This window comes from Anolis sagrei, chromosome 7 (assembly GCF_037176765.1).
Source record: "Anolis sagrei isolate rAnoSag1 chromosome 7, rAnoSag1.mat, whole genome shotgun sequence".
NCBI lineage: Eukaryota > Metazoa > Chordata > Lepidosauria > Squamata > Dactyloidae > Anolis > Anolis sagrei.
In genome coordinates this window covers 24,333,687-24,405,366 of record NC_090027.1, presented here as the reverse complement: position 1 = coordinate 24,405,366, position 71,680 = coordinate 24,333,687, and the positions used below count along the sequence as shown (strand labels likewise).

The window sequence follows — 71,680 nt, the reverse complement described above, 5'->3', positions numbered from 1 at the left end:
CCTACCTTCCCTCTTTCCTCATTCCTTCTCCTTTCATCCTTCCTTTCCTCCCTTTTGTCCTTCCTTCCTCCTCTCTTCCCTTTCTCTCTTCCCTTCTTCTTCCATCCTTCCATCTTTCCTTCCCTGTTTCCTCCCTCTTTTCATCTCTCCCTCTTCCTCCTTCCATTCTTCCCTTCCTCCCTTTTGCCTTCCATCTCTCTTCCCTTCCCCTTCCTCCCCCTTCCCTCCCTCCCTTCTTTCCTTCAGGGAAGCCAGTCCTCCTAGCAGGGAGTGCTAGCATGGGGCTAAAAAGTTTGCCCTGGCCTGCACTATATACTGGATGCAACTTGCATCATCTAGGAAGTAAAATCTCCCCCCCCCCCCCCCACAGTAGCAAAATGCCACTTTTATTGTAGCTATAGTGCCATTCTAGTTTTATTATTCAAATAAATAAAACACATCTGTAATTATTTATCAATCAAGAAATAGGTTCTTAAGCTAAGGGGTGTGGAGGTCTGATATTCACCGGATGCAACTTGCATCATCTAGAAAGGGAAATCCCACCACGGCAGCAAAATGCTGCCTTTAATGCAGCTCTGTTGCAAGCCTTGTTTTGATATCCAATTAAATAAAATGCATTTATAATTATTTGTAAATTAAGAAATAATTTCTTTGCTTGAGGGTATGGGGAGCTAATAACACAACAGAATTTGAAACATTTCTATTTCTGGTTTGAAATGGTTATTCCCATTTAATTCTGCAGGACTTACTTTGAAAGTAGTTGTTCTCCTCCAGGAACTTTGTTATTGTGGCTGCCATTTTAAACCTTTTGCGCAGACCACAAAAACAAAGTTTTTGCAGTTTAATAAACTTTCCCCATGTTTTTATGGTAGAATCAATTAGGAAATGATGTGCTGGTACAGCTCTACCAGAAGCTCCAACTTTATTTGCTTTGTATTAAGTGTTTGCTTGCAGCCCAAGGCATGGGATTCTGCAGAAGGGTGGCTTCCTGTTAAAGTTTGCAGTTATAGGGCAGCCCCCCTGACCATCATCGTTAGGTTTGGTTCCGCCCCCTGTTCAGGACAATTGAGAAGGGAAGGGAGCCATTTTCAGTCAGTCTCAGCAAGGAAAGTCAATGTACAGGACGTGTACGGACTTCTCCTGTACAAAGGCTTCAACCCTTAAGACTTCCCGGGGGAGAACAGTCTTAAGAGCATCTAAAGATTCCCAAAGGTTCCCAGGGAAACAGCCTTACAGCCCCGAGGAATTTCGGAGGGAATAACAGCTTTAAACATCAAGAACTCCAGCTAAGTGACTACAGGCCTACTGGTAGGTCCACTCGGTTTTGAGACACAGTTCAGCCCGGTAGTGGATCCACATCAGTTAGGTTTAGGATCACAGTTAGCCTGGGAGAAGTTTGGTAAGGGATTTTCCTTTAGAGTAAAATTAACAGTTAGAAGCGACCAGTTGCACAAAAGCCTGGAAGCATTTGTTTAACCTTTTGAAGACAAAAGAAGTTTCTGTTGATTGTTCACCAATAAAAGACTTTGTTATATTTCACAAGCCCTCTAGAGACTGTTTATGGTGAAAATCCTTAAGAATTTCTCTTTGGCCCCACTGGCTTCCCGCTGGGCTAAAGTTGCATGTCCTGTTTTAAAGGCAATTCATTTCAAGCCCAGCACGCGACAGAACAAATGATGTTTATAACCTAAGAGCAAAAATCATGTTACATAGTGTAATCTTTGGATGCATGTTATAACTTGAATGTTACTTCCTGGCAGAATGGGGTTGGACTAGATGGCCTTTGGGATCCCTTCCAGCTCTAGGATTCTTTGATTTTATGGAATGTTTTCCTCTTACAAAGCTTTTCCTCACTCGTTTTACACTTCTAGAAGGCACAGACATTGATCTCTTCAGTCCTTGTTATCTTCCTATTCTGGTTTCCCTGGAAACTCTCCTCACACCTCTCTTTGCTTGCTCTTGGGACCCCGCTTGTGTGTCATGCCCTGTCATTAGCCAGCCTTCGGAAGTGGAAATCACGCCCCAACGGGAAAACGACAAGGAAAGGCAGGCTGAAAACAACTGGCAACAAGAGCCCAAAGCTTCTTTCCCTCTCTTTCCATTTCCAGTTCATAGACCATGAAGTGGAGGAGGCCTGCTTGCCATGACTTTGCTTTGGGAGCATTCATGCTCCAAGGCAGACGAGGCCCTTTGAGATTAGGAATCTAAACACATAATAAAAGGGAAAATGTGTGTATGTATGTGTCTATGTGGTGGAGGTGTCGACTTACCCAGACAGCCTCCTGCCTCCACAAACAGGCTATAATTCAGAGTTTCTCAACCTTCCTAATGCTGTGACCCCTTAATAGAGTTCCTCATGTTGTGGTGACCCCCAACCATAAAATTATTTTGTTGCTATTTCATAACTGTAATGTTGCTACTGTTATGAATTGTAATGTAAATATCCGATATGCAAGATGTGTTTTCATTCACTGGACCAAATTTGGCACAAATATCCCATACGCCCAAATTTGAATAGTGATAGGGTTGGCGGGGAGGGTGGGTGTGTGATTTTGTCATATGGAAGTTGTGGGATTTACAGCTCACCTACAATCAAAGAGCATTCTGAATTCCACCAACGATGGATTTGAACCAAATTTGGCACAAAGAACTCCCATGACCAACAGAAAATACTGGAAGGGTTTGGTGGGCATTACCCTTGAGTTTGAGAGCTGTAGTTCACCTACATCCAGAGAGCACGGTGGACTCAAACAATGATGGATCTGGACCAAACTTGGCACGAATACTCCATATGCCCAAATGTGAACATTGGTGGAGTTTGGGGAAAATAAACGTTGACATTTGGGAATTGCAGTATCTGGAATTTATAGTTTATCTACAATCAAAGAGCATTCTGAACCCCACCAACGAGAGAATTGGGCCAAAATTCCCACACAGAACCCCCAAGACCAACAGAAAATACTGTGTTTTCTTATGGTATTTGCTCTTGTGACCTCCCCACCCCCCCCACCCCCCAGGGGTCATGACCCCCAGGTTGAGAAACACTAGCTTAGCTAATGTTGACTTGATGGGAGATAATAATACACTTTATTTATATTCCACTCTTCTCCTCTAGGGGGCTCAGAGCGGATTACAGCATTTACATACATAGGCAAACATTCAATGCCTTGACAATCATATACAATGAGACAGACAAACACAAACAAAGGCAGAGGCTTCTCCTTTTAGTTTCTGGCTTCTGGAGGCGGTGCTCATCTCTGTCTGGGGAGGTGTTTTTTTCCTCCATTTTCAAGCCAAGGAGCCTGTGTTGTTACCTCCTGGTTGTGTGGCCGGCAAGATGATGGTTATGATGATGATGATGATGATGATGATGATGATGATAATACACTTTATTTATAACCTGCCACCATCTCCTCAATGGGGACTCGGGGCGGCTAACAGGAGGCCAAGCCCAAAATAATACAACATAATAAACACACAATAACAAAGTACATCATAACAAAATATGAAATAACAAAATAAAACAGCATAGTAAAACCAGACACAGAGGGCGGGGCAAATGTATGAGGTAAAATGTTAAAAAGTTAAAAACCCTGGGTGAGATAGGGATAAAAGTGCATTTGTAGGGGAGGAGCCCAACAGGGAGGAACCATGGGATTTAGCCATTTTAGGGGCGAGAAGATGCTTTATTCTGAGGGCAGTTGTACGCAAAGACAACCAGATGGGTTGAGTGGTCATTCTCCAAAAGCACAACGGAAGAGTCAAGTTTTTAAGTCTTTCTTAAGATTACACGGAGTTTCTCTTAACCTTTTCCCGCTGAAGCGGTACTTATTTATCTACTCACATTTGCATGTTTTTTAACTGCTAGGTTGGCAGGAGCAGAAGCTTACAGGCAGGAGCTCACCCCGTCTGGCGGATTCAAGTTGCTAACCTTCAGATAAGCAGTTCAGCCAACCTTCAGGTCAGCAGTTCAGCAGCACAAGGGTTTAACACTTTGCGCCACCACAACGTAACAAAGAATGATCAGTGAAATGTAAGAGTTTGAGGTGTAAATTATCACCAGTATCTTGTTCCAAAAATACCAGAAATCTCAGGGAAAGTTTCATTTGGGAGGGACAGTTTTTTTTCCTAGGAGGACAAAGCCCTCATTTCGCTCCCTAAAGCGGCTCCAAGGAGAATCCAGTAGAAGTTATGGAGAGTTGTTGCACTTTGGCCTGTAGGCTTTGTTTATTTTCTCCCCACCCCTCTGCCTTTCAAGCAGCCATAGTGTGAAATTTGCTGCAACTCGGCAGAAGTATGGCTGGTGCTGGACCAGAAAAGGGCCTTGGGGATTTCCTCCAGGGGAAAGGAGGCACTAAGTGACGTCTTTGTGAGCTCCAGAGAGCAACGGAGGCACACCTGCCTCATTTAGGAATCTCATTTAGGAGGAAGAGGCTAGTATTCTGGAGAAAAGCTGTTCCTCATTGGATCAAGCTAGAGCAGCCCCAGATTTATCCTTCGGTGCTTTCTAATCCGCTGAGCTGATCATGACAAAAGCTGGAAACCCTGTTGGAAGGAGAGGCAGGTTCAAATCCTCATGCGCATCAAAAAGGGGACTTTGACCGGGTCACTTACCATCTCTGTCCCTCTAATCTCACAGGGACAGCAGGCTGGGAGAGAGTCAGGTATTTATTTATGCTCCCTGGTGGGGGGAAAACAGCATGTCAATAAATAAGTTGATGTCAATAAATAAGTCGACATGGGGCCTAAGAATGGATAAACCAGGGAGAACAGTGATCCAAAACAACTGGATTCACACCATTGTTTACGTGTTGCAGCCTCCTGCTTCCAGCTGTCAGGTGAGACAGGTCGCCATTGGCACTTCCTAGTGGGATGTTTCAGCGCAATATATGCACCACGAAGAAAGTGATAGTTAGTTCCGTCTGCTGTAGCAGCTGGTCCCAGGCTTTCCATGCGGAAAGGTGTGCTTAGCATGTTTTGTGTAGTCTAATGGTTCCTTTCCTTTCCAGTGGACATTTTTTTAATGTTCTTGATAATATAATTATAGATGAACGTTTGTAGTTTTAGCTGTATCTGTTTTGACTTTTGAATTAATTTTTTTTATTTTGATATATGAAAAGCATATAAGTTTACATAATATTTCCAAGTAAAGAGGGGAAACAATTCAATTTAAGAAAAGTAGGAAATAATGAAAGGGGAGGGAGAGTAAAAAAGAAGAGAGAGAAAAAAGGTGATTCTAATTCTTCGCGGGTTTAACTTTGTAATCTGTTTGATCTTCCAGGTTATAGCAGATGTGAAGAGAGAAAAAGAATCAATTTTAAAAAGTGTCCAAACCCGGGGTCTTACCACTCTTGTGTCCCCTTTTATTGTATTATATGTCACCTGGTCACACGCAGAATTATTTTTAAATTTTTTAATTAGTACATTTGGCCCTGCCATAGGTTTTTAAATGTAGTTGTGTTATTGTTAATGTTTATGAGTTTTATTTATTGTTTGTATTAATGTTTCTATTGTTTTTATTGTTGTATTGTGGGCTCTGCCTCATGTAAGACGCACCGAGTCCCTTGGGGAGATGGTAGCGGGGTACAAATAAAGTTTTTTTATTATTATTATTATTGGTTAATTTTCTTTATTTCTTTTTTCTATGTATATCTCCACTTGTGACCAGTCTGTTTGTTTAATCGGGTCACCTGTGTTCCTCTTTATTAAAAAGGTTAATTTATCAATGTCTTTAATTTCATTTATTTTTGTTATCCGTTGGTCTCTTTCCGGTATTTCCCTCTGTTTCCACATTTTCGCATATACTATCCTAGCGGCTGTCATTAAATACATAAACAGAATGTCTTCATTCAAGTCTAGTTTAATGTCCCCATCAGTAATTCCTAATGGGAAATACTCAGGGTTTTTTGGAAAAAAAATTGAGAAGATTTGTTGGCAGCCTTCATGAATTAATTTCCAGTATTTCTGAGCTTCCCTACAAGTCCACCAAAGGTGATAGAAGCTCCCTTCATGTTCATTATATTTCCAACAGTTTTTGGAGGTATTTTTGTACATTTGATTTAACTTTTTTGGTGTAATGTACCACCGGTGGAACATTTTTAACCAGTTTTCCTTTAAATTGGATGCGTATGTATAGTTTAATTTTTTGTTCCACATTCATTCCCGATCTGCCAGCGATATCAACCTTCTAAAATTTTCTGACCACTTTAACATGCAATTTTTATTACCTCCCCTTCTGTCGACCATACAAGTAGTTTAACATAAATGTTCTGTTTTTTCTGTTTTTTCTGTTCTGACTTTTATAAGCCACCTTAGATTCTACTTCTGGTGCTGTGTGTGTATATGCACACACAAATATATAAGAGGGTAATGGGGTTCTGTGTGGGAAATTAGGCCCAATTCTATTGTTGGTGTGGTTCAGAATGTTCTTTGATTGTAAGTGAACTATAAATCCGGGCAACTACAACTTCCAGGTGTCAAGGTCTAGTTTCCCCAAACTCCACCAATGTTCACATTTGGGCATATTGAGTATTCATGCCAAGTTTGGTCCACCATTGTTTAAATCCACAGTGCTCTCTGGATCTAGGTGAACTACAACTCCCAAACTCAAGGTCAGTGCCCACCAAACCCTTCCAGTATTTTCTGTTTGGTCAAGTTTGTGCCAAGTTTGGTTCAATTCCATCTTGGGTCACCTTCCTCTGGACACATTCCAGTTTGTCAATGTTTCCCTTCAATTGCTTTGCCCAGAACTGGACACAGTGTGATTCCAGGTATGGTCTGACCAAGGCAGAATAGAGGAGTAGCATGACTTCCCCGGATCTAGACACTAGACTTCTATTGATGCAGGCCGACATCCCATTGGATGTGTTTTTGTTCACACTTCAGAGCCTTTTGAGATGTAGCAGGATCTAACATATTTTTGGCTCCCCATTGTCAAGCTCATCCTAAGTGGCAACTGGTGCTCTTCACATTATTTTTCCTTTCTCATTCTATGTTCCGCTTGTGGCTTACAAACATCTTGCGTTGATTTTACCCTTGTGTTGTACACGTCTTTGTGAGCCACCTACAATTATACTGTCACTTCCCCCATCATGTACAATGATTTTCTTGTTTTTCAGGCAACTTCCTTAAAGCAAAAACGCTTTTGCTGAAGCAGCTTGGGAGACCTGCCTTGTAGTGGAATCCAAAAAGTGAAGAAATGCACAAGGTGTTGTGAGTGAACCAAAGGTGCCTTGGAACAAAAATCCCCTGAAAAGGCCAGAGCCAAAGCATAACACTCTGTCAGCGCATGGTTCCTCAGCCACTTCCCTTCCAAGAGATTCAGAGATGATTGGGGCCTGTTTGTTGCTCTTGCTTTTCAAATTGTGCCAGGTCTGCCTAGAAGAGGAACTGAAAATCCCCAAAGGTTTGGATGGCCTACAGGAAAGAAACCATTCTTGGGCCATAAGCAAAGACTGGAGGCAGCGACTGCCCCAGAGCATCATTATTGGGGTGCGGAAAGGGGGCACGAGAGCTCTGCTGGAGATGCTAAGCTTGCATCCCCAGGTGGCAGCTGCCCATTCGGAGGTCCATTTCTTCAACATGGAAGAGAATTACAGCAAAGGATTGGACTGGTACAGAGCACAGATGCCAGTTTCAAGCCCTGCTCAAATCACTGTGGAAAAGACGCCGGCTTATTTCTCTTCTCTGAAGGCTCCAGAAAGGATCCATGCTGTGGACAGCTCCATGAAGCTCCTTCTGATTGTGAGGGATCCCGTGGAAAGGCTAGTGTCGGATTACACCCAGATTCTCCACAACCGCAAGGCTCGCCACAAGCCTTTCCAGGCCCTGGAGCAGGTGTTGTGGAAAGGTCAGGAACTCAACACCCAGCACAAGGCCCTGCAGCGCAGCCTCTATGCCCGGCACCTGGTCCAGTGGCTGGAGATCTTCCCCCGAAATCAGATCCACATTGTTGATGGGGGCAGCCTCATCCGGGAGCCACTCTCTGAAATGCGCCAAGTTGAGCGCTTCTTGGGATTGCAACCCTTCTTAGGGCCAGGCAACTTCTACTACAACCAGACCAAGGGGTTCTACTGCTTGCAGGCAAGGGGGCTTCAGCACTGCCTGGACCAGTCTAAAGGGCGGCCCCATCCAACAGTCGACGAGCTGCTCCTGGAGCAACTCTGCACCTACTTCAGCAAACACAACGAGGACTTCTTTGCTATGGTGGGACAGACATTCAACTGGTGCTGAGGCTTACTAGAGTATTCTAATACTGTAGTGACCAAGGAGAAAATGCCCATGAGCTCAGGAAAAGGACTGGCTCTAATCCTAGATGGGCCAAAAGTCACCAAGGGAGTTCAATACTTAATAATAATGTACTTTGGCACCCTCAGTAACATGCAGGCTACATATTGGGAAATCCCAAAGTATGAAGGACTTTTCAGTATAATCACCAGGCACTTTTCTCTGATCCACCATGTCCTATAGAGATGTCTATCCTGAAGGTGCTATACTGAGGCTAAAGAAGAGTCAGCCAACAACTGCTCAGCAATTGTACGCTGGGCCCAAAGGAAAGGATAAAAAGCCATCTTCCCTTGGTATATAACTTTCAACATCTGAACACTGCGTGATTCTACTTGTCTTCAGCAGAGGGCAGTGTCTCTTCGCAAGATAAAAGGGCTGTGGGTACTGGTCTTGTGCATTTATATAGAACAGTGGTTCCCAACCTTTTTTGACCAGGGACCACTCTTCAACATTAGTACCAAAAGGGTTAGAGTTTTTGGTCAACTTTTGATTCAGTTTGGTTATTTGGGGTACTGATTCAGAAAATTGCATTGGATAGACCACATCAGCGCTAGTTTCTAATACAGAACATATGCCATCCAGTAGTCGCCATCAGCTCACCCTTAGAAAACCATATTAAATAAGCCTCGGCACTGTAAGAGGGTTGCATGAGACCAGTTGCTCTTGTTGCAAGGCAAGGCCACGGAACATATTTTGGTTCTTGCGGACCACTGGTGGTCCCTGGACCATAGATTGGGAACCCCTGAGATAGAATCACTGTTTCTGTTTGTTTCATTCATAAGGCCCCATTTTTGTTTTCGTGCACCTCTCCCGAAAATAGGCATCTTTCCAAATGAGCTTTTTCATCCCAGATCCAACAAAACCAATATTTTTGTCCCATTGGCGGCAATGGACGGGCTTCTCACACTCCCCTTCCCCTCAGCTTTAGGCACTGGTAAGCGTGGGTGCTTTTCTGGGCCTGCATGCAACACACGCTGTATGTGTGGCGTGCAGGAGAGTGCGTGTGTGGCTTGTGGGCCCAGAGCACCCGCACGGGCCTGCAACCGAATTCTGAAAATTAGGCCACCAAATGGTTACCATTCCCACTTTCCTTGCGTTTCACTGATATTTTCATACCGGGAGAGTTGCCATACGAATGAAACAGTATGAAAACACAAATTAAATGGCTAAAACATTTACTGGGGTGCTCCATAAGGAGCTAGCTTTGCTGAATTGATCATTGTCACATAGGATCCACCCATTTGGGTGTCTTTCTGGGTACCCTCCCCTAATAGGATCAAATAAAGCTGCCTTATAGAGCCAGACCACTAGTCTACCCAGTTCTTACTGGCAGAGCCTTCCAGGGTCACAGCCAGAATTTTGGTTAGAATGGGAATTTGGTTAGAATTTCAATTCTAACCAAAGATAGTAGTGCTTCTTTAATTAGAGCGTGTGACTTATTACTCTATTGACTTATTCTATAAGCTCAGGATATCAAGCTCTCATAACGCACAAAGCCAAGCAGAGACACTAAGACTTTGGTTGCAGCCCGTAGTATTTCTTCCATCACAGAAAATATGAAAAAGGACATTAAAATCTCACAGGCAATCCTTAATAATGGAAGTTGCTTCTGTCGAAATTCATTCATTTCGACCTGACCTCATTAAGCTTTTCATAGAAAATAGGAATACAATCTCATTAGTTGTGTGTTAAAGACTGAGCCTGCTGAAAGCCACATAAAAGATACACAGAGAAAGATGTTGAACTCATATTTAAATATAATGAGTACACATATTCCTCAGAAGTCCACCTTATGAAGATAGACCAAGTATTTTGACCCAATAAAATTGCCATTGCTAATCTTATACACAAACACAAAGTGACAATGTGATCATGCAGAATGAATCAGTGTGCTTGCTGGGAAGTACCAAAATCCATTCTCACTTTTCAGCTTTTAACAAAAATGGAGAAAAATCCTTCACTTCTTATTCACTCTGCCATATATGACCACATGAATTATTTGCTCTATGCCCTCTGGTGCGCAGCAGGTTAAACCACTGAGCTGCTGAACTTGCTGCCCAAAAGGTTGGTGGTTCGAATCTGGGGAGTGGGGTGAGCTCCTGCTGTTAGGTCCAGCTCTTGCCAACCTAGCAGTTTGAAAACATGCTCCTGAAAGGAAAAACAAAACAAAACAAAACCCACTCTGGGCTACTGCTGACAGCCTGAACTCTGACAACAGAGATTCCATCTGAACATTAGGAAGAACTTCCTGACTGTGAGAGCCGTTCAGCAGTGGAACTCTCTGCCCCGGAGTGTGGTAGAGGCTCCTTCTTTGGAGGCTTTTAAACAGAGGCTGGATGGCCATCTGTTGGGGGTGCTTTAAATACAGTTTTCCTGCTTCTTGGTAGGGGGTTGGACTGGATTGTCCATAAGGTCTCTTCCAACTCTGATTCTATGAAAGCCAAGCCAAACATTTTGATAACACGAGAAGTATCATCTGCCTCCAAGATATTCATCAATCCAAGCCATCCAGTTAAATAGGAGTAACATTCCCAGTACTCTTAGTTAATAATCACCTTCACCGTCACTGAAGTATGTTGTCAATACATTCTACACTTGCAGTAGGCATATTCTGCTCTTTATCATTGTGTAATTCAATCTTGTAGCGTGAAGAGATCTGAAAATAAAACAGTATACTAGGCCCTGAGCACTTGTTTATCTTGTTTATCACATTCATGGCAATATAAATGTGGATCAGAACATTTAACCTCAAATCCTAGTCTATGTTCACAAAGCTATTGCATCTCACTCTTCAAGGATATTTCTTTGTCAACTTGAATGTAAAAGGATCTTTCTTAAAGGAGGAATTATAGAAATCTAAGCTAGCTATGGAACTGGAAAAAACAACTGCCACTTAACTCAAGCAGGCTTTTGTTTCCTGTTACACAGTGTTTCAAAACCTTTTTTTGACCAGGGACTACTTTGACCAGGGACCACTGCCCAACATTAGTACCAAAAGGGGTATTAATCCGTTTTTGGTCAAGTTTAGATTCAGTCTGGTTATTTGGGATGCTGATTCAGAAAATTGGATTGAACAGACCCCCTCAACTCTAGTTTCTGATATGGAACATATGCCATCCAGTAGTCGTAATCTGCTCGCCCACAGAAAACCATATTTAATAATCTAGAGCTGATGCAATTTTCTGAATCAGCACCCCAAATAACCCTGGACACAGGCCTAAAAACGAAGACACCAAGAATTTTTTTTTTGGTTGGGCTGTGTTATTATCCATGGATTTTGTTAACATTCATGTTAAAAAAAAGGAGGAGGGGGCTGAGGTTGAAAAAAAAATACAAAAAGTAGAGTGCGAGATCCAAGGAACTGTCCCTGTCCCTAACAGTTTTAATAATTACTACTACTACTACTACTACTACTACTACTATTACTTTGGGGACTAAATAGGGTCTTATAAAGGGCTGCTTTCCCATTACAGCTCTTGTGTTTGGCAATGGGAGCTAAAAATAACACTTATTTTGGGTGATTCTCCTTCTCTCTCTTGCTCCTGGTACATTTAAACTGTTGTGTTTATTCATATCATCATCTGATCACCATGCTCAATATATCTCATATGCATGGGGGTATTGGGGTAACGATACAAAAGGTTTGCTAAGGTAGACCCTCTTTCACTCAGACTCAGCCCCCCCCCCCCAATCAAAATCCTGGCTACGGGCCTGCATACAGCTTACCACCATGTCCAACAACAGGCAAGAGAAAGAGAAAACAAAGGTAACCATGAACGTGGCCAGATGAAAGTCTAAAATCTATGAAGTTTTATTTTAAAAATATTAATAGTATTTTAGGGCATTAAACTTTTTGACTGACCTTTTAACACTAGAATGACACACAAAAACAAGTTTTGTAAAAAATGGTTTTATCATTTCCATTTTTGTATAAAACACATGGGAGAAACCTAGCCAATCAACACACAAATTGCTGTCACATAACAAGGTACTTTTTTTTTTGTCAAACTTTGAATCTAAATAACATACAAATGTTTTAAGTCTACAGTCAATTACCTATACTCTTCCATTTAACTATTTCTTTAAAAAAATTCCACATATCCCCATATTTCTTCTGTCCCAGTTACAGTACAATGACAGGGAGGAAGAGGACTGTTTACAATTCCTTTCTATGCAGTTTTCTGCTGTCCCTTCTTTCCAATCAGAGACTTGTGGATGTGAGGAATTACACCTGAAAAGAGAATAACAGATTAGAATCAGGGCAAGAATTAATATTCAAATTTATGTCTGTATTTACTTGCATGCAACCTTATGCATTGTTTTACAAGCATATTCACTCCCTTTTGACTTTTTCCTCATTTTATATGTAGTGCTACAACCCAGAATTAAAATAGATTTAACTGTCTTTTATACTACCTAATGTTCACAATTAAGAACATTAGGAGCCCCTGGTAGTGTAGCGGGTTAAACCACTGAACTACTGAACTTGCTACCAAAAGGTCGGTGGTTCGAATCCAGGGAACGGGGTGAGCTCCCAATGTTAGGTCCAGCTTCTGCCAACCTAGCAGTTCAAAAACATGCAAATGTGAGTAGATCAATAGGTGCCACTTCAGCGGGAAGGTAACTGCATTCCATGCAGTCATGCTAACCACATGGTCTTGGCGGTATTTACGGACAATGCCATCTCTTCGGCTTAGAAATGGAGATGAGCACCAACCCACAGAGTCAGACATGACTAGACTTCATGTAAAAGGGAAGCTTTACCTTTATGTTCACAACATCTTTAATATTTTACACCTTTAATGTTTAATTATTTTGTTTACTTCAAATGCTAATAATGCCAATTAAATCCATTTCAATTCCAGGATGTAACACAATAAAATCTAGGATTAATTATTTCTGCAAATGACTGAACAAACCTCAAAGCACATTTTGCAGACTCTAAGCGCTCAGTTCTTTCAATTATGCTGTAACAAAGTTTTCTCTTCAACACATAGCAACCCACAAAGCTGAAACTGAATGTTTAGCATTTAATGGATGCCACATAACCTTTTCCTTCGGTGGGAAAATCTGGATTTCTTCTAAGCACAGGATGTATTTGAAATGTCTAGTTAAGGTAATATACAGTCGGGCCCTCCATACCCACAGATTCTGCATCCATGAATTTAATCATCCATGGCTTAAAAATATGTTTAAAAATCCAAAAACGGAAATATTGGTTTTGCTATTTTATATAAGGGGCACCAATTTACTATGCCACTGTATGTACTACTACTAATAATACTTAAGCATCTACAGATTTTGGTATCCACAGGGTCGTGGAACAAAATACCAGCAGATACCAAGAGCCCACTGTGTACCATTGTGAAACAAACAAATGCTTAATAAATTAGCATATTTCAAAAGGGAAAACACCATGTTCAGTGAGCATTCCAACAAAGATAAAAGCTCAGACTTCACTATTATCAAAGATCATTCTACGCGAGTGAAATAAAAACCTATATTAATAAGAATGTTCATATTTTCTTATCATAGACGGAATGGTAGAACTTTGCTGCAGCTTTGAACATAGTTGCTTGGTCAGCCACTTGTGTAATGTTCTCTTAAGCCCAAAAAGCATTTTCTACATAAGAAAAAAGTGACAGAATGGCATGAGGCTATTAATGTCAGGCTATTATAGAAAGAAGCTTACCTGTTATATGTCCTGGTAGGTTTTTTCCCTTTACTAAACAACTGACTGTACCTCATTCTTTGCAACTTTTATACCAATCTAGCCATCCCAGAAGTTCAAAACCTACTTACCTCCACCAGCAATGGTAGCTTTAATAAGGGAATCCAATTCCTCATCACCACGAATAGCAAGCTGCAAATGACGAGGAGTGATACGTTTTACCTTGAGATCCTTGGAGGCGTTGCCTGCCAATTCCAAAACCTGTTGAAAAATTTACACTTCTTATTAAATATTTTCAATATTTATAGTTTAAACATTTGCTCCCTAATGTCTACAAATTTGCAAGGTCTCAATGTTGAAAACCGCTTTGAGTCCCCTCCCCCCCAGGGTGAGAAAAGCAGTATACAAATGAAGTAAATAAATAAATAAATTTAAAAAATTCTGCATGGACGAACATGACCATATATTTATGTCAGGGGGGAAATTCCAAGATTTTTAAATGATGATAGACATATGTGTAATATCATTGTAGTAACTTACTGACTGAAATAGTCTGGCCTGTTCAGGTTTCAACAATTATAATCCACTACTAGAACCGTCCTTCTCAAAGGGGACTTGGGGTGGATCACAGAACACACACATGGCAAACATTCAATGACGTTAGACATACAGGACAGAGAGATAGGGGTATGTGTTGGCACCTTTCCCACTCCGGCTTCCTGGAGGTTATGCTTAATTCCGTCCACAGGGGGTGCTGTCGCTCCATCCTCTATGACAAGGCTTTTGTTTTATGGTGCTGTAAAATACCTCCTCGCTTAAGCAGTGTCTAATTTCTTTACTCACAGCTGTTTTCGAACTGCTTAGGTGGACAGTAAGCTAGGCTAAAGGTCAGGTGGTCACTCTAATCCAGGCTTGAACTGCCAACCTTTTGGTTGGGAAAGATCTATTGCTGCTGGTGATTAACCAGCTGTGCTAAAGCCAATGTGCTCAAAACAGTAAAAAGCTATTTTCAGATTAATTGGTGACCACGAATACCTACACTTTCTCTCTAAAATGAATGAAAGTTCGTGCAGTTTTTTATATTTATCTCTTCTCTCACCTACTCCATAATACATAGTTCAGAATCTCAAGCTGGAGAGGAATTTAAATAAATAAGATTTGTTTCTGCACATAATACGCACTTAGGCACACCCCTCCCCCCCAGGCCAGTTGAAAAACATACTAAACATCAAACAACTACCGCAATAGAGAGGTTTTTAAGCAAGCAATGTGAGCTAGGTTATGTCACCCTACATACAAAAAAAAAATCATGTTCAAGCCCAGAGATTACATTCAAATCTTGGTCTGTCAAGAATGTTTTATGAAACTTACCTCAGCAGTGAGGTATTCGAGAATTGCAGCACTGTACACAGCAGCTGTAGCACCAACTCGTCCGTGGCTCGTAGTACGAGTCTTCAAGTGTCTATGAATACGGCCCACTGGGAACTGTAAGTAAAAGGACCTGCTCAACATGCACCATCTAAACCAATTGTGAGAGACTGCTCAATACAAGCAATAACAACAACAATCAAAACAATTAAAATAAAGCTCATAAACAAAAAAGCAATAAACAATGACAGTAATAAAACACACATTTAAAATCTACGGCTGGGCCAAATGTAATTAAAATTTTAAAAAATAATGCTAGGCATGAACAAGATAGGAGAGATGGGGCGTTGGTGAGAGTGTACAAATAATCCTAAATCAGTGTAAAGTGCATTTAGAGGACATAATGCTGAGAGTTCATTATTCTGGGAAGGCACACTGGAACAACCACGTTTTCAGGCTCCTCCTAAAGACTGCCAGAGTTGGGGCATGCCTAGTGTCCTTGGGAAGTGAGATCCAGAGTCGAGGGGCTGTGACATGAATGTAGTTTGACACAATTTCAACTGCCCTAATTCATTGCTATGTGATCCTGGGAGCTGTAGTTTTACAATGTCTTTAGCCTTCTCTGTCAAAGAATACTGTTGCCGCACCAAACTACAAATCCCAGCATTGCAAAGCATTGAGTCCGAGCAATTGGAAGTGGCGTCAGATATGGTGAAGAGATACAGGGATGACAATGAAGATATTGATAGGAAGAAAAAGAAAAGAGAGTGGAAAGATCGATAAGAAGAAAGAGGAAAGGGGTTTTTGAGACTCATAGGAAGAAAAGGGAAAAGGGGTTTGGAGAGATATTGGTAGTAAGAAAAAGGAAAGTGGGTGCGGAGATACAGACACACTTTGGCTCAGCATTAAGATCTCCTGGCAGGGAGGATGGGGAGAATCCTATCCATAACTATGGGTTGTTCTTCACTCAGAGACTGCCTGTATTGGAGAAAACAGTATTGGCCACCATAAAATCTCTCATAAATAGAAAAAATATTCAAGCACTCTATAAACTTATGACAGGACAGCAAGTTTCATACAGTATATGGAAAAAGTATATTCATGTCAGTTCTAATTACAGGAACACTTGAACAGAAACTTTTGGCCCACATCTGGGTATGGTGGGGTACAAAAGACAAGCAATCACATGTGAAATAATAAATTAAACCTGCCTGAAGTCCAGCTCTTTGTGAGCGAGACACTGCCTTTGCCTTGGCCTTCCCACTGTCTTTGCCAGCCTTGCCTCCAGCCTAAAGAAAAAAAAACAAGAGATGAGTTGGATACACTGCTTAACTAACACATCAGGTGACAGTAGAAAAACAATCCCCAAAGTCATAGTTCCAGGAAGTATGTAAACCTTTCTGCTTTTACTGACTCTTCATAGAAATATCCAAATCTAGGTATCACTTTCCCTATTACAACAAGAACATGCAAGCAAAAACACTTCAGAGTATTCAAAGATTACCTATTTATATCTGCTTACAAGCAAAGTCAAACCACAATTCTATATGTGCTTAATAAGATACTTCCTTTTAGCCCCAGATAATTAGGATTATACAGGTTGAGCAACCTTTACCCAGAAATTCAAAATTTTCCAAAATACCAATGGATGGCTGAGATAGTAGCAACTTTGTTTTCAACAGTTCAATGTACACAAACTTTATTTCATGCACAAAAATGTAAATCAAATTATTTTCAGGCTATGTGTATAAGATATATATGAAATATAAAAGATATTTTTGTTTAGAGCTGGGTGCTGAAATATTGCAATTGTTATATATAAATATACAGGGTTAGTCAAAATGCATAGGCCAATAAGCCATTCAATTGAATGGCTTATTGGCCTATGCATTTTGACTAACCCTGTATTATAAAATCTAAAACACTTCTGGTCCTAAGCATTTCAGAGAAGTGATACTCTGCCTGTTCTATTAGCTATATTTAAACCTCCCTTAATTTTAATGGCATCTTTTATTACAAAAAATAAAATGATATATTGTTTAATACTATATGCAGCTTACACATGTTCCCAAGACAATATATAATAAACTAAAATACAGTTTCCTGAGTAAGCATACATTTATATTCCGATCCAATTATTGGTTTAACTGGTTTGTCTAGAATGTACATGCTTAATACTTGAACAAAACTGAGTTATGCATTAAACTACCATATACATAGCTGTTGGGTTAAAATCCAGTCTAAAAATATCTCATGAAAACTCTCCTGTTTCCACTACTTATAAACAACGGAAACTCAAAATGATTAAATATTTAAACATACGTGTGCCTTATATCTAGAATTGCCTTGGAAAGCAATAAACTCACAGGTGTGGACCACCTGTTTTCTATATGTACTGACTGAATGTAGTTTATATACAAAAAACTTCTATACAAATTACAATGCAATACACCCTCTTAGCCTCAGAGGAAAACAAAGACAACCTCCCTCTGAACAAATCAAGTTGAAAATGAATTGAAAGCACCCAAAGATATTATCAGTGTTAGAACTGTATCACTCAAATAGACTGATTGATAAGCCAGCACTCATATCAGCCACACAGATAATCCAGTTTTCTAAACTATTCATTAGGGTTGGATAGGTTCGTTCAGAAAAGCCTGAAAGTCATAAAAAACTTCCGACTTTTGAAGCAGTTTTGAACCACACAGGAAAGGCGGTAGGGGCAAATCTGAATTTGAACCACTTACTTTTTTAAAAAAATATTCCATAATGTTCGGATGTCTCCCAAGGTTACTTTAATTTTCACAACCATTAAGCAACTTTGGTAAAGCCTAAAAAGGTTTAAAATCTCATGCTATCCTGCCCCCAGTGATGCAAGGGAGGGATGAGGTGGGCGTGGCTAAGCACAGCCATTGTTGTAGTTTATGAAGGCCAGGCCCCCAATGGTAGAGATTGCAAAAGGCCCTGCTGTTAAACTACATTTCCCACACTGTCTTGCTGCTCATTAGCCAAAATGGCTGAAGGACCCTTATGGCTGTCTGTAGCAGTCTTTGTCTAAATATAAAATAAACTGAATGAATCTACAAAGGTGTCTAAAGAAGGCGGCAAAGCAATAAGCAACTTTTGCAAGGCCAAGAGAACATAAACTACTTAAAAACCAATCATTTCACTTTGGCCTGATTGTCATGAACATGGCATTGGGGCAGCAGCCAGGCAAAGCCAGCCAGTCCACCACAGAAGGAGAGCCTCCATGACTCCCTAGATCTTCCTTTTTGGCAAAACATGTGCCTTGGCTCTCCATGCCCTGCCTGCCGATGTTTACCACAATTTGCCACCATTTGTCATAATTTTTCCTTTTTGCCATTTTTCCCTGGCAGGCATTGAATTCGCGACCTCCCGGTTCTGGGAGTGCTGCGCTCTCTCAGGGAGTCACCGACCGACCGGTAGCAATAGCAATTCGAAACTTATTCACTTTCCAGTGGGAAAACTTGTTCTTTTTTTCTCTCTAGCGAGGCTGTTCCAGCCCCAATTCTCCCAAAACTTGAAGACATTCCTTCCTTCATTCCTTTCTTTAGAGTCCCCTAGAATTGATGCACTGGGGAGTCTGGCTTGCTAAGGTACTTTGGGAAACTACATCTCTCATGTATATAAAATTGCCCCCAAAGCTCTGTTTTTCCTATGTGTTTCTATGTGCCCATGTGTTATGTTGTCTCATTGTCTTGTCCTCCCGAGACCCCATTCCCTTACCTTTGGCAGGAAAGCCACTGCCAGCCCAGCCCTTTACATCAGTAAGTAATGATAAAATAATAAAATGATTGATTGCATCTGCAAATAGGAATAAACGGATGGATGTGTCTTGAGGGTCCCCTCCAACTCAGTAGAGGAAGCAAATTGATGTCAGGAGACTTTGGATGGTGCCTTTCTGCCCAGAAGAAGGGGGTCAGTCTAGATGTTCCTTGATTGTCTGTACTACAATTTCTTCCTTGATTGTCTGTACTACAATTTCTGTTCCTCACCAATTTAACACAGTTTGTGACACACAAAGTTTCTAGAGTAGAACAACAACTTTCAAAGTAAAGACCACTCAATGAAACAGGAAATAACACTTACAAACCAGGAACAGATTTTCTTTACTATTAAATTTTGTAAAATAATATTCACAAAAAATCCATGGATAAGTAAAGGGTTATGAAATTTGGTGAACTACCAGTGGTCCGTGTGTTCTACCACTGTAGCAAGTTTCATCAGGATGGTGTAAAAATGAGGGAGGGAGAATCCCCTGAAGTTTCCCCAGTGCCAGTGCTGTTTTTTTTCTACTGCACATGCGTTTCTGCCATTAAAGAAGCAATTTGGAAGTTTCTGAAAGTTTTGTTTTTTTTTTAAATTGGAAGTGACTTTAGAATCAAACTACCAACGTCCCATACATCCGAAACGAGTTTTGAGCCATTTTTATCAACCAAGCCTACTTATTCGTATTATGGGTTTCAGCACTGGGAGCTATCCTTCATCTATTGATATAGAAGATGCAAAAGTGTTACAAATACCCTTGGTAGCACTACAGGTATTTTGTCAGAGAGTAATTACTTGAAATGCAAACTGTTCTATGCTTTCAAAATAGAGTACATACTGCAGTGGTTGCTCTGAAGTAAAGTGTACATAAAATAAAGTAAAAATACTCAACAGTATAAATAGTTGCTACTTGGGAACTGCTTATACTTACTACAGTGATTAAAAATATTTGCATTGTATCACAAAAATAGGATTTTTGAATCAACCAATATAACATATACTATTAACTGGTAATCTGAATAAATATTGTCAAGACTTACAAACTGCTAACATAGTTCAAGTTTACAGATATAGACTATTACACCAAAGACAGGTGTAGTCTATTGTCTTATAGATACAGTAATTGGCAACCCATTCTGTACTCCACCCTAAGTTCTTAAGTACTGAAATGATTACAGAACAAGTAGTCCTGCAAGACTCTCTAGGAATTGTTCCTAGGACTATATTTATAAAATGAAAAAAAGTGAAGTCAACAAGCATAAAAACCCACCAGGACAGTAAACACAAAACCATGTTAACCATGTTTGTTTGGGGTTTTTTTTGCATGCTAGTGACCCTTTCTTAGAATTCAATCAAGTCAGAAAACCAAGAAACTTTGAACTTGCATAATACACAGAGTAGAGGCTGAAGCAGAACCATAAAATGAAACTTTAATAGTTTTAACTGATACATAATGTATAGAGATCTCAATGCTAATTTATTAGAATAGTTAGTGTTCGAAGTTTGTTGTTCAAATACTTGTAGTAAAAAGGTCTATCTACCATTCAATTACAAAAAAGTACGCAAGTATACCGTCTATCTTTATTAACTGCTCTGTGACCATAATACATCATGTAAGTATGCAACTTTGAACAAATGAGCTACATTTGATTTTTCATACAAAGATAACAATTATCACTTTCTGCATATCATTCAAGGATATGAGCAAGAGTGAAGATCCAATTTCTTATTAGTTCAACTATTAGAAGCTATTCCTCATAAAAGATGAACAAGGAAAGGATTAATAGAATCGATGTTTGGAAAGACAGTGCTTGCCACAAATCAGAGCTGCAGCCACAAGAGATGTCAATAATGTTTTCAGGAGTGAACATCTCTCGTTCTTGGTGATTGTTGACAGTTTGTGACGGAAGTCAAGAGGCATCATGCCCACATTTGAAAGAATACCATCTGTTAAAAGAAGGGACACCACCACCCCCCATGCAAAAAAGAAAAGAAATACCAACCTAACTGAAGCCAGATCTTGTGGTCATTTACATGAAAACGTGTCATACTAAAGTCAACTGGACTAAGCAATTACTGGCACTATTTACCGGGAAGCAGATACAGTTAAACTGTACTTTAGTTTACTTCCAACTCTAGAGACCAGGGTCAGCCATGAAACCCACTGGGTGACGCTTGGCAAGTCACGATTGGAGTACATCATCACTGTGGGTTTAATGCAGTTCAACGCCATGTTAACTGCCATGGCTCAATGCTATGTAATCCTGGGAGTTACAGGGTGCATCAGCATTGCAGAATTCATGCATTTTGACACTACTGCCATGTCTCAATGCTATGGCATCATGGAAGTAGAAGTTTTACATGGTCTTCAGCCTTCTCCAAATCACACCTCCCAGGATTCCATAGTATTGAGCCATACCAATCAAAGTGCTGTTAAACTGCATTAATTCCACAGTGCAGATGCAGCCTCTCTCAGTCTCAGAGGAAGGCAGTGTCAAACCTCTCCTGGGCAAATATTGCCAATAAAGCCCTGTAATGGGGTTGCCTTATATTGGAACAACAAAGCCCTTAAGACGCACAAGAGCAACAACAACAAAGCATGCACAGCTTTTTAGTATGACTTGCTGGGCACTCTACTGCGCAGAGTAAATGAGAAAAGGATGTGTGTGTGGGGGGGGGGGGGGGGCTTCCAGGGCTTCAGTGTTTCAAGACTGTCACAGGAAAGAGCCACCTCGGCAGGACCCGTCAAGGCTGGAGCTGAAACCAGCAAAGGGGGGGGGGGGAGGAATAAATCCGCCTCGGCTTGACATTTACAGGAGCCTCTTGTTGCTAAGAAATCAGCACCACACAGAAAGAAGCAGCGTAATTCACACTTCTGAATTAACGCAGTTTGATGCCACTTTAACAGCCAGAGCTCACTGCCAAGGAAGCATAGGAGATGGAATTTAATGAGGCACCAGCCCTCTTTGACAGATAATGCTAAAGAGCTTGTATGACTTCGACATCAAAGACCAAGAAATCAGAAAAACCATAGTATGGCTAATTCTAATGCTTCTGTTTCATAATATATCTTCACATTTGAGAATCTTATATCTGAGTCCTTCTATGGCAGTACCTACATTATAGAATCAATGCAGTTGATGGCACTTGAACCTCAATGGTTCAATGCGAAGGAAATGGGGGGGGGGGGATTAACACTCTTTGGCAGAGAAGGCTGAAGAACTTGCAAAACTACAACAGGGTTGCATACCATTGAGCCACGGCCGTTCAAGGAGTTCATTCCACAGTGTAGATGCACCCTTGGAGTGGCATTGCCCAGCAAAGCTAAAAGCAACAGCAAAATGTACCAAAAACTGGGGAGGATGATAACTTTTGGTCATAGAATCATAAAGTTGGAAGAGGTCATCTGGTCCAATCCCATTTTGCCATGCAGCGAAAGCACATTCAAAGCACTCCTGACAGATGGCCATCCATCCACTGTTAAAAAGCCTTCAAGGAAGGAGCTTCAACCAGACTCTGGAGGCAGAGAGTTCCACAGCTGAACAGCTCTTCTTACAATCAGAAAGTTCTTCCTAATATTCAGGTGGAATCTCCTTTCCTGTAATTTGAACCCACTGCTCTGAGTCCTAGTTTCTAGGACAGCAGAAGACAAGCCTGCTCCCTCTACCTTATGACATCCGATCCATTTTATGATCTGGAACTCTTACAAATTTAGTGTAAAAGCCTCCAAGGAAGGAGCCCCAACTACACTCGGAAGCAGAGCCTGTCAAGCCAAATCCCAAACAGGGAAAAGCCCACCTATTGGAAGGTGCCTTTCTGCCCAGAAGAAGGGGGGCTCCCAACTGATGCTGCAAGAGACACAATGTCTTGTGTATTTATTTATTATATAGTTGGAAGAGACCCCAAAGGCCATCCAGTCCAACCTTCTTCTGCCAGGCAGGAAGACACAATCAAAGCACCCCTGACAGATGACCATCCAGCCTCTGCTTGTAAAACCTCCAGAGAAAGAGTCTCCACCAGACTCCAAGCAGTCCATATTCCACTGCTGGACAGCTCTCACGGTCAGGAAGTTCTTCCTAATGTTTAAGTGGAATCTCTTTACCTGTCATTTGAACCCATGGCTCCATTGTGCCCTAGTCTCCAGAGAAGCGGAAAACAAGCTTGCTATCTGCTTTATGTGGCAAAATTTCAAATATCTAAACATGGCTCTCATGTCTCCCCTAAACATCTCCAGCTCCCTAAGGCACCCTTCATTGGTTTCCAGACCTTCAAACCATTTTGGTTGCCCTTCTGTAGACAGTTTCCACCTTGTCAATATCTTTTTAGAATGTGCCCAGAACAGGACACAGTATAATTTCAGGTAAAGAGGTCTGACCAAAACAGAGGAGAGTGGGACTATGACTTCTCTTAATCTGGACACTACAGCCCAGAATAGTATTAGCTTATGAAGCTGCAGCACCACATTGTTTGCTCATCCTCGGCTTAGTGTCTGGAACAGCAGAAGAGAAACTTGACCCCTCCTCAATGTGACATCTATTCAAAGGCATCAACATAACTCTTGTGCCCCCTTTCATCCTTTTCCCCCCTCCAAAGTAAACATCCCCAACTGTCTCAGAGGGATCCATGGCTTCCAGACCTAAGACCAGGCATGGGCAAGCTTCAGCCCTCAGGTGTCTGGACTTCAACTCCAACAATTCCTAACCGAATACCGGCTGTTAGGAACTGTGGAAGCTGAAATCCAAAACATCTGGAGGGACCAAGTTTGCTCACGCCTGCTTTAGGTGATTTTGTACTTTTCTCATTAATTCCATCATTTCTGTAATATACAGCGAGGCAGGTCTATAAAGTGGACTGTGATCCTGGTGCTGCAAACTGGGGCAGTATTGAAAAGGCAGTGTTAGAAACTCCATTCTTATGGGCTGTTAAGAATTCTGGGAGTTGGAAGCCCAAAACATCAGGATGGCCCTAGTTGGCCCACGCCTGCTCTAGTGACTTCATCACACTAGAGAATGAATCCACTTTAAATCCGGTTTCTGCCTCCTACAGAATTCTGGACTTTGTAGTTTAGTGAGGCTGTTAAAGGCTCCTCCCTAAACTACAAACCCCAGAATGCTGCAGGAGGTAGCAACCGGACTTAAAGTTGATTCATTCTCTAGTGTGATGAGGTTATCTGTGATATTGTAATTTTCTCACTTCTGTAATATACACTTTTCACATGTTTACTTTTAAGCTCTTTTTTTGTATTTATACTTCAATTATTGTATGTTTACTTTTAAGCTTTTTTATTATGTTTCTATTTGAATTACTTCTAAGCTTGTTATTGTATTTATATTCGAATTATTATCTCATATTTATTATTGTATGTTCAAATTGATATGTTAATTGTTTAAGTTCATATGTTATGTTTATTATTATATGTGTAATGCGGCATTGTATGCCATGGATTGTAAGCCACCCAGAGTCCCACTGGGGTGAGAAGGGTGGGGTATAAATGTAGTATAATAATAAAAAATGTAGTATAGAAGACGGACCCCTGGAGCAGTATTGCCCATCAAGCCTGGAAACAACAGCAAAACACACTCAAAACTAGAGAGGAGACAGAGGAGGAGGATGACTTTTGGTCCTGTCAAGCCACATCCAAAAGCCCACCTGTTACCCCAGCCAGTCTTTAAGCATGAATTTTGAATGCATGTTTTGTGTTTCGATCTTGGTCCTGTGTGATGGATCTGGACCAAACTTGGCACGAATACTCAATACGCCCAAATATAAACACAGATGGAGTTTGGGGAAAATAGACCTTGTCATTTGGGAGTTGTAGTTGCTGGGATTTATAGTTCACCTACAATCAGGGAGCATTTTGAACCCCACCAAGGACAGAATTGGGCCAAACTTCCCACACAGAACCCCAATGACCAACAGAAAATACTGTTTTTTCTGGTTGTCTTTGGTGACCCTTCTGATACCCCCCTCACAACCCTCCCCCCAGGGGTCCCAAACCCAAGGTTGAGAAATGCTGCCTTAAGGCCAACAGAAAATACTTAAGTCCATCCAGTCCAACTCCCTTCAACAGGGCAAGAAAACATAATCAAAGCCCTCCTGACAAAGGGCCACCCAGCCATTCACACACACATATGTATATGACAGATGCAGTATCAAAGATTTGAAAGGGACCCCTAAAGGACAATGATATGTTGCATGTCCCAGAGTAGGCAAAGCAGATCACATCAACACTGGCAAAGAATCAGCAAGAAATACTGTTTACCTACAAGCATTACATATATTATAAACCAACACTTTCTCATTACTTTATTTTCCAGATCACCAGACTGGGCCCCAGCAAAGAGTGGCAGGGGACGGCTATTATTATTATTAGTTGGAAAAGACCCCAAAGGCCATCCAGTCCAACCTTCTGCGAGACAGGAATCAAAGCACCCCTGACAGATGGCCAATTGTTTATAAGTGCAGGCCAAGGTCTTTCGGCACTGCACCCAGTGTGCCCATATTATTATTATTATTATTATTATTATTATTATTGAGTTGGAAAAGACCCCAAAGGCCATCCAGTCCAACCTTCTTCTGCGAGACAGGAATCGAAGCACCCCTGACAGATGGCCAATTGTTTATAAGTGCAGGCCAAGGTCTTTCGGCACTGCACCCAGTGTGACCATATTATTATTAGTAGTAGTAGTATTATTATTATTGAGTTGGAAAAGACCCCAAAGGCAATCCAGTCCAACCTTCTTCTGCGAGGCAGGAAGACACAATCGAAGCACCCCTGACAGATGGCCATGCAGTCCAACCTCTGCTTGTAAAAACCTCCAGGTTTCTCATGGAGCCCCAATACATGTCTATATATTATATTGATATACACTCTATATAGAATCATGGAATCATAGAGTTGCAAGAGACCTCATGGGCCATCCAGTCCAACCCCCTGCCAAGAAGCAGGAATATTGCATTCAAATCACCCCTGACAGATGGCCATCCAGCCTCTGTTTAAAAGCTTCCAAAGAAGGAGCCTCCACCACACTCCGGGGCAGAGTTCCATTGCTGAACGGGGAGTATATATCAGGACTCTTCTGGACGCAGCCTGGGATCGCCCTGCTGTCAGGACTTCCCGCTCCCGTCCATGACACGCGTCAAGCGCGCTCACACGTACTATAATAAAAAGTGTAACGCGCGGCTCTGGCTATTAGGTGGGAACTCGAGAAAAGCTTCACGGGATTGTTATCCCCTCCACCTTCTCCCACAGATATATATATATTTATGTTCCCCGCCCGCTTACCATGGTTCCGCGAGGTCCGAGCGAGAGACGCCTCCGAAAAGTCAAGAGACAATAACCCGCCTGAGCGCGAGGAGGGAGCCTGCAAAGCGAGCCAATCCGCGAAGGCCGTGCTAGTTTGAACCTCCCGCCTTGACCAATCCGAAGGCGGCTTCTTGCTCCCTCGAGGAAGCCCCGCCCAGCGGCCCGTTTAACGGCTGTTTTTTTCGCCCACCCCAGCTCAGCCTCCCCCTCCCTCCCCTCCTTTTTGCACACGGCACTTTCAGAGCGAGGAAACTGAACAAGGAGGGACGAGCGGGCGTGGAGTGGCAAGGGATTGCGCCAATCACGGATCGAAGGCTTCGCAAAGGAGGCGGTTCTTACTGAGGAGCAGCGCTCTAGTCCAATGAAAAACGAAGACCGTTTCCCGCCCATTATTCGCCCCCCTCCTCGACTTGTTTGTTTGCGCTGAGAGAGTCTGAGGGGGAGGAGAAGCCTCAATATTGGCACAAACGTACCTCGTGAAGGGGTCTAAACACGATATTTATGTCACACACATACGTTGCAAACAGTGTGGAGCATATTTGTGATCATGAGGTGTGAGGAGCGAACCAAAACAGTTGTATTGCATTAAAAACAAACAAAAAAAACACAAAGTTTGCAGACTTGCTATTCTATTAATTAATTAATTTACTTATTTATTCACTTTGCTTGTATACCGCAGTTTCTCAGCCCGTAGGCGACTCAACGCGGTTCACAACAAGAGCAAAAGTCAATCATAACAACATACAATTTAAAAACCATTGACAGCATAGTATACAAGTAATGACACGTCAATAACAACACATTATTGTTATAATATTTTCTAAGATCATAGTTTTCTAAGATCTACAGAGACACTCGCTGGAACACCTCAGCAAGCGAGAGTCCAAAAGTGGCAGGCTCAAACCCAGAACCTCAACCAATGGCTGATACCAAATGAGAGACTCCCTCCTGGGCACACAGAAAAATGGGCGACTTGGAAGGCACTGAACAGACTGCGCTCTGGCACCACGAGATGCAGAGCCAATTTTAAGAAATGGGGCTACAAAGTAGAATCCTCAACATGCGAGTGCGGAGAAGAGCAAACCACCTGCTGCAATGCAACCTGAGCCCTGCCACATGCACAATGGAGGACCTTCTTGCAGCAACACTGGAAGCACTCCAAGTGGCCAGATACTGGTCAAAGGACATTTAATCAGCTACCAAACTCACAAGTTGTGTATTTTTCTGTTTGTTTGCTTTGTTTCTGTTAGAAATGTAATATAATGGACTGGTTGCTCTGACACGACAAACAAACAAACAAACAAACAACACATTAACGTCTCATAACTAGAGTCGTGATCCAATTCACCAGCCATAATTCCGTTCCTATATTCATCGTATTCATTGCGCTGTTCATCCGAATGCCTGTTCAAACAGTCAGGTTTTTAGTTTCCTTCGAAACGCCATTAACATAGGAGCTGATCTAATGTCCATGGGAAGGGCGTTCCACAGCCGAGGGGCCACCACAGAGAAGGCCCTGTCCCTCGTCCCCACCAGCCATGCTTGTGATGCAGGCGGGATCGAGAGCAGGGCCTCCCCAGAAGATCTTAGAGTCCTGGTGGGTTCATAGGCAGAGATACGTTCGGATAGGTAGCTTGGGCCAGAACCGTTTAGGGCTTTAAAGGCCAACGCCAGCACTTTGAATTGAGCCCGGTAGCAAATCGGCAGCCAGTGGAGCTGGTGCAGCAAAGGAGTTGTATGCTCCCTTCGCACCGCTCCTGTTAGTATCATGGCTGCCGAGCGTTGGACTAGTTGGAGCTTCCGAGCCGTCTTCAAAGGCAACCCCACGTCAGAGGAAATGTCCTCTGACCAGTAGCTGGCCACTTGGAGTGCCTCTGGTGTTACTATAAGAGGGTCCTCCATTGTGTATGTCATAGAATCAGAGTTGGAAGAGACCTCATGGGCCATCCAGTCCAACTCCATTCTGCCAAGAAGCAGGAATATTGCATTCAAAGCACCCCTGACAGATGGCCGTCCAGCCTCTGTTTAAAAACCTCCAAAGAAGGAGCCTCCACCACACTCCGGGGCAGAGAGTTCCACTGCTGAATGGCTCTCACACTCAGGAAGTTCTTCCTAATGTTCAGATGGAATCTCCTTTCTTGTAGTTTGAAGCCATTGTTCCATTGGCTGCCATTCATTTTCTGGTCCCCATTCAAGGTGCTACAAAGCCCTGCCTACCTGCGAGACCGCATCTCCGTTTATGAACCCGCACGCTCCCTTCGTTCATCCAGAGAGGCCCTGCTCACAACTCCACCTGCGTCGCAGGCACGGCTGGTGGGGACGAGGGACAGGGCCTTCTCTGTGGTAGCCCCCGACTCTGGAACGCCCTCCCCAAGGACATTAGACAGGCTCCTACATTGGCAGTCTTTAGGAAGAACTTGAAGACTTGGCTATTCCGGTGTGCCTTTCCAGAATAGTAAACTCCAGCAATACGTCCCAGAAGCACTTTACTAGAGACCTAAGATTGTTAGCACGTTGCACTTACCCAAAAATCCTTATATTTCAACTGTCATACTCAGCACTTTTAATCTGTACCCATTTACACTTGGCCTGGCCTTAGTTTTATTGTGCTATGGTGTACCGGTTTTGCTGTTTACTGTTTATTGCTTTAATTGTTTTTGATTCGCTTTATGGTTTATGTGTATTGTTGTATTGTTGTTTTATTGAGGCCTTGGCCTTGTAAGCCGCATCGAGACCTTTGGGAGATGTTAGCGGGGTACAAATAAAGATAATAATAATAATAATAATAATAATAATAATAATAATAATAATTGCGTCCTAGTCTCCAGGGCAGCAGAAAACAAGCTTGCTCCCTCCTCCCTGTGACTTCCTCTCACATATTTATACATGGCTATCATGTCTCCTCGCAGCCTTCTCTTCTTCAGGCTAAACATGCCCAGCTCCTTAAGCCACTCCTCATAGGGCTTGTTCTCCAGACCCTTGATCATTTTAGTCGCCCTCCTCTGGACACATTCCAGCCATCTGCTTCTTTGGCCCTGGAACTCAACAAAAAAGCTCCTGTTTTGTAGCAGGTTTCCTATTAGGCAGGTGAGGTGGTAATCCTTTGTGACATTATACATTTTTCTCAGGAGGAGGTGATAGTTTACAGCAGGGGCCCACAAACTTTTTAAGAAGAGGGCTAGGTCCCTCAAAGTGTTGGAGGGCCGGATTATAATTTGGAAAAAAAATGAATGAATTTCTATGTACACTGCACATATCTTATTTGTAGTGCAAAAATACTTAAAACAATACAATAGTTAAAACGAAGAACAATTTTAACAAATATAAAGTTATTAGTATTTCAATGGGAAGTGTGGGCCTAGCTGCCTCAGGATTATCTTTTCAATTGTCAGGCAGAGTGCGGGAGCTGCATCAGATTGCAGGTTTGGTGATTCTTGAAAGAGCAACACCTTCCTTGTTGTATTTTTACTACCAACAAGCAGGAATGTATGTTTTGGCTCATATACAAAAACAACTTGGCTAGCTTTGGTAAAATGCAACTTGACTAGAGTAAAGGAGCCAGTTCGTGCTCCATCTCAGGCAGGAAAATATTTTGTGTTAGTGGGACTGTTCTTAGGCATGTGGAAATCATCAAGTATACTTGTCAATTATTTTGCAACAAGTTATTATCAAATAATGTCAATACAACCAATAGCAACTTTATTTATTTATTTATTTATTTATTTAACTGGTTCGATGGTTCGAGTTTCAACCAGCAAGGCATTCCATAAATAAGGGGCCACGATCGAGAAAGCTCTATGCCTAGTAGATGACAAATGGTAACTTGACAACGAAGGAATTGTCAATCAAGAGTACTGGCTATGAGTCCCCTAATCTATCAATCCTGGGACAGAAGAGCCCTCAAAATATCCACAGGTCATATCAAAACCCATAACACAGGTCATATCAAAACCAAACACTGTCCTCAACATCTACATGAGATTGACATATATAAGGTAGTGCTTCTTTATACATACATTGAAGAAGAAGAAACAGTCCATGGTAGGTCATCTTGTTTTCCAGGGATTATTTTCTGCCTCTTTGTAGTGGAATTGCTCAGGGAACAAAGACTGTAAACCATTGTTTCCTTAGAAACCTTCAGAGATCACACTATGTTCTTAATATTACTCTGTAGTGACTGATTTTTTAAAGTCATTTATGCAAAAAACTATGTGAAAGGCATGAGAAACAGTTTGAAACAAACAGAATTGATGTTTTGATTAATGTGGGCTTTTTCATGCGAATTGGAAACACTGGGAATTGTGCCCTTTTAAATGCCATCCGATAAAACAATTATGGGGAATGATGAATAAAGGAAGTCATGTAGTCTAGCGAGTATAGTAACAGAGTGTAGAGCAAATTGCAAACTCTACAATTTGCTCTAGAGATTGGGGAAATTGCTTTTGTGGGATTCAACTCCCGGAATTCCTCATCTAGCGGGCCCATATTGGGTGGGAGGGAAATAGGAACAATCCGAACACTAAAAATAGCAAACATTATTGACATCCTGCATGGCTTCTTTTTGACAGTATTTCCCCATAAACAACAACAACAAATAACTTCTCATTGACTTTGCTGTTATATAGATAATGGGAACATTTGGCAAGGTCTAAACCTAACAGCTACGAGGCATTAAACCTATGAGTTCAGTGGGCAAAGAGTACAAACAACTCCAAGTTCATAACATTTTAGATTTTTTTTGTTTTGCTTTGGCTAGAGCTTGAGAACTTTTTAAAAAAAGATATTTTTGTGGCATGAACAATTGATTTCTGTACAACAGGAAAATGATAACTTTTGAAAACTAACGGAACTACCAAAATGTATGTTGGTTTTTGGCTATACTTTCTGTACTAATGAATTAAGGCTGAAATCCTAAGCTTGGATACCTGAGAGCAGAATCATAAAGTAAGTCCCACTGAACAGCTTTTTTATTTATGAACATTCATATACCAATTTTCGTGTGTCTTGGAACAGTTTCTCCCCGTAGAGATGTTCAATGTATTGTCGAAGGCTTTCATGGCCGGAATCACTGAGTTGTTATAGGTTTTTTTGGGCTATATAGTCATGTTCTAGAGGCATTCTCTCCTGACGTTTCGCCTGCATCTATGGCAAGCATCAGGCCTGTAGCGAGGGGGTGGTTTTAGGGGTTCAACCCCCCCCCCCGAAATGTTTCAGATTTTTTAAAAAAACCTGGTTTACTCATGAATTTTAACTGGTGAACCAAATCCCCATGCTGTTAAGTCTATGAGATGCAAAAAATTAAGAGTCCCTCCAAAACTGTAAGCACTATCTCAAGCAAATACTGGCAATTTATTCACACTGTCATTACTTGCAGCAATAGCCGATGTAGCGAAGCAACCAAGTTGGGGGGGGGGGGTTGTTGAATGCTCTCATTAAGGAGGCCAGACTTGGTGGAGGTGGTTGATAGGGGCGGAGCTGCAGGCTATTGAAGGATGCTCTGCCCCCTTCTGTGCTCTTTGCTTCAGTGTGAGCTAGGAGGCAGGTTTCAACACCCTCCCCCCCCCCCCCGAAATTTTAAACCCCCCCCCCCCCGCCAAAATTGTCAACCCTCCCCGAATTTTTTTTCTGACTACGGCCCTGGCAAGCATCCTCACCTCACTACCTCTGAGGATGCTTGCCATAGATGCAGGCGAAACGTCACAAGAGAATGCCTTCAGAATATGGCCATATAGCCTGAAAAAACCTACAATAACCTATTCATATACCATTTAGCTCAGCAGATTTTAAAGCTGTACACAATAATTAAAATCAACAAGAAATACCACCTTTCCATAGCCTAGAAAAACAGACTGTCAATTGTTAGGGTTAGTTGTACTACAAAGGGAGGTTTTAAAAAACGGGTATGTTTTAGGCCACTTCCACACAGCTGTTTAAAATCCACATTGAACTGGATTATAAAACAGCATGGACCCAGATTATCCACTTCAAAGTAGATATTTATCTGCCTTGATATTCCGTGTTATATGGCTGTGTGGAAGGGCCCTTATGTGTCAAACTCTACAATTTTTTAAATGATGTGTCATTTATTTGTGTTCCAAAGAATGGATGTCATACAATAAAGTGTGGAATTTTGGAGCATTGTCAGGAAGGTGAAATCAAGGACTGGATAAATCTGTGAGAATAAAGGCATCCACTTAGACAACTATGCCCCAAGCTGGTAAGAACTGCATATACCTGAAGTCTTGTTGCTGCTGTTGAGTACCTTTGAGTCATTTCTGACATATGGCAACTTTATGGTGGCTGTAAATATATGCAGTACTTTATGAAGTTGACAGTGTGTGATTTGACTAAGAAACCAATAGCCAGACAATCAGAGATTGAGAACAAGAACCTTCATGAACCCTTTACATCTACTGAGTTGGACATGGCTCTCAATAAATGTAAAAATGGCAAAGCAGCTGGCCTGGATGATCTACGGATGGAACCAATCAAGAACTTTGGCCCAAAAGCAAAGCGCTGGCTGCTGGAACTGATGAACAACTGCACTGAATCCTGTCAGATCCCCAAAATCTGGAGGAAAGCAAGAATCATTGTAATTTTAGAGTTTTAAATACTGGTAGCCAGATTTTGTTCATTTTCATGGTTTCCTCCTTTCTGTTGAAATTGTCCACATGCTTGTGGATTTTAATGGCTTCTCTGACATGGTAGTCTGACATGGTGGTTGTTAGAGTGGTCCAGCATTTCTGTGTTCTCAAATAATGGCACCATTTCAGACTACACAGAGAAGCCATTGAAATCCACACGCATGTGGACAATTTCAACAGAAAGGAGGAAACCATGAAAATGAACAAAATCTGGCTACCAGTATTAAAAAACTCTAAAATTACAACAGCAAAACAACAGAAAGGAAACAAGCAGGGACATCTAATCACCTCTCAACAAAAGATTGCCCCAGGCACTAACAAGCCATCAAATGCTAATCAAGGTGGTCAGTTGAAACATTCACATCTAGCTCCAGCAGACAAGAGTCCTTTGTCCCACCCTGGTCATTCCACAGATATATAAACCCTTTTTTCTAGTTCCAACTGACCTCACTACCTCTGAGGATGCTTGCCATAGATGCAGGTGAAACGTCAGGAGAAAATGCCTCTAGAACATGGCCATATAGCCCGAAAAAACCTACAACAACCTACATATATTGCTGGCTTGTCACATCAGGCAGCCCCAGCCAGTATGGGCAATGGTACACATTTTTGTCCAAAATCTGGAGAACCACACATTCCCTGACTTGGATTAAATGATACTCTGCCCAGTTGACAGGGTATCCAAATTGATATTTCCTATTTAAACAAAAACTCTACCACTTCTTCCAATGTTTTTCCAGCGAGAGAAAATCCTACATCTACCACTAGGGGGAGGAATAATTTCACATATCACACCAGTTACTCTGTTGGCATTAAAAATAGTAATTGTCACAAGCCACACCAAACAACTGCCAGGCCATCAAATGCTAATCAAGGTGGTCAGTTGAAACATTCACACCTAGCTCCAACAGACAAGAGTTCTTTGTCCCACCCTGGTCATTTCACATATATATAAACCCATTTTCCTAGTTCCAACAGACCTCACTACCTCTGAGGCTGCTTGCCATAGATGCAGGCGAAACATCAGGAGATAATGCCTCTAGAACATGGCCATATAGCCCGAAAAAAACCTACAGCAATGCAACATTTATTATGTTTTCATTTTTTAATTGCACATTGTAATTTTATGTAAAAAAAGTCTCTAGAACATAGCCATATAGCCCGGAAAAAAAAACCTACAACAACCCAGTGATTCCAGCCATGAAAGCCTTCAATAATACATTAATCTTCATATGTTTCCAGCAAATTGAAAAATTAAGGTATAAAACCATTGACATAGACTGCAGATAGAACCCTTTCTCAGATTTACCTGGAAATATCAGGAAAAAATAAAAAGTTATACTACTGAGTTTGCAAACACCCTTCCTTGTAAATGTGGATGACAGGACCAGAGGTGGCCCTAGGTAATTTTCAACTGTAAGCAAATAGTATTTTGCCCCCCCCCCCCCCCCCCCACCAATAACTGGTATATATTTTCTGTTCGTCGTGGGAGTTCTGTGTGCCATATTTGGTTCAATTCCATCATTGGTGGAGTTCAGAATGCTCTTTGATTGTAGGTGAACTATACATCCCAGTAACTACAACTCACATATGCCAAGGTCTATTTCCCCCCAAGTGCGCCTCAAGAGTGCCCCTGGGCAAAATCAACTATACAGCAAATGCTTACTTTGCGTAATGGGTTGAACCGCCCCTAGACAGGACCTTCCCTAAGGTATCTACCTGGCTGAGATGAATTAATTTATCACATTGGCAGAGAGCAAGAAAATAAATAAGTGGGGAAGTAATGCAAACAGACATCAATAATAAATGCAAATTCTGTACCTATTTATTTATTTATTTATTTATTTATTTATTTGTGACATTTCTACCCCACTTTTCTCACCCCGGAGAGGACTCAAGGTGGCTTTACATACAGGCAATGATTTGATGCCTTAAAACACAATGTACACTTCAATAAATATTAAAATAGAACTTAAAAGCACATTAAAATAATTAAAACATTTAAAAACAATACATTCAGATTTAAACATGTAATCCACGAGTGTAATCCGGGTCATTCCAATGGTCATTGCACATTGTTCCAAGTCTATCTATTGCACAAGTTCTCTAAATGCTTGATCACAAAGACACGTTTTCACTCTCTTGCGGAAGGTCAGGAGGGAGGGAAGTTGATCTAATATCCCTGGGGAGGGAGTTTCACAGTTGAGGGGCCATCGCTGAGAAGGCTGTGTATCTCATCTCTGCCAATCGCACCTGCGAGGGAGGCAGAACCGAGAGCAGGGCCTCCTCAGATGATCTCAAACTCTGTGGTGTTTCATAGAAGGAGATACATTCAGACAGATAAGCTGGGTTAGGGCTTTATAGGCTAAAACCAGCACTTTGAATTGTGCTCAGTAGCAGATTGGCAGCCAGTGGAGCTGACATAACAAAGTATCACAGAATCATAGAATCAAAGAGTTGGAAGAGACCTCATGGGCCATCCAGTCCAACCCCCTGCCAAGAAGCAGGAATACTGCATTCAAATCTCCCCTGACAGATGGCCATCCAGCCTCTGTTTAAAAGCTTCCAAAGAAGGAGCCTCCACCACACTCCGGGGCAGAGAGTTCCACTGCTGAACGGCTCTCACAGTCAGGAAGTTCTTCCTCATGTTCAGATGGAATCTCCTTTCTTGTAGTTTGAAACCATTGTTCCTCATCCTAGTTTCCAGGGAAGCAGAAAACAATCTTGCTCCCTCCTCCCTGTGAGGAAATAATGCTTCGGGAACATGGCCATACAGCCTGGAAAACTCACAGCAACCCAGTTCCAGAGGTTGTTTTAAAAAATTGATCACCTTGCAAAGTTTTTAAAATGTAAATGTTTAAGGATAGCTTACCTCTTTGTGAAGTCTCTCTCTCTCTCTCTCTCTATATATATATATATAACAACAATGCACTGGCCATGTTTATTATTAGGCCTTGTCACTGTACAGTGTACAATAAGGAATGCATTTCAGAGCACGGCTAATCAAAATGGTAGTCTGTGGGTTGGTAGTGTTATTGAGGGTTGTGTTGGTAGTGTTATTGAGTTGTGGGTTGGTAGTGTTATTGAAGTCGAATCCGGCCCAGACCCCTGCCTTCTAGCTGATCTGACCAGCTGAAGGGAGTTCCGCAATTCCTGGATGCCCCGTTGATGAAATGTGCCCCAGCAGCAGCCTCAACCAAGGACTCTTTACAACCTTGAGGTCTCTCCTTTTCTTCTCTCCCCAAGCCCAAACATTGTAACAAAACCCCTAATAAAGACTAATTGAATGGTAACCTTTACCTCTTCATAGTGATACATTGTGTCCTTTTCCTGATTCACCAGTATGTAATGCATGAATTTACCCTTTTCTGGGCCGTGGACAGCCACTGGCCCGCCTGGGATGCCTTCCAGGCGTCCCAGGGAGACTGAATCTGTGTTTCTTCAAACCGTGGATACGGAAACCCCTCAGGCCCCCGTATCCATGAGTTGACGAAATGACTCCCTTTTGGTGTCATGTTTTTCCTAGCTAAATTCTAACACTATCTGCTATCTCGCTTTTTGCGTTTTGGGCTCCTGCGCTCTGGGAATAACCTTTTTATTTTTGAAAATATATTTTAAAAGAAAAACAGCTGATTGTCAAACTGAGCCTTTTTGCTGCTGCGCTGCTCCCGCCATCGCTGCTTCTTCACCCTTCTGGAGCCCCAGGACCCGGGGAGTGGATCTGCCACTTGGTTCCAGCCCTTGGAGGGAGTTATAGTTCTCCAAGGACCAAAAGACAAGCTTCAGCCCCAGTGATGCAGAGCTCCATGTCTTGGCTCAGTGGAATCGCCAAGCCTCTCCTTATGATTTTATGGACTTTTTTGCCTCACATCAAGACTTTTCCCCCTTTAAGGACATGCTTTCATCTATGGATTTTCCTATAATGAACTATGGACATATATTGAGCCATGATCGAGGCTCTTATCAATTTCTCTATGGGACGCTGGGGGGAGGGATAAGTGGGTATATTTTCTGTATCATGATGTCTATATTTCTATATTTTCCCCTATGTATCTGACCTTTCCCTGACCCTTTTGCCCAATTCCCCTTTATTGAAAAATGTATAAAAAAAATACAAGGCAGCCACCCCTCCGTGCTCCTGGAAAGAAGGAAATCTCAGTTGAAAAGACCCTTATCAACAGACCATAGCGTGGACCATAGCAAAGGATTGTGACCTTTGGGCTTGGAGTTGCCCCCCCCCAAAGGAAGCGGTCATTTGGCAATTATGATCATATCTCAATAGGACAGAGGAGGACTTCAGAAAGCCACACCTCATCCTAATCTGTTACTCATTCAACTTTTCTTTCACCGAAACTTCCGCCAAAGTTCCCTCATTGTTCCTATATCTCAGCACTGGAAAAATCCAGATTATGGCAGGATTGCCAGACATCAACGTTTATTGCAGTCACTCAATGACAATAGCAAAGGCTGGCTCGCAGGCTCGCTGGTCGCTTGGACATCTCATAATCTCCATAATCCACTCAAGAATGCATTGTTTCCCCTTGTCCCGCCTCTCTCTCTCCTGATTCGTCGAGGTGCCAAGGTGGCAGAAGCCCAGTGAGTGGCCCAGGCACTCAGGAGGTGGTCAAGCCTCCTCCCAGCTGTAGAGGCGCCAACCAATCACCATCAAGCCGGCCGAGGGGCAAGGAGTGGGAAATTCAAACTTGGCAACTCTGTTTCTGTATAAAAAAGGCTTTTATTTGTATACATGTTATGCTTAGCTTGGCAAAATATTGCTGCTTTGCATCCTTTCCAGCTGGATCGCAATAAAATCATCTTGGTGGCACTTCCTTCAACTTTGCTGAGATTCTTTTGGGAACTTTGGGAAATCTTTTTAAAATTGCGGCTTCTCTTGCTCACCATTGGTGGGTCCGCAGGGTCTCTCCTTCAGGGCCAGACCCTTTTAAATTCCTGCTCGACTTCATTATGAGCACGGAAACTTAAGTTTTGGCAACCAAGCTCCCTAGAATACCCAGCTGGCTTGGCCCCTGGCATTACAGTAGGCTATGCTGCTATGAAGATTCTAGGAGTTGTATTCCAAACAAAGCAACTTTCCAAAGATTTAACATCAGTTGGTTGAATCCCAGCAGGCAGGAATCAAGACAAGACAATGCCCTTCCCCAGCTCCCATCGCCATCTTTGTCAAGTCCAGAAGGAGTTATCTTTAGCACAGTCGGCATCTGTCCCCCTCTCCTTCTCTGGCCCCTAGGATAAGTTTGCAATTGATGGGCTAATTCCACAAGGATCTGCTTACAGGCCAGCAAATGCAGACAGCAACAGCTGGACAGGAGGAGGAAGGGAGGAGGATATCCACTATTAATTAAAAATAACAGAGGCTCCCGTGGCACTTTGAGTACTTGCAAATACATCTTCACATGAGCATACATTTACTATTAAATAAAGCTAAACAAAAGTGGAATGGGAAACAAGCCCCTTCTCTGAGGAAAACTTGTCTAATACCAATAACAGAAGGGCCAGATGATTGCTGTGAAATAAGTCATAACCTCACTGGAGTGGCATACAGGTGAGCAACAATTTGTACTATCTGCTGCTGATCCAGATGTAAAGAGCTGTACATCACCTCATTTAAAAACATAATTGAAATACATTTTTGTTCTGCTATACAGCCTAGGACCCCTTCCACACAGCCATATAAAATCCACATTGAACTGGATTATATGTCAGTGTAGACTCAGATAATCCAAATCAAAGCAGATATTGTGGATTATCTGCCTTGATATTCCAGTTATATAGCTAAGTAGAAGGACCTTCAGTATGAAACACATGAAAATACAGAAATGTGTCTGTTTGGAGGGAATTGTGGGAATCACACCGCAACATAACAGGAGAGCACCGGTTTGGTAATGCTCAAGATCCTGCAAGGAAGACTCCAGCAATACATGGAGAGAGAGTTGCCAGATGTACAAGCTGGGTTTAGAAAAGGCAGAGGAACGATAGACCAAATTGCCAATATCCGCTGGATAATGGAGAAAGGCAGGAGTTTCAGAAAAACATCTATTTCTGTTTTGTTAACTATTTCAAAGCCTTTGACTGTATGGATAATAATAAATAGTGGCAGGTTCTTGGTGGAATAGGCATACTAAATCACCTTATCTCTTGCCTGAGGAATCTGTATAAGGACCAAGTAGCAACAGTAAGAACTGACCATGGAACAACAGACTGGTTCAAGATTGGGAAAGTCGCACGGCAGGGTGTATACTCTCACCCAACCTATTCAACTTGTATGCAGAACACATCATGTGATGTGCGGGCCTTGACAAATGCAAGGCTGGGGTGAAAATTGCTCGAAGAAACATTAACAACCTCAGATATGCAGATGACACCACTTTGATGGCCGAAAGCGAGGAGGAGCTGAGGAGCCTTCTAATCAAGGTGAAAGAAGAAAGTGCAAAAGCTGGGTTGCAGTTAAACATCAAAAAAACCAAGATTATGGCAACAAGAATGATTGACAACTGGGAAATAGAGGGAGAAGATGTGGAGGCAGTGACAGACTTTGTATTTCTGGGTGCAAAGATTACTGCAGACGCAGACTGCAGCCAGGAAATCAGGAAACGCTTACTTCTTGGGAGAAGAGCAGTCTTGATAAAATAGTGAAGAGTAGAGACATCACATTGGCAACAATGATCTGCATAGTTAAAGCAATGGTATTCCCCATAGTCACCTACGGATGTGAGACCTGGACCATAAGGAAGGCTGAGCGAAGGAAGATAGGTGCTTTTGAACTGAAGGAAAGTTCTGAGAGTGCCTTGGACAGCGAGAAGATTCAACCAGTCCATACTTCAAGAAATAAAGCCTGACTGCTCATTGGAGAGAAGGATAGTAGAGGCCAAGATGAAGTACTTTGGCCACATCATGAGAAGAAAGGAAAGCTTAGAGAAGACAATTATGCTGGGGAAAACGGAAGGAAAAAGGAAGAGGGGCCAACCAAGGGCAAGATGGATGGATGGTATCCTTGAAGTGACTGGATTGACCTTGAAGGACCTGGGGGTGATGACGGCCAACAGGAAGCTCTGGCATGGACTGGTCCATGAAGTCACGAAGAGTCAGAAATGACTGAACGAATGAACAACAAACACCAGTTTAGTATAACACTACCTGCTTTCACCATTTTCTGTAGTATTTGTCTTCCAGCAGTTGCCAACTGAGGGCCCTTCCACACAGCCATATAAATCCAGAATGTCAAGGAAAATCATTCACAATACCTGCTTTGAACTAGATTATCTGAATCCACACTGCCATATAATCCAGTTCAACTGCTGAACGGCTCTCACAGTCAGGAAGTTCTTCCTAATGTTCAGATGGAATCACCTTTCTAAAATCTAGTAGGCAATGGATGCTGATCTCTTGTTGTTTTGCCTATCGTTTATATTGCTATAGTGCTCCAGAACATGCAAGTTTTATTTGACTGCTAGGACTAGCAGCCATTGATAGCCCATCTCTCCTACCAACCACAATATCAGTAATTGAGCTCAGATGATGTTGAACTACAACTCTCAGCATTTCTCAGCACTGGTTATTAGCTAGGACTTCTGGGAGTTGCCTTACAAAATCATTTGTATTCTCACTCTTGTCTTAGGCCCCTTCCACACAGCAGAATAAAATCCCACATTATCTGCTTTGAACTAGAATATATGGCACTGTGGACTCAAACAACCCAGTTCAAAGCAAATATTGTGGGATTTTCTGCTTTGATATTCTGGGTTATATGGCTGTGTGGAGGGGCTCTTAGAGACTTAGCTGGAAACTCAAATTAGGTCAAATTCTGAAATGATCCAGGTCAGCAAGGAACTTCTTCAGGGCAAGCTACAGTCAGAGTTGGATGGGAGCAAGACCTATTTTAGCTCAGCAAGACTTATTTCATTGTAAATTGATACGGCCGGTTTGTAATTAGACGAGTTGCAAACAGTAAAAAAAAAAGTTATATTAGTTTTCAGAGCTGTGATGAAGAGGGTATTTCAACATGTAGCTTCCCACCATCTTTCCTACAAATTGTCTCTAATATACAGAATAACTATTGATGCACAAAAGCCTACCTTCACATTTGATTTTTCTGACTACAGATGTAGGTTTGTGCTAGAATAGACAACTCCTTACTCAGATTCCAAGCCTAACTTATTGCTCTTATTTCAGAAATAGCAAAGGCAACATTTGTGAGGGATGGCAACCTTGTAGCTCTTTAAATGTATTTATTATTGTATCAACTGCATTAGATACTAATAGCCTTTTGTTCACAAATGTGTCAGTCTTGAAGGTGCTACAAAACATTTAATAAGAAAAGTTTAATGTATCAACACTTCCAAAGGCAGCTTAGGTGTTTTCCAGTTTGCTGCTAAAGGCTTTAAAACCGTGTTAACTTTAAAACTGTGTTAACTACACCAGCACAATCTTCAATAAAAGAGAGGAGAAATTCAGGGTCAGCAGTCTTCTTTTCAATAGGATTTTCTTGGCAAGATTTATTCAGAAGAGGTTTCCCATTGTCTTCCTCTGAGGCTGAGAGAGTGTTACTTAAGGTCACCCAGTGGGTTTCCTTGGCTGAATGGAGATTTGACCTCTTTGTTTCCATAGTTCAGCACTCCAACCAATGCAGCATGTTTTCTCCCTCATACCTATATCTATATCAGTGTCTCTTAAGCAAGTCATCAGAGATGCAGTATGTTCAGCATTCCCAGACAAGGAGCTTGGCACTCTACATCGTCTCTTTTTTTCAGCATTAGCCATAGTTGCCAAAAGGCTGAGAAAGGCGGTATACAAATACAGTAAGTAAATAAATAAATATTCCAGTCAGCACTGAAAAGCTGGGTACATGATGCCATAGTAATGCCGCCACAAATGAAGAGGCCTTTGGCCCTGGGTGACCTGCTTTCTTTCCCCCTTTCTCTGCCAGAGCAGCTGGGGAAAGTGATCCTAGTAGGGTTGGAGGCACCCATTATCTCAGGCTGTGCCGAAATCCCTCTCATTGGGCTGGACACAACTGTCACAGGGGCCAGCAGATGTCCATGTCAACAAGCCTTCAACTTCTCTACAGGGAAACTTTTGCAGTATTGGTTTCAGTATTTTAAAAAATGCAAATTGCTGCCCTGGAAAAGGAGACCCACGCTTTTCAGTTGGCTTCCTGAGCTCTGTATGGGTGTCCAGGTTGGTTTTCTTTTGAACTCCCTTTCCCCACGACTGAAATAATATATGTCCCAGAACTTGGTTTAATCTTGTATCCTTATGGAAAGAGTTTTGGAGGGAGGTTGATTGAAATCCATCTCCAAAACCAACTTAAACTTGGCTAAAAACCTGGAATTACAAATAGATATTTGACTGCTCCCATGTACTGTTCATGGGCATGCAGAGACACCAAATCTGCCCCCAGAACCAAGTCATGAGAGAAACTGTGAATGTGTAAGAGTTCCGTATTGTAAATTGAATCAGATATTGTTTGTGGTGTTGAAGGAAAGTTCTGAGAGTGCCTTGGACCACCAGAAGATCCAACCAGTCCTTACTTACTTACTTAGGCGATCCTTCGTTGGACGAGTAAGATGGTCTTCCATTATGGATTTCCTTGTGGGTCCGTATGTGGCTGTGGAGCCCTATTCTTGCTCTGCATCTTCTTCTGCAGTGAGGGCATTGGTTTCCAGGTGGAAGGCGGTCCCGGTCGGGGTTGGCTTGACGCGCCTTCCTCCTGGCACGTTTCTCTCTTTCACCCTCCACTCATGCCTCCTCAAATTCTGCAGCACTGCTGGTCACAGCTGACCTCCAGCTGGAGCGCTCAAGGGCCAGGGCTTCCCAGTTCTCAGTGTCTATGCCAGAGTTTTTAAGGTTGGCTTTGAGCGCATCTTTAAATCTCTTTTCCTGTCCACCAACGTTCCGTTTTCCGTTCTTAAGTTCGGAGTAGAGCAGCTGCTTTGGGAGACGGTGGTCAGGCATCCGGACAACGTGGCCGGCCCAGCGGAGTTGATGTTGGAGGACCATCGCTTCAATGCTGGTGGTCTTTGCTTTTGAACTGTGGTGTTGGAGGAAAGTTCTGAGAGTGCCTTGGACCGCCAGAAGATCCAACCAGTCCATACTTCAGGAAATAAAGCCCGACTGCTCATTGGAAGGAAGGATATTAGAGACAAAGTTGAAGTATTTTGGCCACATCATGAGGAGACAGGAAAACTTAGAGAAGACAATGATAGTGGGGAAAATAGAAGAAAAAAGGAAGAGGGCCAACTAAGGGCAAGATGAATGAATGGCATCCTTGAAGTGACTGGCTTGACTCTGAAGGAGCTGGGGGAGGTGACGGCCGACAGGGAGCTCTGGCGTGGGCTGGTCCATGAGGTCACGAAGAGTCGGAGACGACTGAGCGAATGAACAACAACAACAAACATCTCCCGAAGGACTCAGTGCGGCTTACAAAGGCCAAGGCCCTCAATAAAACAACAGCATAACAAATAAAACAATAAAACTCATAAAGCAAACCAATAAACATTAAAGCAATAATAATAAAACATCAAAACAATACATCATGACACATTTAAAACTAGGGCTGGGCCAAATGTAATGAATAAATTAAAAGTGCTGGACATGACAGGTTATTTATTTGTATTTGTCGTGTCAGGACAACCAGTCAAATATATTACATTTCTAACAGAACAAAGCAAACAAACAGACAAAATACAAAATTTGTGAAGTTTGGTAGTTGATTAAATGTCCTTTGACCAGTATCTGGCCACTTGAGTGCCTCTGGTGTTGCTGCAAGAAGGTCCTCCCTTGTGCATGTGGCAGGGCTCAGGTTGCATTGCAGCAGGTGGTCAGTGGTTTGCTCTTCTCAACACTCACATGTCGAGGATTCCACTTTGTAGCCCCATTTCTGAAGGTTGGCTCTGCACCTCGTGGTGCCAGAGCGCAGCCTGTTCAGTGCCTTCCAAGTCGCCCAGTCCTCTGTGTGCCCAGGGGGGAGTCTCTCATTTGGTATCAGCCATTGGTTGAGGTTATGGGTTTAACCCTGCCACTTTTGGACTCTCGCTTGCTGAGGTGTTCCAGTGAGTGTCTCTGTAGATCTAAGAAAACTATTTCTAGATTTAAGTCGTTGACGTGCTGGCTGATACCCAAACAGGGGATGAGCTGGAGATGTCTCTGCCTTGGTCCTTTCACTATTGGCTGCTACTTCCCAGTGGATGTCAGGTGGTGCAATACCGGCTAAACAGTGTAACTTCTCCAGTGGTGTAGGGCGCAGACACCCCATGATAATGCGGCACATCTCATTAAGAGCCACATCCACTGTTTTAGTGTGGTGAGATGTGTTCCACACTGGGCATGCGTACTCAGCAGCAGAGTAGCATAGCGCAAGGACAGATGTCTTCACTGTGTCTGGTTGTGATCCCCAGGTTGTGCCAGTCAGCTTTCGTATGATATTGTTTCTAGCACTCACTTTTTGCTTAATATTCAAGCAGTGCTTCTTGTAGGTCTGGGCACGGTTCAGAGTGACTCCCAGGTATTTGGGTGTGCTGCAATGCTCCAGTGGGATTCCTTCCCAGGTGATCTTCAGAGCTCGGGATGCTTCTCTGTTCTTGAGATGAAAGGCACATATCTGTGTTTTGGATGGGTTGGGGACCAGCTGGTTTTCCCTGTAATAGGCAGTAAGAGCACCTAGAGCTTCAGAAAGCTTCTGTTCTACCATCTCAAAGGTCCCTGCTTGAGCAGTAATGGCACGATCATCAGCATAGATGAAACTCTCTGTCCCTTCTGGCATGACCTGACAGGTAAAATGTAAGGATTTTAGGGTAGGTGCAATGTGCAGGCAATCTTAAATCACTGGCAAAGTGCAATACAACTGTTTGGTCGATAAATAAATAAAAAATAGTTCACCTACAATCACAGAGCATTCTGACCCTTACCAACGATAGAATTGGGCCAAATTTCCCACACAAACCCCCCATGTGGGCCACAGCAACGCGTGGCAGGGGACGGCTAGTCAATCAATCAATGCAGACGGGAAGGAGGGAGGCGGTGCTTCTTAGAGCTACAGGAACGCGTCCGGCTGGCTTGCGCCGTCGCTCACCGGAAGTGTGGTTCCATCTGAGTGCGTGTGCGCGTGGCGGAGGGGAGAGAGAGTGCGCGCGCGCGCAGAGGGGGGGGGAGGAAAGTGTGTGTATGCGTACGTGCGCGCGCGGGAGAGAGAGAGAGAGAGGAGGAGGGAAGCGAGAGAGAGAGGGGGAGAGCGAGTGCGTGAGGAGAAGGGGGAAAAGTGTGTGTGCGTACGCGCGCGAGAGAGAGAGCGAGAGAGAGAGGAGGAGGGAAGCGAGAGAGAGGGAGAGAGAAGGGAGTGCGTGAGGAGAAGGGGGAAAAGTGTGTGTGCGTGCGTGCGCGCGCGCGAGAGAGAGAGAGCGAGGAGGAGGAGGGAGAGGGAGAGCGTGAGAAGGGGGAAAGCGTGTGCGGGTACGTGCGCGCGCAAGAGAGAGAGAGAGAGGAGGAGGGAAGCGAGAGAGAGGGAGAGCGAGCGCGAGTGCGTGAGGAGAAGGGGGAAAGTGTGTGCGCGCGCGAGAGCGAGAGAGAGGAGGAGGGAAGCGAGAGAGAGGGAGAGCGAGTGCGTGAGGAGAAGGGGGAAAGTGTGTGCGCGCGCGAGAGCGAGAGAGAGGAGGAGGGAAGCGAGAGAGAGGGAGAGCGAGTGCGTGAGGAGAAGGGGGGAAAGTGTGTGTGCGTACGTGCGCGCGCGCGCGAGAGAGCGAGAGAGCTTGAGAGCGAGGAGGAGGGAAGCGAGAGAGGGAGAGGGAGAGTGAGTGCGTGAGGAGAAGGCGAAGGAGCCGGAGCGGGCGGACGGAAGGCAGGCAGGAAGGAAGGAAGGAAAGAAGGGAGGAAGGCAGGGCCGGGGCCTGACAACGGCTGCCGAAGGAGGAGGAGGAGAAGGAAGCGAGGGGCGAAGGAGGACGAGAAGATGGCGGACGGGGACAGCGGGAGCGAGCGAGGGGGCAGCGGGAGCGGTAGCGGAGGAGGCGGCGGAGGCGGTGGCGGAGGCGGCGGCAGTGCTGGCTTCCAGGGACACCGCGGAGGAGGAGGAGGAGGCGGCGGCGGTGGGGGTGGCGGCGGCGGTCCGGAGCAGGAGACGCAGGAGCTGGCCTCGAAGCGGCTGGACATCCAGAACAAGCGCTTCTACCTGGACGTGAAGCAGAACGCGAAGGGGCGCTTCCTGAAGATCGCGGAGGTGGGCGCGGGGGGCTCCAAGAGCCGCCTCACGCTCTCCATGGCCGTGGCCGCCGAGTTCCGCGACTACCTGGGCGACTTCATCGAGCACTACGCCCAGCTGGGGCCCAGCTCCCCGGAGCAGCTGGCCCAGAGCTCCCCGGGAGGCGGAGGCGGCGAGGAGGGCGGCGGGGGCGGCGGAGGGCCGCGCCGGGCGCTGAAGAGCGAGTTCCTGGTGCGGGAGAACCGCAAGTACTACCTGGACCTGAAGGAGAACCAGCGCGGGCGCTTCCTCCGCATCCGGCAGACCATCAACCGCGGGCCCGGCGGGGGAGGCGGCGGCGGCGGCGGCGGGCCGGGCTTCCCGGGCGGGCCGGCGGGCTTGCAGAGCGGGCAGACCATCGCCCTCCCGGCCCAGGGCCTCATCGAGTTCCGCGACGCCTTGGCCAAGCTCATCGACGACTACGGCGCCGACGAGGACGAGCTGGGCGGCGGCGGCGGGGCCGGGCCGGGCGCGGGGGGCCTCTACGGCGAGCTCCCCGAAGGCACCTCCATCACGGTGGACTCCAAGCGCTTCTTCTTCGACGTGGGCTGCAACAAGTACGGCGTCTTCCTCCGCGTCAGCGAGGTCAAGCCCTCGTACCGCAACGCCATCACCGTGCCCTACAAGGCCTGGGCCAAGTTCGGAGGCGCCTTCTGCCGTTACGCCGACGAGATGCGAGACATCCAGGAGCGGCAGCGGGACAAGCTCTACGACCGGCGGGCCGGACCGGCGGGGCCCGGGAGCGGGAGCGGCGCCGGGGACGACTCCGACGCCGACGACGTGGACGACGACTGAGCCCCGGCCTGGCCCTGCTTCCCCAGAGAGAGAGAGAGAGAGAGAGAGAAAGGGAGCCTGGAGAGCTGTCTCCTGCAAACACCCCCACCAAAAGGTCTCTCTTCCTCCTCCGCTTCCTCCTCCTCCTCCGATAGAGAGTCTGGAGATCTCTCTCGACCTTCTCCCCCCTTCTCTATATCATCACCTTCTTCTTTGTTTCCCCCTGGGATGAATTCCAGCCTCCCAACGCCCTCCTGCCCTGGGACGTCCTTGCGTTGGCCCATCTCAGGAAAGGGCCTCTTCCTCTTCCGACTCTCTGCCATCCTACGGACTTCCATGCTTATTTGAGGGATATCCAGAAAGCAAGGTTACAAGATTCTTTCAATGACTATTTCAGATCGTAGCATAGCTATGACGTTATTTTTCCACGCTGTCACCATTCAGTTCATCCGTCATCAGAAAAGTGTTTCCCACTCAGGTGTTTACTGAACAGATTACCATTCAGTTCAATTCAATTTGCCATCCGTGGGACAAGTTTTGGATGCCTGTGTCATAGACGTTTCCCTCCAGCCACTTCGTCCCTTTGAACTTCCCCTGGAATGAGGACACTCATCTCATCCCTTTGATTTTCACCTCCTCCTCGTCTTCAGAAAAGAGTTTTCCACCCAGGTGTTCCTTGACTTTAGTGAACAGGTCACCACTCAGTTCATCTGTGGGACAAGTTTTGGATGCCTGTGTCATAGATGTTTCCCTCCACCTTTTTCAGCCACTTCGTCCCTTTGATTTTTACCTCCTCATCATTTTCAGAAAAGAGTTTTCCACCCAGGTATTCCTTGACTTTAGTGAACAGATCACTACTCAGTTCAATATATTTTGTCATCTGTGGGACAAGTTTTGGATGCCTGTGTCATAGACGTTTCCCTCCGCCTTTTTCAGCCACTTCGTCCCTTTGATTTTCACCTCCTCATCATTTTCAGAAAAGAGTTTTCCACCCAGGTATTCCTTGACTTTAGTGAACAGACCACCACTAAGTTCAATATATTTTGTCATCCGTGGGACAAGTTTTGGATGCCTGTGTCATAGACGTTTCCCTCCAGCCACTTCGTCCCTTTGAACTTCCCCTGGAATGAGGACACTCATCTCGTCCCTTTGATTTTCACCTCCCCATCATCTTCAGAAAAGAGTTTTCCACCCAGTTGTTCCTTGACTTTAGTGAACAGATCACCACTCAGTTCATCCGTGGGACAAGTTTTGGATGCCTGTGTCATAGACGTTTCCCTCCACCTTTCTCAGGCAGTTCGTCACTTCAATTTTCACCTCATCATCGTTTTCCTCCAATTTAGTGAATGGATGATAATTACTGTGTGCGACACTGAGGGGATGACTTAAAAGATCCGAATCAAAGGAAGTGAACAACTCTTGCCACCCGTGGGATGAGTTTTTTGATGCCTGTGTCCACCTTTTTCCATCCAGTTTGTCATTTTGATTTTCACCTCGTTGTCATCGGAAAATGTTTCCCACTGAGATGTTCCTTCAATTTAGTCACTGGGTGTGAGATCGGGAGAGGGGTGACTTAAAACATCCCAACCCAAAGAAGTCAACCGCTCTCATGTTGTACGAGCAGTGTCATGAAGGAGACAGACTCTCGCCCTCAGCATCCCATAACATTTTTTTGGATGTCTCTGTGAAGTTTCTTTGTGGCCTCACAATATATTCTATACCTGTCTTGACATTACGTCCTCTCCATGAATTGAAACAATTTCACAACAAATTGCAGCAGTGTTCATGCCCTTTGCATTTAGGAAGCATCTTACAATGCAAAGAACTTCACACTTGAAGGGAAATGGAACGAGGATGCTCATCTCGAAACTTCACGACACCAGTCGATGAGCTACTGACAACTGGCACTGCTCATTTGCTTCTGCTGGCTTCCCGCTACACTGCAGTGGTACCAACTTCCTCCAGAATGAGGCCGTTCATCTCTAACCTTCACTATAATGCCAGTCAATGAGCTACTGACGATTAGCACTGCTCATTTGCTTCCACTGGCTTCCTGTTACACGGCAATCATACCAACTTCTCCCAAATGAGGTTGCTCATCTCTAACCACCACAATGCCAGTCGATGAGCTCCTAACGACTGGCACTGCTCATTCGCTTCCTCTGGCTTTCTGCCACACAGCAGTGATACCAACTTCCCCTGGAATGAGGACACTCATCTCTAACCTTCACCACAATGCCAGTTGATGAGCTACTGTCGACTGGCACTGCTTGTTCACTTCCGCTGGCTTACGCTACATGGCTGTCATACCAACTTCCCCTGAGAAAATTCCCGTGCCTTGTAACCTTACTTTATGGATAACCCTCGTTTTTTAAAAAATTATTATTTTAGAAGAAGAGGACAGAGGGAGGGAAGGCCCTCCTCATACTCCTTGCCCTCTTTCTCTACCACTCTTCATGTTTTGGAGGTCTCTCTTTGCCCTCCTCTGCACTTCCCCAAACCAGCTCTGCATCCCATCTGCAGCCCTTGAGCTGGGCTTGAAGGAAAGGCAGGAGAAGCTGCCACTGCTGTGCTGTCTGAATCCAGAGGGATGAGGGAGGGGTTAGGTTTGGGTGGAAGTTATTCATTGTCACCAGTCATTGAGGGGGGCGGGGTGAGCTTCCGTTTGTGAGCTCCAGCTCCCCATGCGGGGACATGAGAGAAGCCTCCCACAAGGATGGTAAAAAATCAAAACATCCTGCCATCCTCTGGGCAACGTCCTTGCAGACGGCCAATTCTTTCACACCAGAAGCGACTTGCAGTTTCTCAAGTCGCTCCTGACATGGGGAAAAAAATTGAGGTCTTAGCCCAGCAGGAATTTGAGGGGGTGGGCTTTAAAATGTCAAGGGGAGGGGGGCTAAAGGGGAGGCATGGGAGGGAGCAACCGCCAGCCCTTCCCAGAAGGAAAAGGGGGAGTCGAGAGCCTGTATCTGGACCAACTGTCCACCATTGTCTTCTTTTCCCGGGATCATTTTGTTCTCTTTATGAGATCCAAATTGCGAAGCTCCAGGTGCCTGAACTGGAATATGATAAGTGAATTAACTCTCAATCTGGCAGGTTCTAAAGAACTTTCATGGCATTTATTTCCCCCCTTTGTAAACAAGACGACAAAAATATATAAAATAAACGGGGATTGCAAACAGGCAGGTTAAAGAGAAACAGGCATAAAGCACAAGGAATGCAGAGTGGACTGTTGGCTGCTCGCTTGAGTTCTTCCCCTTCTCTCCAAATAAGGTGAAAGAGCAAATGGCTTTCTTTAGTAGGGAGGTGGAAATGGGAGCTGCTTTCCCACAGGCTTTAGAAAGATGGTCTAGTCTAGGCATGGGCAGATTTGGGCTCTCCAGGTGTTTTGGACTCCAACGCCCACCATTCCTAACAGCCTAAGGCCCCTTCCTTTTCCTCCTCAGAAGCTTAAGTGGCTGAGGGGGAAAAGGAAAGGGCCGGAGGCTGTTAGGAATGGTGGGAGTTGGGAGTCCAAAACACTTGGAAGGCCCAGCTTTGCCCATGCCTCATCTAGTCCAAACGAAGCAGAATCTAGTTTGTAGGCTGTGGGTTTTTGTTTTTTTGGGTCTTTTTTTTTTTTTTTGGAAAGTGAAATCTTCAAATTGTGATACGAGAAAGGAAAGCACAGCTTCGGGTGCTTGAGAAGACTGAGAAGGCAATCGAAGGCTTCTTTCTGTCTTACAAAATAAGTGGACGCGTTCTACGCAAACAGACGCTGAGAACCTCAGGTCCAGAAGTCTAGCATTAGTTATGCTTTTTGGGAGATTTAAAAACAAAACAAACTAGAACTCGGTCCATTTCCTCTCAGTACCTCACATTACGTTCACAGCAAAGTTGGCCAGAGTGGTGTGATGGAATTGATTGTCCCGAGCAATGCGTGTCCTTGAGGGAGCATGAGATGCATTGCTGAGAGGGAGCCGAAAGCAACCAACAAACGTTCTGCAACTACGAACGGTATCCAAGCAGCGTTTTACCACCTCCAAATTTCATTCTAGACTGGCTACGGCCAATTTGTCCAGCTGTCCTTCCCAAAACAAAGTTGGGTCTCCCCACCCAAAGAATTGCCTCATCTATATTTTAAATGGATTCTTACCTAAAATGATATTTTTTTAAAATTGAACGAATTTAGTCCTTTTCCCCTCTAAAAAAAGGTGTTTTTAGATACATTATATACTAGTAACTTTGAATTGAATGGGAATTAACAATGTTCATTGCAAAGTTTCAGGTATTATTTGTGTGACATCTTCAGAGGCAGGTCAGCCTTCCTCTACAATCTCTCTCTTTTTTTTAATTGTGCATGCCTGTCCTTTATTTGAGCTGCCTTTTTTAATTTATTGCATACCCTTATCACCTTATTTTTGGTATTACTCTTATCTATACTGTCTTTTGTTTTGTATTTATTAGAAAGCAAGGAGACATGTGCAAAAGCATTTCCTCACTCGATTGTGGCGGTAGTGCGGAAATTGGCTGAAATATTCAAAAAAGTAAAAAATTGATTTTCCTATCATGATTGTAAAGACCAACAACAATGTCAGAATAGTTTACCGCTCAATTTTCAGCCACACATATGATTGTCTACTTCAAATTGCTTTCTTTACTCCCAGCATCCACAATAGATCTTTTTATGGTATCCTTGAAGAAACTCTCATTTCCATTATTTCTCCGTCGCAAAGAACTTGTTTCCTGAATTGTAATGGGAGCAATAGTATTTCTTGATGTTTTAATTACATCTGTATACTTGTACTGTATTTTGTACTCTCCAAGGCAGCTGTTTTCAATAATGTCCTGCTGTATTTATCTATGTATTTTGTTCAAATGTGTGTAGTTCTTTGCTTCGGAGAACAATTTTCACCACCACCAACAACAAAAATCAGATTAACTGGGATCCTGTGGTCCTCTAGGATTGCAGAAAACTCTGCTTAACTAATTAGAACTCAAGGCAGCAATGAAAATTGAGGCTGCAGATGCTTGGTGTATATTGCTGTAACTCTTCACTCATTTTAAAAACAGTGTACAGTACTTGTATAGACCAACTACGTTTTGTTGCTTCAGTGGTAATTGGGTTTTTCCTTTTCCTTTTTGTTGCTCAGCTGCTGTGAGCCAATTAAGTTCTTGCAAAGATGCAGTACCTCTCCTTTATAGGAGGAAGTTTGGGGGGTTGGGGGGGGGGGCTGAATTGCAGTAACTTAGCCTTACCTTTGTATTATGTGGTAGTGACAGGGTTTTGACTGTCCCTGGCCAGTGACTGACTACACAAGCTATAATTAGCTGCCTGAGAAGTGTGTAGAAGTAGACAGAAGCATATATCGATCGTATGCCAAGAATGCCGTTGCTGTATATGGTGTTGGCTTTGGCAACCAGAAAAGTCTCCATAGTCATTAGACTAGTTAAACCAACGCATATTGAATACCCAGAGGTGCATAGGTGGTGACAATGCAATGTGTCACAAAAGGCCCTTCCACACAGCCCTATATCCCAGAACATCAAGGCAGAAAACCCCACATTTTCTGCTTTGAACTGGGTTATCTAAGTCCACACTCAGATAATGTGGGATTTTCTGCCTTGATGTTCTGGGATATAGGGCTGTGTGGAAGGGCCCAAAGAGATTCTAAATGAAAACCCTAGACTTGCTTGTGCCCTGCTAGTATTGATGGTAGGCTTTACCATTTTGATGAATGTTGAGATTTTATCTTATCGCAGATTAATGGCGAGGCCTCTTGCTATGGAAAATTGGTCCAGGTGGGCAGAAGGCCTTGTTAGGTGCCAGGCTTTACTGATGAAATCATTCCTTGAGATGGTTGGAGAGTGGGCGCAGTGGGGAAAGTGGCTTGCCCCAAATCTGAAACTCTTTGGCCCCTCACCCCTCCGTGGAACCTGAAACTTACAACAGTGCTTACAACAGTGGAGGCTGCAAACATTATTTCAAAGTATTGTCGAAGGCTTTCATGGCCGGAATCACTGGGTTGCTGTGAGTTTTCTGGGCTGTATGGCCATGTTCCAGAAGCATTCTCCCTTGACATTTTGCATGCTTCAATGGCAGGCATCCTCAGAGGTTGTGAGGTCTTTTGGAAACTAGGAAAATGGGGTTTATATATCTCTGGAATGTCTATTATTTTAAAAATCCTAACAAGGCCTGCTAATCACCTCCCAACAAAGGATTCCCCCAGGCAGTAAGAAACCAGACCTTGTAGCTGCTAGGCCATTAAATGCTAATTAATATGGCCAATTGAAACATCCACACCTACCTCAAACAGCCAAGAGTTCTTTCTCCCACTGATATATAACCCCATTTTCCTAGTATCCAACAGACCTCACAATCTCTAAGGATGCCTGCCAAAGATTCAGGTGAAACGTAAGGAGAGAATGCTTCTGGAACATGGCCATACAGCCTAGAAAACTCACAGAAACCCATTATTTCAAAGTCATTCGGAAGCATTAATTGGCCTCTAATGAAAAGGGAATGAACATTTGCATAGGGCTGTTCAAAATCCTCTCCTCCCCCCCACCAAAAAACCACATCTTAAAAATCACAGTGCTCTATATTAAGTTTTTTTTTCTAAATTCTGAATTGGCTCCTTCATGCCTGTTTAGAATGCTATTGTCTGTGTGATGGGTATATTTGGACTCATTGGGAAAACAAGATTACCCAGATTATATATGAGATGAGCAAATCTTGTTTATATTCTTTTGCTGAAATGTCAATTTGGGTAAGAGCTTTTCCACGATTGGTGCTGCAGTGAACACATATCCTTGATTTTTCCCCCCTCTGCAGCAGTGTTGACAATACCTCAGTGCAATTTGCAAGCTGCTACACCCAACAGACATGTGATTAAGTTAGCTCAGTCCCATTAAACTTTTTTCAAAGTTACTAGAGTTAATTGGTTGCATGTTTAGGTTTGTCAGGTGAAGTGGTTTGTGGATCACACTGTCTTCTTTCAAATGTAGGTTCTGGAGAGAGAGAGAGATAGAGCGAGTCAGAGAGAGAGAAATGAGAAAAGTCCCTGGGGTGTTCCTGCATATCCGGCATTTCTAGACATCTGTTGTCCTTAGAGTGATGCATCTGCTGTACAAAAGAAAATGTAAATCTTGTATAGCACCAAAATGTAAATATGTGAGGCATACAGGTAAAACACCTGTCGCTTTAGGTCACATCTAGGTACGGGATGATCATGTTCTTTCCATCGCTGTCTGCTGCAGAAAGGCTGCTGGCTTGACAGTGAAGGGTTGGTTCTTTTCCCCTCTTTAACTTCCATCAGTGAAAAAGCACTCTGGAATAATAATCCTTGTAACAAATCACAGATATTTTTTACTGGAAATACTGAGATCCAAGCTTCTGCTTACACTTCTCTGTGCTCAAATACATTTTATTATTCTCCTGCCTGAGCTTTTGGGGGGCACAAGAGGCAGGTTATCATAGTTCATCTCTCGTATTGAGCAGTCCCATTGTTGACTGTGCGTTTCAGGCATTGGAGTAGTTGTGGGTGACTTGTGATCTGCTCCCATCTTTAAAGAAGGGGTGGGGTGGGGTGTATTTGACTACATAGGGCAGCGGAAAAGTGACTGGCTCTGGCTACTTTTCTCTTAGGAGGGCAGCGGTGATTTTTCTGGAAAATAGTTCGGTGCATAAAACATGCATGGACCTCTCAACACGTTTTAACAGAAAGATTATGGTACTTTATCTGATGCACAATTTAATCTCTCAGCAGATATTCTTTTTTTATTTTTTTAAAAATAAACATGTGGCCTTGACTAGTGGAAGGGAGAAAGAGCTAGTTTTTTTCCCTATACGAAAAATGGCACTTTTGGCTTCAAATTACTCTAATTCTACAGAATTCTTCAACAGGCTATCAATACACTTCCTTTTAAAGCAAGCGAAAATGGCAAGCATATTGAAATGCGTTTGATACAAGTCATTGTTAGTTTTGTAAAGGGATAGGACCACCCATCTACTTGGGGCTGAGCATTTAAAACTTAAAGGATCCTGATACTCCTTATTTTTTTACGGTATAGTCAAATTTCGTTTCCTAAAATTTACTGTGTAGGCAATTACTGTGTAGTTTACCCAGCAAGAGTCTTGGGCCATATCTACACTACGGTGGGCCTCATCACACTAGAGGAAAAAAAACACTTAAAATCTGGTTTTTCCTCCTGCAGAATTCTGGCATTTGTAGTTTAGGAAGGAGCCTTTATTAAACTACAAACCCCAGAATTCTGCAGGAGGCAGAAATCGGATTTTAAGTGGATTTTTTTTCTCCAGTGTGATGAAATAGGTGGTTCGCAACCTGTGGGTCTCCAGATGTTTTGGCCTTCAACTCCCAGAAATCTTAACAGCTCATAAACTGGCTGGGATTTCTGGCACTTGTAGGTCAAAATACCTGAGGAACCACAGGTCGAGAACCACCTTTCTTGAAGAACTTGCTCTCAATGTGTTCTTGAGCTTTGGTTTGATTAAAGGCATGCTGGAAGATGTTTGACCTGCTTCACAGAACTGCGTATTCCTGGAGCGAGGGAATGACTGTTAACTCTGTGGTGTCGATCTGGTCCAAGCTGTTGCATTCAGACTATTGCACAATTGGATGCTCACAACTCTGTACAAATGCCAAATTTTTGGCAGCAAGTCTCATTGTGTATATCTTTCTCGGTTGCTTGTTCACTCTGATGAATTTGTGGTGTAAATACATAATGTTCTCAATAGTTTCCTCCCCTCCCCCCGTATTTCTTGATAGTCAGATCCCAGATGTGATAGGGGTATTAGAAGTGTTGCCTCTTGTCCTGTATTGCTACTTGCAGTGATTTGGCATCTGCCTCATTGCTGTAGTTAAATGTTGTGCTTGAGCGTTCGCCAGATCATCTTGCTTGTCAGGTGGGCTTTACTTCTAAAATGTGCATACTTGGGATGATTTAATGTATTGTCAAAGGCTTTCATGGCTGGAATCACTGGGTTGTTGTGAGTCTTCTGGGCTGTCTGGCCATGTTCCAGAGGCATTCTCTCCTGACATTTTGCCTGCACCTATGGCAGGCATCCTCAGATTGTGAGGTCTGTTGGAAACTAGGAAAATGGGGTTTATATATCTGTGGAATGTCCAGGGTGGGAGAAAGAACTCTTGCTGTTCAAGGAAGGCCTGAATGTTTCAAGAGTTCTTTCTCCCATCCTGCACATTCCATAGATATATAAACTCCATTTTCATTTCCCCCCATTTTTTATTTGAGAAAAAGTTACAATTATATAGACATATACTATACACTTCCCTCTGTTTTATTTTCTTTCACCCCTGTGCTCCCCTTCACCAGAGCCATCTCTTCTTATAAAATCCCACTAAAAATTCAATTCTTCAATTGGAGGTAAATTCCCATTTTCTTTTTCCAATACTTTTTCTAAAAAATTTCTCCAAATACTTTCAAAGTCAAAGAAAGGAGATTCCATCTGAACATGAGGAAGAACTTCCTGACTGTGAGAGCCGTTCAGCGGTGGAACTCTCTGCCTTGGAGTGTGGTGGAGGCTCCCTCTTTGGAAGCTTTTAAACAGAGGCTGGATGGCCATCTGTCAGGGGTGCTTTGAATGCAATATTCCTGCTTCTTGGCAGGGGGTTGGGCTGGATGGCCCATGAGGTCTCTTCCAACTCTATGATTCTATGATTTTTCCCATAATCCCTTCTTTTAAGTTTGATGTTAGCTTATCATTCAACACCATTTTCCAGACTTCTTTATACCATTCATTAATTTGTATTTTCATTTCTCCTTTCCAATTTTGCAATTAAAAATCTACCTGCTGTTAATAGCGTGTCTATTTAAAAATCCCTCTTGTCTTTCCCATCCTCTCTTTTAATTAAAAGTAATATTTCTACTAGATTCCTTCTAATTTTGATATCCATAATATTTTCTATTTCCCTTATAACCAGTTCCCAAAAATCTTTTACATATTTGCAATCCCACCACATATGCATGCATGTTCCAATTTCCTGGCACCCTCGCCAACATTTTTCATTATTGTTCTTATTCATAATGTTTAACCTTCTCAGTGTTAAATACCACTTCCAAATTAATTTATAATAATTTTCTTTTATTCTAATGGGCATGCTTTTTTAATTTTCTTGCTTTCCATGTCTCTTCCCATTCTTTTTCTGTTATCTTTGCCTGTTCGAGATAGGTGTGAATCTTTCAAGGGTTCTTTCTCTGGAATGTCCATTATTTAAAAAATCCTAACAAGGCCAGCTAATCACCTCCCGACAAAGGATTCCCCCAGGCAGTAAGAAACCAGACCTTGTAACTGCTAGGCCATTAAATGGTAATTAATATGACCAATTGAAACATCCACACCTGCCTCAAACAGTCAAGAGTTCTTTCTCCCACCATTGACATTCCACAGATATATAACTCCATTTTCCTAGTATCCAACAGACCTCACAACCTCTGAGGATGCCTGCCATAGATGCTGGCAAAACGTCAGGAGAGAATGCTTCTGGAACTGGCCATACAGCCCAGAAAACTCACAACACCCCTTGGGATGGTTTGTTAGATAAATGGATTATGACTTGGGAAAGACTGTTAGTACTAGAAGATAATTTTTCAGGACCCTCAACTTTGGCACTTTGTGGTTTCTCACCAGTACAGGAAGAGTGGAGGGAAAATCAGTGACAGATTGCTCTTTTTTGTGGTATCATGAGAGAAATCTCTGGTGGCTTAAACTTAACAGCTGTCTCACACAGGTTTTCCAGCACAGAGAGGTCTCTTCCAACTCTGGTTCTATATCAGTTAACCTGCAGATGAATTGGGAAGGAAGAGCTTAACTCCAGAGTGAAGCAAAACTAGGAACTTTGGAAGGCTTCCTAGCTTTTCTTCACCCATCCTCTTAGAAAGGTGACACTTCCATTCTTACTCACCTTTCAGTCTTCTTACTGATTGCAATCTTACGAGAAGCATAACTGCAAAAAATGTTCACTTGAAGAAAACAATATATTTCATTATGATTTCAATTGACTTCAGAAAGTTGTTTTCACAACTTCCCACCCAAATTTGTTGATACAGTATATTGCTGATCTCATCACCGTAGGCCTTCTGTCTTTAACGTGGCAAGGAAATAATGTTTGAGATTTCAATGTCTACTGGAAATATCAACAAAATTCTGTCTCTTAAATTCCGTGTAGGGAAAGTCAAATGTGCTTTGTCAAAGCCGTTTTGTAATATGCTGCTATGTAGCCTTAATCTCATAACGTATTGTGTGTGTGTGTATATGTATATATACACTGACATACAAAATAAGCAGCCCACAACTAAGAAACAGAATGTTCTAGTTTGTGAAGCTATTGTAAAAATGCAGGAAAGATCACTGCTGCTGCCCCCATTTCCCTCCTCCCAGTTTACTGCTCTTCTGTGTAGCCAAGGTAGACGATTAAAAAACTTGTATAGAAAACCTAATTTGAAACAGCGCTCACTGCGCATCATTTTGGCCCAGGCAAGTTTCCAAGGCAAGACGTTTAATTTCCTGCCCTGCTCTTCTGTGTTGAAAGGCCCATTTGGTTAGAAAATCCCATATTGGAATGTATATGGACTTTACAAGAATAATATCGCTTAATCTTTTTATTTCTTTCCATTGCCCTCTCTTTCGAATTGAGAGTCATTGGCTCAGGTGTGCTCACTAGGCCTGGGCAATGCATGGTTCTAAAGCACTTACAGAACTAAAGTTCTGGTGGTGAAAATTTCAGAACTCTAACAAAACTTTCAAAATTTAATTATTATTTCATTATTAGTGATTTTTATGACAGAACCAATTAGGAACTGCCATTTATAATGAAATGTTGAGAGTTTGGTTAGAGTTCTGAAATTTTCACCACCAGAACTTTAGTTTTGTAAGTACTTTAGAACCATTTAGAACCATGCATTGCCCAGGCCTAGTGCTCACACTTGATAGAGTGCCATAACAAAGGGGTGCCCAGATGGTCTATCTTATTCATACTGTGTGCACGCTTTTGCCTTACCGACTCTTTTTTTCCCAAGGTGCCCAGCCAGGAGAGGAGGGTCAGGTTGTTGGCAGGCTCTGCCAATAACGTGAGCTGCTGTTAACTTTCCCCCCAGCCCTTCTGATATGTCACCAATGAGTAAGCATGCATTGCTGAATCCAGATTCACATTGCTCTTGAGATAGTTTTTTTTTTTTGTCATGGCAGGTCGCTTCTGGTGTGAGAGAATTGGCCGTCTGCAAGGACGTTGCCCAGGGGATGCCCGGATGATTTGATGTTTTTATCATTGTTGTGGGAGGCTTCTCTCATGTCCCCGCATGAGGAGCTGGAGCTGATACAGGGAGCTCATCCGCCTCTCCCCGGATTCGAACCTGTGAACTGTCGGTCTTCAGTCCTGCTGACACAGGGGTTTAACCCACTGCGCCACCGGGGGCTCCTCTTGAGATAGTTTTCCCCTGACATTAAGTCCGGTCATGTGTGACTCTGGGGTTGGTGCTCATCTCCATTTCAAAGCTGAAGAGCCGGAGTTGTCTGTAGACACCTCCAAGATCATGTGGCTGGCATGGCTGCATGGAGCGCTGTTACCTTGAAATAGTTACGTGTAAACTCTGCAGAAAGAGTGGCTATACATCAGGCATGGGCAAACTTTGGCCCTCCCTCCAGGTGTTATGGACTTCAACTCCCACAATTCCTAACAGCCTCAGGCCCTTTCCTTTTTCTCCTCAGCCACTTAAGCGGCTAAGGGGGGAAAGGAAGGGGGCTGAGGCTGTTAGGAATTGTGGAAGTTGAAGTCCATAACACCTGGAGAGAGGGCCGAAGTTTGCCCATGCCTGCTATACATATTTGTTAAAGATTGGCTTTCAAGTTGAACTCCTAGGAATTTTGGGGTATTCTCGAAAGCTTTATTAGTTTCCTCCGTAAAATAATAATTATCCGCAACGCAGCTGCATCTGGAGAGTTACAGCAGTTGGAAACATAACTTCACTTGAGAGAGGCAACGGCGGGGCTCCATTCATGCTTCCTTTGAATGGAAATCATGTCCTGGAACATATCTGTAGTGCATAGATTCTGCAGTGGAAGTTGAAGGCAGTTTAAGGCCTTTATGAAATGAGTAATTTGAGGATGAAAACCAAGGAGGTGTGGAGCGATGATCCTTACTGTAGGAGGCAGTTGGTTTTTGCAAATGTTGCTTTGCCCGTTTTGAAGGGCTGGCAGTCTTCCATGTTTTCCTGAAGCCAGTGGAACAAGCACTTGAGGTGGGCTCGTGAGGTCTCTTGCAATTTCTTGCGGCTTTAGCTGAGCTGGCATTTGCACAGTAGATGGATGTTCTTGAGTACAAATTCTCCATTTGGGGGAAGTCGATGGCACACCTTAGCTGAGCTTGTTGTTGGCTTATGCCTCTCAAACCTTTTTTTCCAGAGGAAGCTACATTTTGTTGTTGCAGGCTTTGCATATTGCAGATACTACCACCTCTATTCTAATAGATTTCTCAATAGTGACGTGTGAAGTTATGAAGAAAGGCAGGGTTGTGGGGGGATTGGTGCACTTGGAGAATTGAGGTTTTGCTGGGCTGAATGTTGATAGTGAGCAAATAATTTGGTATATAGAGTTGAAAAATGTGCAGGTGATATAATTGATCATATATGGATGTAATCAATCAACCCATATGTAAATATACACATGTTTGTACATTGTATACATAGAAAGAGATGTCTGTATACATGTGTATGTATTTATAAAATTGTTTCTCTGCTAGATAGTAAATGCAAAAGTAGCTCTAATTTTATATATATAAATATATATAAAAAGTTCCCCTCTATAAATATATTATATAAATGCTAGACGTTAATTTGTAGTAAAAAAAAAATAGGACTAATTTCAGGAATATCTGCTGAGAGACCAAAAAGTTCACTTTTAAGTACCTTAATTAAAAATAATAATAAAGTTTATTCCTCTTGTTTATTTTTTTATTGAAAATTAAATGCACTTTAACTGGCAACACAACAACACACAGCTGCGCATGGTGCAGTTTCAAACATTTGGAAATGTTTTCAAAGTGCAGCACCCATTCAAAAAAATGAAATATTCCTTTCTCACCTGTCAAGCAGAGCGCTGGAAGTGATTTGAAATCCCAGGGTCTGAGCTGCCTGTTTGTCTTGCTGCCTGTTGGCTGGAACGTAGTAGATTCTGGTTTCCCTTTTGGGGGGTGGGAGCTGGCAGGACTGCTTCTGAGAGAGCAACGCAGAGACAGCCAAGGCAGGGCAGGCTGTGAGGCAGGTCCTGGATTTACCACTAGCTAACTAGCAAAAAAATCCCAACGACGTAAAGAACTCATGCTAGTTGAGCACTCCTTACAATAGCAGGTTTTTGCAAATGGAGTTTTACAGTCTATATTTAAAAATTGTATGTTTGTAACAAATAAAAGTATGCGGAAAAGTGAATGAACCATGTACAACTGTCTCTGAGGGCTTTTTTCTGTGTTTTGTGTTTTTGTGTGCTTGTTTTACATTATGCCAAAACATAGAGGAGTGGTAAAAAAACAGATCTGAAAGCCTGGGAGTTTGGTATAGGTGGGCTGCATTATGTGTTTTATGGTATGCCATGGAAAATTATTCATTACTTCAAGGCCATGTTGGGACTTAGCTGGGTTGCCTCAGCCAGTAGTAAAACATTACCTGTTTAAACAGAGATGGAATGTGGCCAAGTAGGCAAGCGGATCAAATAGACCGTTCCAAGGGCCTTCAGGGTCACAGAGGCCTGTGAGAAACTGGGTTCATTGAGCTTTCAAGCTGAAGACTTTGTGGAAGGGGCAGGTACAACTCATGCAATTGGTCATAGATGCATGTTTTTTCCAGTTTTCTGTGACTTATTCAGCCATGCCTTAATCAAATGTAAGTCTACCTTTCTCTTGAAAAGCTAGGGAACTGGCTATTCTGCAATAAATCTCTTAGTCACAACTATACCTGGCTGAGAATTTTTTCTAGGACATTGTGTGGCTCCATAGCCGAGCTAGGACTTCTGAGTGAATGAATGTACCGTGTTTCCCCAAAAATAAGACACTGCTTTATATTTATTTTTCCTCAAGAAGACACACTGTGGCTTATTTTCAGAGGATGTCTTGTTTTTATTAAGTACTAGCTTACGGACCAGGCAGTGCCTGGGTTATTTGAGATAGGCATTGTTTGTGCTGCAGTTTTAATTTAAATCGAATGTCAGGTGGGTTCAGTGGGTGCGGGTGAACTATAGCTCCCATAGGCAAATGCCATCATCCATGGTTCGCCCTCCTCCAAACTGCAATAAATCCTCCAAACTGCACCAGGATGTAGAGTGGGTCATGGGGGCTCTGTGTGGTAAGTTTGGTCTTGATCAGTCATTGATGTTGGTTTCATTGGTCTCTGGAAGTTAGTAAAGGTACTGCATATCCCATTATCCATGGTCCATCCTCCTCCAAATCGCACCAGGATGTAGAGTGGGCAAGGGGACTCAGTGTGCCAAGTTTGGTCTTGAACAGTCATTGGATGAGGGTTGCAGTGGTCTCACAAAGTGAGTGAAAGTACTGTGAGTCCCATCATCCGTGGTCCATCCTCCTCCAAACAGCACCAGCATGTAGAGTGGCTCATGTGGGCTCTGTGTGCCAAGTTTGGTCTTTATCAGTCGTTGGTGTGGGTTGTAATGGTCTCAGGAAGTGAGTAAAGGTAGTGCAAATGCCGTCATCCATGGTTCGCCCTCCTCCAAACTGCACCAGGATGTAGAGTGGGTCATGGGGGCTCTGTGTGGCAAGTTTGGTCTTGATCAGTCATTGATGTTGGTTGCATTGGTCTCTGGAAGTTAGTAAAGGTACTGCATATCCCATTATCCATGGTCCATCCTCCTCCAAATCACACCAGGATGTAGAGTGGGTCAAGGGGACTCAGTGTGCCAAGTTTGGTCTTGAAAAGTCATTGGGTGAGGGTTGCAATGGTCTCAGGAAGTGAGTGAAGGTACTGTGAGTCCCATCATCTGTGGTCCATCCTCCTCCAAACAGCACCAGCATGTAGAGTGGCTCATGTGGGCTCTGTGTGCCAAGTTTGGTCTTTATCAGTCATTGGTGTGGGTTGTAATGGTCTCAGGAAGTGAGTGAAGGTACTGCAAATGTCATCATCCATGGTTCGCCCTCCTCCAAACTGCACCAGGATGTAGAGTGGCTCATGGGGGCTCTGTGTGGCAAGTTTGGTCTTGATCAGTCATTGATGTTGGTTGCATTGGTCTCTGGAAGTTAGTAAAGGTACTGCATTACATTTTTATTTATATAGATCTAGATGGTAGATCAATTTACATTTATGGAGTGATCTCTCTGGGCTCAGTAGCAGGCTTGCTAAAGCTTTCCCCCTATCCTTTGGTGTTTGGGTGGGGTGAGAGAGACCCACAGACTGTTGCTGGTCAGGTTGTCGTGAATAACTTTTATTCAATAACTTTAAAGCATAGGTTCTTTTTATTGCAATTTCCAGTGTGAGAGGGTATATCAGAACTTTTACAGAACTTTTCCACAAAGAATGACATTGGACATACAGACATAACAGGCTCTACGCAACTACATTGGATTTACAATTACATGGCTAACCAACAAAGGAGGGTTTACATTTTCACTCAACATTCACACCACATGTATATGCATTCATCCTCATGCATACATCACCATTTCTCCTGCTGTCTCCTGAAGAAGAGCATCTCTTAGGCCAGACACTGCTTTCCCTGTGGCCTACCAGTGCACAGTCCCAAAACTTCCATAACTTCAAAACTTCCAAAATGCTGAAATGCCAAAACTTCTTTCCCTAAGAACAATGCCAAGGACCAGATCTCTGTTTTCCATACAGCAGAACCTGACTCCCTGCATAAAATCTAAGACTCCAAAACTCACTTCTTCCTCTTTCTGTTGAGAAAGAAGGCCTAAGTGACCAGACTGCTCCCGTGTAAACTGCCACTCTCCATACATACACCATCCCTCTCCTTCCTGTGGAGCAGAGCACAGCGGGTGGAACAGACTCCTGTGTTCTCCCACACTTGAGAATTATTAGATGGAGCCTTTTATAGGAATACTAGCAGTCCCCTGCCACGAGTTGCCGTGGCCCAGTCTGGTGATCTGGAAAATAAAGTAACGAGAAAGTGTTGGTTTCTAATATATGTAATTTCTTTATGCTTGTGGGTAAACAGTATTTCTTGCTGTTTCTTTGCCATTGTTGATGTAGAGATTGTCTGGTCTGCCTACTCTGGAACGTGCAACAACATATCATTGTCCTCCTTTAGGGGTCCCTTTCAAATCTATGATACTGCATCTGTCATATACATATATGTGCGTGTGTGAATGGCTGGACGGCCCTTTGTCGGGAGGGCTTTGATTATGTTTTCTTGCCCTGGTGAAGGGAGTTGGACTGGATGGCCTTGAGGCAGCATTTCTCAACCTGGGAAGTCAAGACCACGGGGGGGGGGGGGGGGTCACCAGGGTGGCATCAGAAGAGTCACCAAAGACCACCAGAAAACACAGTATTTTCTATTGGTCATGGGGGTTCTGTGTGGGAAGTTTGGCCCAATTCTGTCGTTGGTAGGGTTCAGAATGCTCCCTGATTGTAGTTGAACTATAATTCCCAGTCACTACAAGTCTCAAATGTCAAGGTCTATTTCCCCCAAACTCCATCTGTGTTTATATTTGGCCATAATGAGTATTTGTGCCAAGTTTGGTCCAGATTCATCATTGTTTGAGTCCACAGTGCTCTCTAGATGTAGGTGAACTACAACTCCCAAACTCAAGGTCAATGCCCTCTCTAGTGTTTTCTATTCGTCAGGGGAGTTCTGTGTGCCAAGTTTGATTCAATTCCATTGTTGGTGGAGTTCAGAATGCTCTTTGATTATAGGTGAACTATAAATCCCAGCAACCACAACTCCCAAATGACAAAATCCTATTTTTTGAGTGATGGTCACTCCTTGTGTAGTGAGACATTTTGCTGCCAAATTTGGTATGATTTCGTTCATTGGTTCTTTTGTTTTTAAGGTACTCATTATGCACAGAACATTTATATATAGTAAATAATTGTCCTGTCTTGATTCTTCACCTCCTGGCAGATGTTGATTCTTCTTGATTGGTGTTAGCCTTGTGTTGACTTCCTCCTTAACATTGTAAATATTTCTGTTATCATTGTCACAGTTCTTATCACAGTTTACTTTTCAGCTGTCATTGGCAACTTTTAATTGCAGCAGGTTTAGTCATTGCAGGCCTTACTATTATACTGGTGTTTCCAAAATTATTAACTACACTCGTTCATCTTCCGTTCAATTCATTCATACCCACACATCATATTAAATCCAAATTTATCAAATCTGCATATTAAATTTTCATGATAAGTGCTGGGGAGCAGCAGCTTTACTGGTGTTTGTAAGGGGCAAGAGAGACCCACAGACTGTTGCTGGTTGGTGCTGGGGGGGAGAGACCCACAGTGTTGAGTAAAATAGTAGCCACAGCTTTACTTCTTCCCACTGAGGACACACAATATCTAAAGCAGAGTGCCCTGCTACTCACTTCATTGAGGAGACTTTCATTTTCTGTGTCTCCCGCTATGCCTCAGCTTGCAGCACGGAGCTGACCTTGTATGCTGCATAGCCACACCTATCACTATGTCTTATTTTGGGGGGGTATAGCTTATGTATTGTCGAAGGCTTTCATGGCCGGAATTACTGGGTTGTTGTAGATTTTCCAGGCTATATGGCCATGTTCTAGAGGCATTTTCTCCTGACATTTCGCCTGCATCTATGGCAAGCATCCTCAAAGATAGTGAGGTCTGTTGGAAGTAGGAAAATTGGTTTATATATCTGTGGAAAGACCAGGGTGAGACAAAGGACTTTTGTCTGCTGGAGCTAGGTGTGAATGTTTCAACTGACCACCGTGATTAGCATTTAATGGCATGGAAGTGCCTGGGGGAATCTTTCTTTGAGAGGTGATTTGATGTGCCTGATTGTATACTCTTTGTTGTTTTGCTGTTGTAATTTTTGAGGAACATGAAAGGCACTGCAGACTACTCCAACCAGAGAAGTCAGCCATAGCAGAGCACCTGATGAACCAACCTGGACACAGCCAGGCATGTAGCCAGGGTGAAGCCCCTCAAGCCCCCCCCCCCCCCCCGAAATTCTCATGGTGGTTCGCGAAAAGGCCTTACTGGTGCATTATTTAAACTGTTATGTTTATTCATATCATGATCTGATCACCATACTCAATATATTCCATATGCATGGGGGTATTGGAGTAACGATACAAAAGGTTTGCTAGGGTAGACCCTCTTTCACTCAGACTCAGCCCCCCCCCCCCCCCGAAACAAACTCAGCCCCCCCCCCCCGAATTGAAATCCTGGCTACAGGCATGGACACAGCATATTATTTGAGAACACAGAAATGCTGGACCACTCTCACAACCACCATGTCACACAGAGAAGCCATTGAAATCCACAAGCATGTGGACAATTTCAACAGAAAGGAAGAAACCATGAAAATGAACAAAATCTGGCTACCAGTATTAAAAAACTCAAAAATTACAACAGCAAAACAACAGAGAGTAAACAATCAGGCACATCAAATCACCTCTCAAAGAAAGATTCCCACAGGCACTTCCCCCAAGGGCTAATCAAGGTTGTCAGTTGAAACATTCACGCCTAGCTCCAGCAGACAAAAGTCCTTTGTCCCACCCTGGTCTTTCCACAGATATATAAACCAATTTTCCTACTTCCAACAGACCTCACTACCTCTGAGGATGCTTGCCATAGATGCAGGAGAAACATCAGGAGAAAATGCCTCTAGAACATGGCCATATAGCCCGGAAAACCTACAACAACCCAGTATAGCTAATATTGTGCAAATGCTTAGAAATCCTGCTATGGCTTATTTTGTGGGTCTGTCTTATTTTCGGAGAAACAGGGTAAGTAGGAATCTGGCACACTTGCTTTGGATCCCAGAAGCCCCAATAATTGGGGTTAGGGTTTCTAATGCCTGGACAGCATCCCAGCTTATACCTGGGAGATCAAAGCAGCAAACAAAACAGCCTCTCCATTTGCTGAGGTCTGCTGCTTCATTTCAGTTTTGTAATCCACCAGATCTCTTTTGCTTTCCTTTGAAGATCAAGTTCCTATTCCAGCCTGCATGGCTGCAAAGGATTGCTTTGTGATGTGAGTGGACAATGCTTAGTGTGGCCGACATTTGCTTAGAGAACTGGGTGGAAAGGGATTGCAAGGATTTGAGATACAGTCTTTCAAGGATAATGCTTTGGCCCTCCCTCCACTAGTACAGCCAAATATTAAAAATGATACTCCATATGACAGCATCTTTGCATTCAAATATTTCAATCTCTCAATATGTTTTATATTTCAATCTCTCAATATGTTTTCTTGATTCTGGATGTGGAAAATGCTACCTTCTCTATCCTCGTGTAGCAAATATGGCATAACAACCCTGCTCTCTTTTTTGGCACTGCACCCTTTGTTGAGTACAAAGCTAGTTGTTTAGTGTGCCTACCTGAACAAATGTGGGCATTCAAGCCCACAGTAATGCATGTTGTTGATGTGCACAATCTTTAGTGAAGTTTCGGCATTAGGTTTGGTCTGTCCTGTCTTGGATACCGAGAGGGCAAGTGCTGCCTCTAGATATCTACAGTTTGAGCTTCTAGCCCTGGATCCCTCTCTTCCCAGATGGGAGATGGCTGGCTGGCAAGGGGTTGGTAGGTGCATTGCAGTTTTGGGTTCATGCTGCAAGAGGTTCCTATTGATCTGGGGAAAAAAACGTAGCAAATTTTCTGCTACTTGTAAAAGAGGCTATTAAGGATGGTCTGAACAGGGTGTGCTGCACGTAGTTCCTGCAAGGTCTCCCCATCTGGAGTTGTGCCAGGGCTGCTCCCTCGTGAGCCTGCAGCATCTGCTTATTTCAGCCCTTTCCCTCTGTCTCCTCTCATCTACACCCTTCTATTATTCTAACCCGGCTTCCCTTCTTTCAGGCCTTTTTTTATCTGACATTCCACATTCCTAACATTCCCTCTTGAAAAGATTTCTGATGGCATCTGAGTCTGGAAAGAGAGTCTGCAAGCTTCATTTTGATTTAGTGGATTTTAATGCCTTCTCACCTCTGCACCCCAGTAACTTCTTTTAATTCTTAGATCGGTGGTTCTCAACCTTCCTAATGCCATGACCCCTTAATACAGTTCCTCATCTTGTGGTGACCCCCAACCATAACATTATTTTTGTTATGTAATTTTGCCCCTGTATGAACTGTAATATAACTATCAGACTTGCAGATATATTTTCATTCACTGGAACAAATTTGGTACAAATACCCAACATGCCCAAATTTGAATACTGGTGGGGGTGGGTGGGTGGGATAGATTTAGTCATTTGCAATTTATAGTTGCTGGGATATATAGTTCACCTATAATCAAAGAGCATTCTGAACTCCTTCAATGATGAAATTGAACCAATCTTGGCACACAGAACTCCCATGACCAACAATAAATACTGGAGGGGTTTGGTGGGCATTGACTTTGAGTTTTGGAGTTGTCATTCACCTGCATCCAGAGAGCACTGTGGACTCAAACAATGATGGGTCTGGACCAAACTTGGCACAAATACTCAATATGGATGTGTGAACACTGGTGGAGTTTGGGAAAATAGACTTTTGGGAGCTGTAGTTGCTGGGATTTATAGTTCAACTACAATCAAAAAGCATTCTGAATCCCACCAACTTATAGAATTGGGCCAAACTTGCCACACAGAGCTCCCATGACCAACATAAAATACTGTGTTTTCTGATGGTCTTTGGCAACCCCTCTGACCCCCCCCCCCAAAGTGACCCCCCCAGGGGTCTCGACCCCCAGGTTGAGAAACGTCTTAGATGCCAACTGATGCAGTTCAGACTGGTATTTCTAAAAAGTTCTAGCTGTTAATTGCATTTCTGTCCTGCCTTTCATCTGGTTTTGTTCATGACTCTTCAGTTTCCTCCACCCATCTACCTCATGGAGTCAGTTGGAGAGAGAAACGGGGAGACTGAGGCTGGATCTACACTGCCATATAATCCAGTTCAAAGCAAATAATTTGGACTTTATATGTCAGTATAGATGAGGTCTAACTGAAACCACCAAAGTTCATGACCAGGTGGGGATTTCAACTTGAGTTTCCTAAATCAAGATTCAGCATGTAATTACTATATACTAAAGTTTTAATTGTGGGGCAAACACTCCTGAGACGATCCATCACATGTTTATATTTTATTTTGAAACATGATGAAATTTATTGTGTCAACACTAATAAGTCTCTGCAAAAAGAAGGTCTGAATGTTGGTACCCTTGTTCTCAGGGGGGGAAATCCTCAAGGTAAAAACTAGCAGTGCAGGTCTTCCGATCTGACCAAAGTACGATAGCCTCAATAAAGAAGGTGCCTGTTGCTTTTGTCTGCATCAATAGCAGCATCATTGAAGAGAGATATTGACAAGCTGGAAAGTGTCCAGAGGAGAGTGACTAAAATGAACAAGCCCTATGAGGAGCAGCTTAAAGAGCTGGGCATGTTTAGCCTGAAGAAGGGAAGGCTGAGAGGAGACATGATAGCCATGTATAAATACGTGAGAGGAAGTCATAGGGAGGAGGGAGCAAGCTTGTTTTCTGCTGTGCTGGAGACTAGGATGCGGACAATGGCTTCAAACTACAAAAAAGGAGATTCCATCTAAACATTAGGAAGAACTTTCAGACTGTGAGAGCCATTCAGCAGTGGAACTCTCTGCCCCGGAGTGTGGTGGAGGCCCCTTCTTTGGAAGCTTTTAAACAGAGGCTGGATGGTTATTTGTCTGGGTTGCTTTGAATGCAATTTTTCTGCTTCTTGTCAGAGGGTTGGACTGGATGGCCCATGAGGTCTCTTCCAACTCTATAATTCTATGTCTTCAGTGTGCCCAAGATAGCATCCACTGTTTGACATAGTTCAGTCAATAGGAGTGCTTTGCATGGTGTGGGGAACTGAATTATTACACTATGTAACAAAATTTGGAGGGAAAAAAATCTGTTCCTGGTTTAAAAGTGTTATTTCCCATTTAATTCTGCGGTCTTTACTTTGTAAGCAGTTGTAAGCACTTTATTTTGCAGCTGCCACAAACTGTGTTGAATTGGTTGAGACTATGATGAGACATGTATTGAAAAACTATAGCAAAATGTGCTGCGGGATGTTTTTTTTTTTTTTTTTTGCAGTTTAATAAACTTTCCCCATGTTTCTTTGATAGAACCAATTAGGAAATTACATTTATAACTCAGGAACAAACATTGTGTTACATAGTATTATTGACGCCTGTGAGGCTGGGGTTAGGAAGGCACCACGGCATGCCATGGAAACAAGCACAATCCAGGGATTGTGTCACGGGCCTTCTGGCTGAGAAGAACTGGGTGGTGGGATCTCAGGGCTGCCGAGAGAGGCCCCAGAAGCTGCCCTCATTTGAGCCTGTCCCCCCCCCCCCCCCCACACACACACACAGATCAGCCCAGGACTATATATAGCTGCTGGTCTTCCTGTTGCAAACGGGACTGCGTCAGCAGCGCTCTCTTCTGGCCTGGCTCCTGCTGCCTCTCCCTCTCCTCCCATCGCCATTAATGATGCATTGATTTGCTGTTGTTTGCAGCCATTACACTGACTTCTGGGGACCCTAGGGTGCATCAAATGAATGCAGCTTGACACCCCTTGAACAGCTAGGACTCAATGCTAAGGAATCCTGGGAGTTGTCCTTCTGCAAGATCCTTTGCCTTCTCTGCACAGAGTGCTGGGGCCTCACCAGTGTCCCAGGATCCCATGGCATTGAGCCTTAGCAGTTCAAGTGGTGTCAACGTGCATTCATTCAACATTCCCTCCCTCTGAATGAGCGGCTGGCTATCAACTCTGGTCTTACAAAACTTCTGGGATGCGGCCCTCCTCTTTTTTCCTGCCTTCCATCTTGCAAAGCATCACTGCCTTTTAAAGTGAGTCCTGTCTTCCTATCTGACCAAAGTACGACAGCCTCAGTAAAGAAAGTGCATGTTGCTTTTTCCTGCATCACTAGCAGCATCATTTTGAAGTTGAAGGAAGTAGTTGTCCACTACCTTCTGCGGTGAGCAGGCTTCGTGGATGTGACCTTTCTCTTTTCTCCTGCCTTCCATCTTGCTAAGCATCACTGTCATTTTGAGTGAGTCCTGTCTTCCAATCTGACCAAAGTACAACAGCCTCAATAAAGAAGGTGCCTATTGCTTTTGTCTGCATCAATAGCAGCACCATTTTGAAGTCGAGGGAAGTAGTTGTCCCTAGGGCAGCAGAGAACAAACCCGCTATCAGCTTCTGTGACAAACTGCAAGAGGATAACTGTGTTGCCCCCTCAATCCTCTCTTCACCAAGTAGAACATGCCCTTCTTAAAACAAGGCACCCAAATTACGGTGAGGTGGATCAGTAATTGGTTAAATGGACGAACCCAGAGGGTGCTCACCAATGCTTCCTCTTCATCCTGGAAAGAAGTGACGAGCGGAGTGCCATCAGCAGGGTTCCGTCCTGGGCCCAGTCCTGTTCAACATCTTTATTAATGACTGATGAA

At 43.3% G+C, this 71,680-nt stretch overlaps 3 protein-coding genes across 4 annotated transcripts; 2 read left to right on the top strand and 1 right to left on the bottom strand.

Moving 5' to 3' along the window:
* Positions 1–4,262: 4,262 nt before the first annotated feature.
* LOC132782595 (heparan sulfate glucosamine 3-O-sulfotransferase 1-like) lies at positions 4,263–8,761 on the top strand. Of its 2 annotated transcripts, none has more exons than XM_060787427.2 (2): positions 4,263–4,664; positions 7,119–8,761. In XM_060787427.2, the coding sequence occupies exon 2, from the start codon at positions 7,327–7,329 to the stop codon at positions 8,230–8,232; it is 906 nt and encodes a 301-aa protein (XP_060643410.2). In that variant the 5' UTR covers positions 4,263–4,664; positions 7,119–7,326; the 3' UTR covers positions 8,233–8,761. The 2 variants fall into 2 exon arrangements, with proteins under 2 accessions (XP_060643410.2, XP_060643409.2); XM_060787426.2 differs by having other exon boundaries at positions 4,263–4,838.
* Positions 8,762–12,180: 3,419 nt separating this feature from the next.
* On the bottom strand, positions 12,181–26,651 carry H2AZ2 (H2A.Z variant histone 2). The gene is made up of 5 exons (XM_067470752.1): positions 26,400–26,651; positions 16,537–16,614; positions 15,329–15,442; positions 14,089–14,218; positions 12,181–12,517 (listed from the first exon to the last, which is right to left on the bottom strand). Exons 1-5 carry the CDS (start codon positions 26,400–26,402, stop codon positions 12,456–12,458), a joined length of 387 nt encoding a protein of 128 aa, XP_067326853.1. The 5' UTR covers positions 26,403–26,651; the 3' UTR covers positions 12,181–12,455.
* Positions 26,652–45,302: 18,651 nt separating this feature from the next.
* PURB (purine rich element binding protein B) lies at positions 45,303–61,540 on the top strand. The gene has a single exon (XM_067470750.1). It carries the CDS (start codon positions 46,026–46,028, stop codon positions 47,106–47,108), a length of 1,083 nt encoding a protein of 360 aa, XP_067326851.1. The 5' UTR covers positions 45,303–46,025; the 3' UTR covers positions 47,109–61,540.
* The last annotated feature ends 10,140 nt before the right edge of the window (positions 61,541–71,680 follow it).

What these genes read in the sequence shown, in the direction of transcription:
- PURB (XM_067470750.1), top strand. Translation starts at nt 46,026, where the DNA reads ATGGCGGACGGGGACAGCGGGAGCGAGCGAGGGGGCAGCGGGAGCGGT.
- H2AZ2 (XM_067470752.1), bottom strand. An exon ending in CACAAAGAGCTGGACTTCAG is followed by an intron (nt 15,443 to 16,536) that starts GCAGGTTTAATT and finishes TTTTACTTACAG; the next exon opens with TTCCCAGTGGGCCGTATTCA. An exon ending in TCGAATACCTCACTGCTGAG is followed by an intron (nt 14,219 to 15,328) that starts GTAAGTTTCATA and finishes ATTTTTCAACAG; the next exon opens with GTTTTGGAATTGGCAGGCAA.
- LOC132782595 (XM_060787427.2), top strand. Translation starts at nt 7,327, where the DNA reads ATGATTGGGGCCTGTTTGTTGCTCTTGCTTTTCAAATTGTGCCAGGTC.